This window comes from Buteo buteo, chromosome 7 (assembly GCF_964188355.1).
Source record: "Buteo buteo chromosome 7, bButBut1.hap1.1, whole genome shotgun sequence".
In the NCBI taxonomy this organism is placed as follows: domain Eukaryota; kingdom Metazoa; phylum Chordata; class Aves; order Accipitriformes; family Accipitridae; genus Buteo; species Buteo buteo.
The window spans coordinates 9,340,005-9,412,093 of NC_134177.1; the positions used below are offsets into that span (position 1 = coordinate 9,340,005).

The 72,089-nt window shown below is 37.2% G+C and overlaps 1 protein-coding gene across 2 annotated transcripts; it reads right to left on the bottom strand.

The window, feature by feature from the left end:
* Positions 1–663: 663 nt before the first annotated feature.
* PEX5L (peroxisomal biogenesis factor 5 like) lies at positions 664–42,483 on the bottom strand. 2 transcript variants are annotated; one of them, XM_075031447.1, is made up of 13 exons: positions 42,385–42,483; positions 27,457–27,568; positions 25,421–25,630; positions 24,159–24,285; positions 22,891–22,987; positions 16,023–16,118; positions 9,199–9,315; positions 8,118–8,261; positions 7,169–7,239; positions 5,801–5,998; positions 3,876–4,041; positions 3,346–3,503; positions 664–2,593 (listed from the first exon to the last, which is right to left on the bottom strand). In XM_075031447.1, the coding sequence occupies exons 1-13, from the start codon at positions 42,451–42,453 to the stop codon at positions 2,389–2,391; spliced, it is 1,770 nt and encodes a 589-aa protein (XP_074887548.1). In that variant the 5' UTR covers positions 42,454–42,483; the 3' UTR covers positions 664–2,388. The 2 variants fall into 2 exon arrangements, with proteins under 2 accessions (XP_074887548.1, XP_074887550.1); XM_075031449.1 differs by lacking the exon at positions 25,421–25,630.
* Between the last annotated feature and the right edge of the window lie 29,606 nt (positions 42,484–72,089).

The following is a 72,089-nucleotide window of genomic DNA, read 5'->3' on the forward strand; positions in this document are numbered from 1 at the left end:
TAAAGATCCTGAACAGCTAATTCCTCTGGATAAGCACTGATTATCCTACACCACAGCACAGAGGCTATTCTGGAAGAATTTGTGCGATGGCAGGGCATCAAGCAAAACCTAAGCACATATGCATTTGCTTTACAGCCTCTTCTCAAAGCTGCCTCCCTTCTCTCTTATCACTTTCCAGATTCAACTGCACTGCACCTTCTGCTCTGCCTTATCAATAAAGAACTGTCATCACACATTGCTGTCAAAGCAAAAGAGCAAACTGTTGTCAGCAGATATGCATACAGCAGCCCACTTAGCTAAAATGACATTCCCAGTCAGTCCTTGATAACCAATCCTTAGAGAAAGTTGCAGGAATCAGTTATGAAACACTTGATAGATAAATAGGAATATGTAGGTAAACAATGAATTAATAAAGCACTGTTAAAAAAATTCCTGTAGCTGTTTCAGTATCTCTATTCTGTGGGAGAGAGTGACGAGTAAGCCTTTTATTTTTTAATGAGAATTTATTTTTTCTATTTAACAAACTATAGTTGGTGATTAGATGCAGTGATTACACTGTCTTACATGGAATTTTCCTTTAAGTGGTTGCTCAAAATAACAGACAGCTGCAAGAAACTTCAGGTTTGTACTGGTGAAACTGTCCAATTGCCACAGAACTTCTTTCTCTGTGATCTGTGCTGTTGGATTTATTACTTTTTTTTTTATCCAAATGACTGAGCTGGATTTTTCTTTCCTTGCTGTTTATAGGAAACGTGCTGTTTGTCCCATTTTAACATATTCCAATAGCTACCCTGCACATTGAATTCCTGACCACAAATCAACACAGTAGCCATCTAATTACACTTTTTATCTTTCACTATTTAGGAAAATTTTTAAAACCGTCAGCAACTGAAGATTATCCCCTTAAAAATTTCCATTCCTGTCTTTGATTGACACATTCACCTTGAGCTAAATGTGTTTGACTGTAGCCAAATCAATCCATTCATCATGTGGCAGTATACTGCCCCCAATACTGTTCCCCATTCATCCAATAAGGGAAAATTAAGATGGTGTGTATATATATACATTTTGAAGCAGCTACAAATACTGATGTTATCTAAGGATTTAGTCTGCTATCATGGAGGTCACTGAGACCTTTGCTACTGCTTGCCGTAACGGCAGGATCAAATCTTAGTCTCAATCCTACAAGCCTATAGAGACCAATTTTTTCCCTTGAGCATGGTCTGCAGGCATTAACTCCTATGAAGATTTTTGTTTATTTGCAATAAAGATCTGTGGCTTATTATGTTCTGAAATGACATAACTCACATACAACATGTATGTGCATGCACATGCATGTATGTGTGTAGTACCTGATGGATGCATAATAGAATAATCTTTCTAATAGATATTGCAGTTTATACTGTATTTGCATTTTTTAAACATAAGAATATTGAAAACCTTCTCATCACATTTCAGGAAATGATATTTGGTCCTCTAGGCCAACAAGGCTATCCTGTACATTCTGTTGTTAGTAACTAAAATAAAAGCATAGCACTATTTTACAAAAAGAAAGATTAAAGTGCGTAAGTACATAGATAGGTGCAGATCCTGCTGTGAGCTCCTTTGAAGCAGACATACTTTGTCCAAGATCAGGGAGAGCTGGTTTTAAACAGCAACAATTCTAGTGCAAATTACCACTTCTGCTGGCAACACTTGGCCTTCCGATATGTACCTGGCCTAATCCCACAGACCTCCATGTACAATGTTGCTCTTAACATTGCACATGGTTTACGACTTTATGAGCCTGCAGAATTAGGCCCAAATTAACCAAGGTACCTTTGGAAGCAAAAATTTTCTTGACTGCCAGCTAATAAATGTATTCAGAACAAAATACATCCATTTTACATGCATCTATTTTCAGAGCTGTGTTAAAAATGGACCTTGAGCAGACTTTTCAACAAAGAAACCAAAGGATAGGGAATCCACGTTGTAGGGCAAAGTGATGTCACCATAGTGCGATGAGCTACTAAGCAGGTTCCTTGGATGCATTGTTTGCCATTCTAATGTGCAATAACGATTATCTAGGTTTGTTCTTAATATATTTTTCTTTGTATAGCTGCGTATATAGAGAGAGATATAGCTTGCACGGGATGAAGATTCTTCAGAAATGGCTATTTCATCTAGTTCAGGGCTGTCAGATTAGCCGCAGCTCATTTCAGTCCTTTGAGTTTGAATTTATTTACAATATTTTGTGCTTTTGAACTTTTCCTTTTTGAATAATGTCCAAGAGAATTCCCCTACTGATTTACAGCCATGATCATTTGGAAGATGTGATCATTTTGAGATGAGTAATAAAAGAGTTCTCTGTTTCCTAATACAATTTAATCAATTTGTGGATATTTTCTATTACTGCTCTAGATTAAAAGCTCTTAACAGAATGTCTAGATCACCCACATTGGCAGCTTGAAATAGTTCTGGCTGGTCCATCATAGACAGAGCAATTCGAAGTGCTGCCCAGATATTGCCTGATAGAGCAGGATGGGGAACCTGTTGTTGATTCCTGCTCTTTCTTTGCAAACTGAGAGCAGTGAGAAAATTGCTGACAGCCTCTCTGTAGGGGAGAAGAAAAAAGAAACAAGCAATATAATTTGCTTCTCAACAAGAGTAAAACTTTCTAAAGTTCTATGTGAGACTCAAGTATAGTATTTTACAATGCAGTTCATCAGTCTCTGTGTTACTCTTGCTTGATTTTCTTTAAACAAGTGGACATGGCTTGTAGTAATGCAGAGCTCAGTCTATTCATACATCTGGGGATATTGTCTTCATTGCTGTGTAGCTCCCCTTCATCTTAACTGTCTTAAACTGACAGTTGGGACCCTGGAATATCACCCTTGATTCCTGAAGGTTGTACCAAAAGTGTTTTTGATGGCATTAGCTACTTGAAGCAGTTTAACTGAAGTTTCCCTTATAAAGACAGGCTCTTATATTTTCTTTTAGAAAAGCTTTTAAGCACAGGACTAAGTTTAAGTGTGAGAACAATCCCACTGATTATAATAAGAGTACTTGCACTTAACGCTAAAAAATGCTTAAGCGGCTAGCTGAATGAGGGATTTATTTTCTTTTGATAGACATTCAGCAGTTCTGTTACATAGAATTTGTGGAACAAGAAAAGTATCATTGCTTTTTTAGTACTTTGTAAAAAATAATTATAAAATTTTACAATAGCTGAGATTATTTAGCTATATTCTGATTTTTATTATTATTATTATTATTATTTTTGTAGATAGCTCCAGCTAGAAAACTGAATTTTCACTTGGTAGTTATTATCCCTGACTTTTTTGTTTACACATTTTTGTAACTTACCTGTATGCCCCTAGGTTTATGCAGCTTATCCCTAAATTGTATCTGGACCTAATGAAGCCAGGTTGTATTTCTAAAGCACGTGTGTAGGCCTCAACAGCTTCCTCGCTTCGATCCCCATTTGCTAAGGTTGCTCCAAGACGGTTCCATAATGTATAGTCCTGGTGAGAAAATGAGTTTTCTATTGTAGGTGTCAAAAAGGAACATAATAGCTTATTTTTGCTTGCAAAATAAGGAGGACTGCAGAAAATAACAGTATTGTATCTTCTCTTAATTGACACGGAATGTGAGGTTCTGAGTCATGATTATAGGCAACTTTATATAACTAGTCCAATTAATCAGCATACAGCTAGAAATTGGACATGGACAAATCTGCTTCTAAATGGAACTATCTTGTAATTAACATTTCTATTTCAGGTATTAAAACTTTAATGGCTGAAGTGACATCTCATTAATAATAGCCTGATCAAGAGGGGAGAAAGAAAATGGTCTGTAAAGCTAAATTCTTAAAAATGTAAAAGCATAAAATGTACCTCTGGCCGAACAGTTAAAGCAGCACTAAATGCATCTATTGCTCTGTTAAATTCTCCATTCAGGTGGAAAAGAACTCCAAGTCCCGTCTGCAAGTCAGGGTCTATCATATCACCATTCTGGTGAGCAGCCTCCAGGTACAAATCCTTTACTTCTTCAAGTAATGAGCTAGACAAGAGTGAAAAATAACTTAAACTTCCATCTTATAGTTCTTTACACATATTGCAATATTGATTGCATAGCTAGAAATTAAAATCCTTGTAATAGATGTATCAGAAGTGATATAGTCCTAAAATTTGAAAATAAGCTTCTTCAACTTCATCATGGCAAAGATTTACTTTCAGGTGCTGTTGTAAACTCGTGTCTGGAATAAAAAAGTTCACTTATATAATGAAGAGAACAAGTCCTAAGAGGAGCAGCTGAGGGAACTGGTGTTGTTCAGCCTGGAGAGAAGGAGGCTGAGGGGAGACCTTATCGCTCTTTACAACTACCTGAAAGGAGGTTGTAGTGAGGTGAGTGCCAGCCTCACTTCCCAAGTAGCAAGTGATAGGACAAGAGGAAACGGCCTCAAGTTGCACCAGGGGAGGTTCAGATTGGACACTAGGAAATATTTCTTCACTGAAAAGCTTATCAAGCACTGGAACAGGCTGCTCAGGGAAGTGGTTGAGTTACCGTCCCTGGAGGTATTTAGAAGACCTGTAGATGTGGCACTTAGGGACATGGTTTAGTGGTGGACTTGGTAGTGCTAGGTTAACAGTTGAGCTTGATGATCTTAAAGGTCTTTTCCAATGTAAATGATTCCATGATTCTTTGAAGTCTATGAACCCAAGTGAGATAACATGAAGGCTTATTAAAACTATTAAAATTGCATGAATTTCTCAGACATAAAACAGTTCTTTCCTGGCAAAAATAGTAGTTATTCTTAAGAGGAACAGATCAAGTGACTAGCCAAGGCCCCTGAAGAAAGATGCCAAAATTTAAGACTTCTGTACCCACTGTAGGCTTCATAAAACTTTTGCACTGACAACACCAGATGTCAGCGGGATGAGGCCAGAGTAGAATAACACACTTAGCAATTAAGCAGAACTTGCATATTTTATTTTTGCTTATACTAAATTACCTTGTCAACCCAGGGCTTGTTAGTGATAAGGGTAAAACATAAGGCCTGGCTTCAAAATGACAAGCAGTGAGATAGCCCTAGAGTTTTAGTTCTATAAATCATGTTTATGCCTTTAATGACTTTATCATGCATCTTGAAATTCAGAGATACTTATTTCTTGACCCCATGAAATCATGACAAAGGGCTGTCAACTCATGAATTTTTTTGTTATTTAAAATGTCTGCCGGCTCCCATTACAGTACGCTAGGCTGAAGGCAGATGAAATGACTATGCTGTCTCTGGTTAGAACCAGAACAGCTTTTAAACAAGCAGATGCTACTTCCCAATGTTTTCAGTGAAGTGAAGCTATGTCCCACTGTAAAATGGCTATAATTCATGGATTTGAGTGGCTTAGTTGGGGTATAGGAAATACAACAAACAGTAGGAAGAACACACACATGTAGAGCCGGATATAGGCCTGGTACAGATTTGGAATGAATTTAAGAATGAGGATGCGGCATGTGGGAATACAGGGGCAGCAGACAGGGTCAGAGGAAAGTGATGGGAGTTGAGAGGAAGCATCTCTTTTTAGCTGGTTTGTCTTGGGTTTGTTTATTTTTTTTTTACTTCCAGAGATGCCATAAGATATAGCCTTCTGTCGCTAAACCAAATGTCCCATGTTAGCTTCCCACTCCTGACACTAGAGATGTTGAGTCTTCCATCATAGGGAACAGGCTGGACTTCTATAGAGTAAGGGGGCACAGCATGCACCATCATTTCTAGTGATGTCATTAAAATTTCCACCATCAAGACTTACACTGCATTTACCTTTCATCTGATGTCTTGGACAATCTTCTGGTAAGTGCCGGGGACCCTTTTTTGCTTTTTACTATATACTTGTATTTTGGATTTTGCTTTATCCAGTTTCTTAGAGCTTGGTAGGCTTCTTGTTGATGGCCAGTGTTAGTATAACTTACAGCCAGGGCCATCAGTGCTTTTAGGTTGTTTGGCTGTAGTTCCAAGCACCTAGGCAGAAAATAAGAATATATTGAGGGTTTTTTTAGCCAAACACAATTCTTGAATTCATCCAAAATAATCTGTGTAAAAAAAAAAAAAAAAATCATTTACACAAGTAAGATCTACCCAACAATACTTTTAAAGAAGGGACTTTGTCTTATTTTTCTGTGATAAGTGCATTATGCATATGTATACAGACACATATGCATGCACATTGCTGTGCATACACACTTATGTACATAAACATATGCATAAAAGTTTTGTTTTCATCCTTCTGATTATGAGTAAATGTAGGTAGATTCACTTTTATAATATCTGTCTAGTAAACAAAGAACAGCTTTATGTAAATTCAAGTGAACAGCTCAATCTCATTTGCAGCTATACAAGAAAGTATTTTGAAGACAAAATTTCTTCCATCCTTATGAGTCTTCTCAGTCATTCTGAATTCTCAGGTTTTCTTTGATAACGCTGGAGCCAATCAACTCAAGTAGTCTTCCTATGGTTGTATACCATTAACTGGAAACAGAATCTAGTCTATTTTATGAACATCACTGTTGCTTGTTTCAAAACTGCACAGATGAGCAAACCCTAAATCAGGCAACCCCTTGGATTTCTATCCAGGTAAGATAAGAAGTTACATATAAGTAAGTTAGAGTATCCTTAGGTGAAATGACTTGATGAGAGGGTGCTTGGTTCAAATGGAAACATGAAAACCCACTACAGACAGATAATAATAATGCTGATATTTTGGAACTGACATTTTACATACAAGCATACCGTGATCTTCACATCTCTATCGACCTAAAAATATTGTCAGTTTAGTATTCAGCAGCTGAAGGGAGCTCATTCCAATTAAGAAAACCTCTTCATTAAAGGACAGACTACAGAAAATATGCCAAGTGGCCAGAATATCAACAAGGCACTTTATTTGCATTATGCCTAATTCATGTTTATCAGGCCATGTAACTTTTCTGTTGTGCAACTACTTAAATTACTAGATTAAATATTGCACTATTTAATAAAACAGAAATATTAATCACTAGTCATCCCTCTGAAGTCAGTGCTTTACTTAGTTAAATAAATGCTTCATGTTACAAGATAAGATTGACGTTAAATATACCTAGGCCTGCATTACCCAATACTCATCAGACCCCTTATTTAGCAATTATCTTCATCTACCTTTGGAGGGCGACAATGGCTGCTTGCTCATTTTCATTCTCTGCCTGTGTTATACCCAGGAACTGCCAGGCCTGCAAAAATAATCATCGTTATTTTTGTGTTATTTTGTTATATATACCCAACTGCAAGCAGAGTTACAACTAATATCAAAGTTAAGCAGAGAGGTGAGTGAAAAGAGCAGATCTGTCTGGCACTAACTACAGATTTTTCTATGGTGTGCATACCAACGGTACAAATTAATGCAGTTTTGAATATCTTTGGGTCCAATAATATTTGTAATCAATGAATGCAAAGGTATTCTGTCAGTGTATGATCACATGCTGATGTCTTAAATTTGAGTTACTGCACATTTTAAACGTTGCTAGAATTTTATGGAAAATGGTGAAGAATAATTATTAAGTTGTATAGGTTTAAAGGATTCTAGAGGGTCTGGGGATTCTCTTTGCTTTTCGAAATACTGCTGCTTAATTTAATGTAGCAATAGACTCAAAGAGACCTAGATACTTACACTGCAAATATTTTTCATGTTTCACAGAAAACAGGCGTTAAATATATACTAATTGAAAACATCAATATTTCGGAAATTGATATAACTTTTAAAAATTTGTCAACATTCTTGTTAAATCAAAAATGTTCATCTTTTCAATAGCAGTGTTTAAAAGATAGTTTGAAAACATCAGGAAAAGAAGGAAAGGTTTGAAATATTGTCTCTTTTGAATGCTTTTAAATGACAACTTGGAAATACTATAATTTCAAAAATAGATTCTCCTCTTATGAAGAGTTCACCTTTATCTATTTCAATGCATACGCTATCCCAAAACCACTGTTAGCATTCAATCTATTTCAGTCTGTCATGACTAGCAAGGTTTGGGCCCCAAGATCATTCCATCATTGCATGCTAAAGGGAGTCCCCTTTTCCTTTATCAGTAAAAGGCACATGAGTGAATACCTCTGCATCATTGGGTTCTTGTAGAATAGCAGCCTCCAGGTATAAGATTGTAACTGGCAGGTCACCTTCTTTCATTTTTTTCAGTCCTTCCTCAAAAGCACCAGGCCAGTCTTTGAAGGGATTCTCAGTATGGAAATAATAACCCTGGAAAAGAGAGATAATGGACCCAACATGAAGCACTCTAGCAAGGAATGGCAACTCTATAGAATTAAATGACTCACTATTTTCCAACTGGAGGTAAACATCCTTTGTTCTGTGAAAATGCTGTGAGAACCCCCATGAAATTTCAATGAGAAAAAGTGTAAAAAGTCAGCATCATTGGACCTTTATGTTTCTGCTCTCTTTTTTTTTTTACTTTGGCTCTGAAGTTGTACTTACTGGTACTCATGTTGGGCTCTCCTGCTCCCATCAAAGATAATGGCAACAACTCACGCTGCCTCCAATAACAGCAGAACTGAACCTAGCATGAGCCCAGTACATCCAATTTGATGGTAAAGAGCACACATCAAGCAGCTGACTCCCTGCAGTGCTTGTAACCTGATGTCTCTTCAGTTAATACCCTGAAATCTTCAATTAACCTTCAAGATACAGAACAGCATTGCAAGCACCTGAGTTTATTTTAGTATTTCTTTGAATGTTGCCTTTTTCTCTTCTTGCCACTGCAGTGTAAAGGGTGTATGCTAATACCAGTTACATAATATAAATCAAATTAAAACATACAATGGAGGGAATGAAGAAGAGAGACAATCTCTATCATTTCTATCCTCAATAGTGTTTGAATGTGCCAGCCCAGATTTTTTTATTTGGTGCTCTTCCTTAAGTGCCCATCTTCAAAAGTGCCTATAATCCAGCAGTTTGTGATCCTTTCAGCTGAATTCAGGCAGTGTGCAAGTCTAGATGTCTTCTCACTATGGTAAGGTCTTTTAAATCTACCCTGCTTACAGGGACTTAAAGAGGATGAGCTTTTGGGGGTAAAATTAGCTTCCATGCTCAAAGAGTTTTCTTGGGTTCCCTTGAATAGCTGAGGCTCATCTCAAAGTTTCACAGGAAGGATGTATTGTATTAAAAAACTTTGTGTTACCTTCTCAATGGTTGAGATGGTGACTTGCCCTGGTGCTTCCTGGTTCTCTGAAATCCAGTTTCTGCGAGCCATTTCTTCCCATTCTGCTTGCATTTTATCCCAAAACTCTGTGTCTGACTAGAATAAAAAGAGGGGAAAAGGGGAGAAAATGAACAACAAAACATTAAAATAAAGTGGTAAGCTTTTAATTTCTTTCTACGAGTGTTCTGCGTCTGGCAATTTTGCTGAGCAGTATTAATTCTAGTAATAATCATACTGACTGAAATACTACAGCTTATATTTGGAATTCCATATAATTAAATTTCATCTCTCATATTGGAATGCATTTCGTCAACAGAAAACTCTTTATCTCAGAGGCAACGTATGTTCTATTTGAAGCAGGATTTGCAGCAGCTTACACTGCATCTTATGGATGCTAACAGCAAATCGTTACATAAAATTTGAAGGAAGTGAATGCTGCTAGTCCCCGGCCAAAAAAAAAAGAAAGAAAGAAAAAATCGACTAAGCATACATGCTAAAGAATAACAATAGATAAAACAGTTTAAAAGAGAACAAGGATCCCACTTTGGTATGTTCAGCAGCATTTTCAACTATGTAAAAGAGTAATGGCAAAGCTTAGACAGAGGGTGTTTGCACAAGAGAATTAATACAAATGGGGCTTTTTGACATGGTGGAGAAATCTAAATATTGCATCACATACTGTGCTGGTGAGAGGAATCTATAAGAGATTATAAAATTGTACAGTAAGATTAACATTCAGCTCAGAGACAAGAGGCAAAAATGCATATACAAGAGAAACAGAAATGATGAAACAAGAATGAGATTTAGGATGTGTAATGACTGGAATGAGGGAACCACTGTGGCTACTAGAAAATGATGCCAAGAAACAGAAATAGCATTAAAAAAAGAAAAAGGGGAGAATCCAAGTTAAGGTGCTATTTTTTCAGCCTCCACACATTAGTCATAAGCCCCGAAAAGCAGTTCCATAGCAGAATATATGCTCAACGAACAAGCCTTTGCAAGTTCTCCAGTTCCTACAAGGTCATGGCCAGAACTTCAGTGAACTGGCACTACTGAGGGCACAGTTTCTTAGCTTATTTATGTCAAAGACAACAGCACAAATAATTCTACTAAGGTTTAGACAGAACTATTTGAGAGTGAGGTGCTAATCAAAACTAATTGAAGATACTATAAACTGATCCAGATAGTTTTCTCTGAATCTTCATTACAAGACTGACTGCTTTGCTGCTGCTCCATAGCCAGGCATGATCTGCAAAAATAGAGCTTATTCTGTGATTGCATGACTTGCTACGACCCCCCTTAGGTACTTGGAAAAAGGAAAGCACAGACCATATCTAGAATGAGTCAGCAATGAGAACATTTGAGACTAGGTGTGAAGGATTAGGAGGACTTGCACTGGCTAACATTAGGTGTGGCTGCTGTAAATCATAAGGCTCTTTAAAAATGGCAAGGTGCATTCCCTCTCTAGAAATCTAACAGGCATTTCCCTTTGGCTCTTACTGTAGTATGTGCCTCCTGACATCCAGCCCTTTCTTCCAGGAGACTCAGAATTGTCTGACTTATGCAATTACTGGATCTGTGAAGGTACCTGCTACGTTCCTCTGTGAACTAGGAAATGAATGTGAATCATTCACTCATGGAGAGGAGATTTCACTCTTTGTAATAGAAGCATCAGAACTTGACAACTCTGTTACGCAACAACTTCCAAGGTTTCAAAATTTGCTTTCATTCCAAATTTGAAGGAAATACAGTCTTTTAAATAGTTGTGAGATTGTGCTGAAATGTCCATTTAGGGATTGAAAAGGCTAGGATAATGTATCAGATCACTCCCTCTTTTACTCTTATCAGCCATGACCAGAGGCACTTGAATCCCTTAAACTATCCTGTTCAACAGATGTCTCTATCAACTATTTTGCATTCAGTGCAAATCTGCACTGCATTGAAGAAAAAATTACTTTACGATGTTTTTACTAGCAGTAATTTTGAGATTCAGGATGAAGTAAAGGAGTGGCAATTTCCCTTTCCTACAGATTAATATTAATAAAACTACTGAAAATTAATTAGCAATGCCTTTTTAAACAGATTAACTTATATAACTAATTATATAGAGATACATATATATATGATGTTTATATTAGAATTTTTGCTTGTATTTTTCCCCACAAAAATCCCTTAGGAATTAATGGTTTGGAAACAAATCACATTTCTGCAGATCGTAAGCAAGCATATAAGTGGGTTTAGGTCTTAAGTTCAAATTCTGCTGCTTAATTACATATTTATAATTCACACAGGAGTTCACTGTGTGCATACTCCACTTAAAAACCTAACGAATTACTATGCATTCTAGTAGCTGTGCTTAATGTCTATCTATAGTGAGTCAAAGGTGGAGGAATAAGGCAATGGGGAGAAGACCTGCTTTGCTATATCTTCTTTCAACTCATCCGTATGCTACCTGGACACAGGCCAGGACCCAACTGTTATTTTGCAACTATAAGCAAAGATTTGCTTGTTTGGGCCAAACGGGCTTGAGTCCCAGCTACAGCTTTCTAAGTACATGCAGCATGTGGGGTTTCTGAAACTGGTATGGCAAAGCTGCACTGAGCAACTGGATCATGCACAATAATGGCACCTGATAAAATGCTATAATACTGCTGTGACAAATAACAATGTCAGCAGCAGAGCAGTTTACTGTCCTTGAGGAAGAGGACTGTAAATATTACACAGTCTTTGTTAAAGGCCTAAATCTATTTCAGCTGTTGTTAGTAGCAATTTTTTCATTGACTTCAGTGGCAGGAGCGTTAAATTAATATTGAGTGTTTCTGAAAATCTGGCTTTGGATCAAGACTCCTAGAGCTAATTTTAACTCTATTTGCTATGCAACTGGTGCTAAGTACCTCAAAATATGTTTGCTACCTTAATGCTGGCGAATTACTTTGGATGTACCAAAAGTTTTCAGACCAGTTGAACACATTTAGCACGTTTTCAGATCATCTGCAGCAGCTAAGTGGAATGACAACCAGGAAAAATGTTCGTACCATCTGACTACTTCCAAGCAGAATATTCTGCATTTTGTCAAAGAGGCTATTTTTACTCTTAGTATTTAAAAATATGCTGAAGCAGTTAAACAAATAGGAGGCAAAATATTTTCAGGCTCTTTACTTCCTATGATACAGTGAAAGGGGGTGGGGCGGGGGGTGTACTTTCTGAATATTGCTGGCTAATTTCTAAACTTACCTATTTTCATAGCTTTTAGAATAGAATTTTGCCTGTCCTGTACTGCCAAAAATGAATTTGCAGTGTTCCTTCTTGACCAATGCATAACAAAGATAGGTTCTGTGGTTGTTTTCTTTGAATTACTGCATCAACATACTCTTCAGTGTGAAGGACACAGTAAGTTAAACTTATGTGCTAACTATGTAAGATTTCCTTAGCTGATATATTCTCAAAACAAAATTTGAAATATGCCTTTTGAGTAAAGTTTAGAGATAAAAAATGTATATCAAGGCAAAGATTCCCACTGTGATTTGAGAGAGTACCAAATAAAATGCATCTGAATGACTCAGGCTCCTAGATCCCAATTTAAAATGTGGTTTAGGCAGCCTTAGGCACATCCTAAAGGGATGTTGAAACAGTGAGACAAGAATATCATAGGTACAGAAAGGATTCTAACCAGTATTCATGGGAACCACAAAGCTGATGGTTCTGGACTATGTTCTCCTAGGCTTGAATAAATTAATCCCATCTTTTTCCTACTATTGTCACATAATTTAGCTGTAATGAGTTCTTATGCTTCATAACAGTATATTATACAGCAGATGGCTCATGTGACATGGTGGTGTAAATAAAATGATGCTGAGAAGGACAGCTCAAAATTTCTTTTGCGTAAGCTCACAAAACAGCGTGGCATCTGCAGTTTAATCTCTACATCAGAGAAATGTGGAATAAGAGAATACCAAAATTGCTTTTTTCCATCTCTGAGACATTTCTTAGAAGTTTTTGTGTTCTTGGTTTCATTTTTATTTACTCTAACTCATTAACAAGAAGATGGTGGATGATGAAACAATCATTTTAACAGAATATAGGTACAGGATGGATCTGAATCCCCATGCTGGCATTCTTAAAAAATTCAAAAGTACCAATTTTTGGTAAAACACAGCTGATTATTAGAAAGATTACATTAAAACATACTTGGTATGGCACTTGGAAATCATGAAGACTTTAGGCTATTTGCGCTTCCCTCACATGTATAGCAAAGGGCTGAGTCAAAAATCAAGTCCAATTTCCAGAATGACAGAAAAGGTAGCGAAGTCTGCAAGCACCCAATCACTGCAAGTGAACCTGGACCCTCTCTCATGAAAAAGCTAATTTACTTACCTCTTTATTCTTAAAAGATTCCCCAATGGCATAGACATCTTTAAACCTTCTTAAGAAAGAATTACCTTGCAGATCTTCATTAATCTCAAAGTTTGACATCTTAAAACCATTCCCAAAGCTCTAAAGTGAATACTGGGTGGAGGATAAAGTTTGGTGTCTTCATTTACTGAACTGTTAATTAATTCCTTTCGAACTAGGCCACAAAGAACCTGAGATTTGCTTCCTTTTCTTGATCAGTTTTCTGGCTAATCTTACCACTTGGAGCTTTCCCAGTTGAAGGATATTACAGAAACATCCAAAGCCTAAAAAATGATTTTTTGAACTGTATCTATTCTCCGCTTAAGAAAGCACTAATCTTTCCGAGATGGGCTGCAATTTATTTCAATCACTCTAGCTTTCTTACCACTTCATTTTAGCTAGGATGAAAATTCAATTCTTTTCATATGCAAATGGAAATAACTGCTCTGTAAGGTCTTGAAGAATCCTTTCCTTTACATTTTAACTACCTGGTCCAAGGTTCTATTTTAAGCAGAAAGAATAACTTAAGACTGCCAGCTACACAGTTGGGGAAACATTTAATTAGACTCTTTTTAATAGCTGTTTTTGAGACTACATTAAAACCCTTTAACAACCTGTCTTTGTTGCCTCAGAATGACCTTTTAATGTGCAGGGTTTTTTTTACAATATATTCTCCTCCTTACTTTACTCTGTAAAGTAATTCAGTAATGTCTTGTAATCTGTTGTTGGCCTCAACTCATTTTTCTTTCTGCTGAATGTCTGGGAACTCCCCATCACACATGGTGTCTGGCAATTGCAAGAGTACTGACGTCATTTGCTTAACCGCTAACTGTAAGGCAGAGATGTTCATCATCAGATTCCCTGTGTCGCAATCACAGATTACACCAGAACATGTCCCACTTTAAGGATCAGTCTGCAGTGCAATTAGGAACATCTAGAGCATTTTAAGCAGTGGCAATCTGAAAGCAAGTCTCTCCTTCCCTGCCTGGAGCAAATGTGTATGATATGTGACATCAAAAAGCCTACTGTGCGTCACCAGCAGTTGTTTATAAAGAATCTATTTGATCGGGAAAACAAATGCTCTCAGAAAATACAAGAAAAATGCATTCAGTGTATAGTTTATAAAACAGCTAATTTACTGATTGTGTCCATTTTAGCCTTGTATGCTGAGACAAGAATTTTTTTGTGTACAATAAGAGAGAAGAAACCATGCAGTCTTACCTAAGTATATCATGAAAAAAACCTTACAAATCAAATTAATTTCTTAAATTCTGTTTCTAGCTAGAAGCCAGCATATGATTTAGGCCTAGTTTTGTTTGTAATCAACCAATATTAATCTAGAATAGTTCAACTGCTAACACTGGAATTACAATGGTCTAAAACTTGAGTTAGAGGAATCTTAAAATACAGACAGTAAAATTTAAATCTAAACCCAAATATCCCTGAAGTGTACTAGATGTTTGGAGACTAATGAGACTGCAGTTCATGCCAAAAATAATCAGTTTTGAGGAATCGGTTTCATAGCTTCATCCTTTCCACTCTAAAAACTCATTTCAGTGGCTGTTACATAATTCAGCCTGAACTCTTGCCCTCGGTGGGATGCAGCTGTCTTGGCTCTTTGTGGTGATGGGATTTTGAAGGGTTACCAACTGAACCCCTGAGAAGATATGATGCTCAAGATCATTGCTTATATCTAATTTTTTATTGGATTCTGTTAAAAAACCCTGTATGCCACCTTGTCTCTGGACAGGATCAGGATTTCAATTGGGACTAGTGGTATAGGACAACACTCGAGGCATTTTTCATGTTGGAAAAGTAGTAGTTAGTGAAAAAAACATAAGTGCAATAGGAGAACTATCCAAGTGTATGCACCTTTTCAAACTAAAATGATTTGTAAGGAAATGAGAGTACTCTGGTGTTTAACATTCTGCCACTAATTATAAAAATGTATTGGTGCATAGTTACTGGTATACGTGCAGTTATCCATTACAGCAGGTAATCATTCTGTTTAACAATGATTCCGAATTCCAGTTTCACTGTGGAGAATTGGTTTGTGTCTGAGCTTAAATAACTGATTGCACACATTCAGTTGCTGGGGAAAAATGTGTTTCATTCTTATACTTTAAGTTTGGAAGTACTTACATTTATGAGGAATTTTTCTTGACCTGCTTGCTATAGCAATAAAAATTGAGCTTGAAAACTTGGTTCTGTCTAATCTTCATTTATAGCTAAGGTTTTTTTTTTTTTTTTTTAAGGGAGAAACTGCTATTTTAAATGAGTAACTCCAGGAAATGTATCTTTACTTTGCTTTAAATAATCCAGTTCCAACTTTCTGCTATACTTGTGCTGCAAGATGAATAAGAAACCTGTAGAACATTAGCTGAAAATGAAAACAGTAAATGAAGTAATACCTCGACAGCTGCCTTTGCTCTTTCAAATTCCTCCTCCAAGGAGTGATTTCTGGAGAGAAGAGGCCCTCCCCAACGCTGCTCCTTAGTTGATCGTGCCTAAAAAAAAAAAGAATAAATCAGAAAGGGATGATATACTCTCTGCCACATTTCTGAGTTATTTCCTTAATTGCCTAGAGCCCCAAATGGCCTTTTTCTTGGGCAAAACTCGTTGTGTCCCTGCATGAATTCCTCTGAATTCTCTTACACTGTAGCAGAGACCATTCCTCATGGGAAGCAGAGTAATTTATCTTTTCTAGACTTTTCACTCAAGATGTGTGAAAGATAAAGAGACATCGAAGAAAAGACAATGCAAGAGTTGGGCTACAAAGGGAAGAGCTGACTATTTCGTACAAGACTTCTACCTTAATTGTTCCTTCTCCTGCATTATGACTGTGACAATGCATTCCTCTCGCTATGCTCCAGGAAGAAAACATCTCATTTTCCCTGTACATTTTGTATTTTTCTTTCAGGTTCTGCTTTGGGATCACATTGGAGAGCCAAGTCTGCTATGGATTTCACTGGAAGGACAAATCCTTTTTACAATCAGCAGCTCTCTCTTCTGTGCCTTACTGTCAGTTCTATCAGTTGATCCCAGTGGAAGTACATAACAAGTTTCTCCCTGTTCTTTTATTAAAAACATTTTTTTTCTTTTTTTGCATAAAAGGCACAGTACAAAAACCAAACAGTGTTCAATGGTGGCATAGAAAAGCACAAAGTGGCCTAATCTTGCTAAACAGAGCTCTGACTGCTAATCCCTTCCCATGTTTGTCAGAGGTTAAACTCATTAGCCATTTGCCTGACCACGGTCCCAATTGCATTAATTTACGTGATTATATTTCTGATGACTGTACTTGTAATACTCAATTTCAATGAGCCACATTGCTAAAAGACTAATTTTGCTCACTTTAGACTCATTGGACTGTATCTGCAAGTGTTGGAATGTGCACTGCTGGGATGAAAACATCCAATACATTCCTGAGTTTCATATAAGTAATATGCAATGCTTGGTCAAACACGTATGTCTGTGTGTGTACACACATGTTGTTTTGCCTAGAACAATGACATTCGTTTGTCAATCTAGCCCTAAGGTTTCTGGTTTGTTCCTGAGTCTTTGGTCTCTCAGATAGAGATTGATGAGTGAAATGTATGTTAGGTTGATGATCTATGGTTAGAAAAGAATGATACAGCAAAATTTCTGTGAGAAGCACGTGGTGGCGAGGGGTGCTGTGTGTGTTCTCTGTTGGTTTCTGGACTTTGCTGCAAGTGACAGGAAGCACAGAGTGTGAGGGAAGGTCTACACTGAGGATCTACTGTTTCTGCTTTCACATCTACTACCTCTGGTCCACGTTGTTTGGAAAATACTGTTTTTCTTTGGTGAGGGAGGCCAGGAAAAGATTTCAGATTGTCATTGAAAACATACCAAGCCCCAATCCTATACACAAAATGGTTGTTTTATTGATTAATAGAATCTAGGGCAGAAGAGGTAACTGGTTCGAGTCATCCTTTTGTCTATATATCACATGATGGTATTTGTCACTCAACATCTGCAGGATGAAACTGATGTTCCACAGAGAAGAAATTGAGGTTGTCTGGAATATATGTCTTTGAGGAAGGTGCTTGGATTTAATTTAAAGTTATCAGGAGACCTTAATCTTATCACATTGTTTGCAAATTTATTTAATTGTCCTCCTTGTTTCTCTTGTTAATTTCAGTTTCCAACTATCCCTTCTTATTCTTCTTTTTCCAGTAGTTTAAAGCACTTTTTAGTACACCTTATTTTCTCTGTGGAAAGATACTGATGACTTTAAACAGGTTTTAATTGTCTTTTAAATCATATAAAGAGATTGAGATCTTAAATTATCTCATTATGAGGCATTTGGATTTCAACCTTTTTTGTGTCTCTTTTACTCTCCCTCTTTATTTTTTTATAGCTTTATTTTTTTATAGCTGTACAGACAACCAAGGTGAATCTTATATTCCAGTACCTGTCTTGCCTTTTCTCTGTACAGAAATCAGGTGGTCTCCTATCTCCTGCTAATTATGCCTGCCTCTACATGCTCTTCCTGCCACAGTACTGCACAGGGAGCACTCATGTTGACATCCTTGTACACTCTGAGCCATAGATTCTTTTCAGATTGCCTTCCAGCACAGTGTTGTAAGTAGAGCATGCATTCTTGTTCTGAAATGTATGATTTTTCAAGTGACTGTATTGGAATATGTATTTATACAGATGTCTTGGTCACCAGCTCATTTTTATGACTCCCTTATTTACATTATTTTAATTCCACTGTTGTATCATATGCAAATTTTGTCAGGAATGGCTTGCATATTTATTTTCAGATCATTGATATTGACAATCATCGTTTCTCTTTGGAATCACAGAAGAACACCCATGTGATTACAATTCCTAGCAAATAAGTACTGTTCTTGAGATCTTAGGTTAGCCAGTTTTAATCTGTTTAATAGCTGCTTTATTCATATTGTATGCTGCTAATTTTAAAATCAGAATATGTTATGTTAATTCAAACATCCTGCAGAATATCAGACAGCAACATTTATCAACCTGACTTGTAATGTGATCAAAGAATTAAATTTGGTTTTCCTGACACAAAACTCTGTTGATAGACATTAATTATGTCCTAGCCTTTTCATTATTTACGAGTTGGCTCTTGCAAAATGTTTGATTACTTCCACTTTTTAATCTTTTGTTTCCAGTGACTGCAGTTTCCTTAGGTCAAGGACAATACTGTAAATCATGATGTTCAGACTGAGTAGTACTGCAGAAGGGAAGAGTGAGCTTCTGGGGGTAGTAGAGAGGCAAGAAGGAAGAGGACAAGAAGCACAGAAGTCCTGTCCTCTGCCACACGTCAGAGTATACGTATTGTCCCTGCATAATCCCCCCAGAAATATACTTTTTCCTCCATTAAATGCACAGCCAAAGGGGAAAAAAAGAAGTAATTAACAAAACCCACATAAGCTGCATTTGCATATAGACAATGCAGACTCATATTCTGAGTTTGATACCCAGAAATGAAAGACCCCACATATAACAAACATGCTGCCTTTCACTAGTGCAGGAAGAGAGGGGGGCTGAGAATGGAGTGCCAGCACTGGAGAACTTAACATCTCCAGCTAGTGATGGGGTGGGACTCTGCAGCTGTGTCGTGGTTTAACCCCACTCAGCAACTACACACCATGCAGCCACCTGCTCACTGCCTTCCACCCAGTGGGATGGGAAAGAGAATCCGGAAAAAAGTAAAACTTGTAGGTTGAGATAAAGACAGTTTAATAGGACAGAAGGGAAGAAAATAATAATAACAAGAAGAATACAATAATAATAATAATAATAATAATGATGATAAAAGAATTGGAATATACAAAACAAGTGATGCACAATGCAATTCCTCACCACTTGCTGACCGATGCCCAGTTAGTTCCCAAGCAGTCATCTGTCACCCCCCAGCCAACTCTCCCCAGTTTATATGCTGGGCATGATGTCACATGGTATGGAATATTCCTTTGACCAGTTTGGGTCAGCTGCCCTGCCTGTGTCCCATCCCAGCTTCTTGTGCCCCTCCAGCCTTCTTGCTGGCTGGGCATGAGAAGCTGAAAAATCCTTGACTTAGTCTAAACATTACTTAGCAATAACTGAAAACATCAGTGTGTTATCAACATTCTCCTCATACTGAACCCAAGACAGCACTATACCAGCTACTGGAAAGAAAATTAACTCTATCCCAGCTGAAACCAGGACAAGCTGCTTCCCTTAAGGGGATCCCAAGGTGGGATATGGGTCAGGGTGGAAAGGGTATGTCTGAGGCATGGACACTTTGCATACACTGTGGTTTGATATGCTCACCACTCTACAATGGAGGTGCTGTAGCTGACCACTGGCTGCTGTCTTCAGGGACAAAATCCTCCATTCCAATGCATTTGCACACACTTTCCTGCACTTGTAGTCTGCTTATGTGCTGTTGGACCTTAACTGTTAGTGAGAGGCTTAAATAACAGTCTTAACTTTTGAGCCGGTCTTCAAATAATGAGCTTAATCTGTTCCTTGTAAATCTTCATTTCATTAGAGTAACCTACACCTGAGGAGAGCTACGGCCATTAGTCTTACTGTAGCTATTTGGGAGAAGTGGGAAATAAATTTTGCATTCTAAATATTGTTGACCCAAACTGCAGATTTCTAAGGTTTACTGGCTTTGCACTATATCTTTGTCTAAGAGTGCTGACATATTAGAATTAGGTACAGTTTTTTAGCATGTCCAGGTTTTTGTGCATGCATTCTGGGTGAGCAATAAAATATCTGAAATGCTCAGGGAGGCATTTAGAAAGTTAAAACATGAGCAGACTTTATGCATATACAATTGAACATATCTCCCTCTGCAGTCTGTAATTATAAGAGAAAAAAAAAACCACTTCAAAAAACACCCAAACACTGTAGGATATCTCAGTACTAATAAAAGCATAACAAGGAACTTTCCCGAATGGCAGATAAAAGAAAGAACAAATATACTTTGGGCCAATGCAGTTTAAGAGTTAATAATACGTAACGTATGATGTGAGTAGAATACTGAGAAGCAAGACAGCCATTTCCAAAGACAGCCACCATGCTATTGCCTGTTCCAGCCTTCAAACACATTTCTTCCTTATTAATTCAAAGCTTACCTTTGGGATTTTGTATTGGCATAAGTGCTGGTAAACACAGGATTTTCTTAAGAAGATTGTGTAATGATGAAAATGAAAATATGACCTAGTTACTTAGTATTTCACTTTGAGGAACTAAATCTAACATGTCAAAGATGAGTGATGAAGGTGATTGTCTGAGAAACTGCTGATGAAAAACTGCAGCAAGTTTAACAAGATGAAATCTTTAGGGTATGGCAGAATCTGTTGCATATGCAAAGGTTACCCTTAAATGAGATAGACAAGATCTATAGAGGACAAAGTATGGAAAACATATGCTTTGATAAAAGCTCTAACGTGATTTCTTTTACAAACAGATTAAGAACTCAATCAAGATAGATGAGCCTGTTTGTTGGGAAATGACAACTTTGACAGTCGAAGTATAAGCAGGATGAAGCAGGCAGTGAATGAAAACACTAAATTTCTAAGTAAACTACCTAGAGTAAGAACGCAATCTCACTTCAGGTCAGTTCTCTGCACTACTAATTACCAGTTAACAACATTTCATGACTTGAATGGATCACGTTTGAAAAAAAGCAGCTTATGATAAAACAAAAGAAAACATGAAATATACCAGAACAACAGATGAGGATATTATACTCTGCTTCTTTTTCAAGTAGGCTGATTCAACTTCACATTATTTTGTTTTGAAATACCAGTCATTTTACAAAATAGTATGGAGCCTCAACTTATACTGAATTAAAAATCTGGATTTTTTGCTTCTGCAGTTATTCTAGTGGAAGATAAACAGGAAATAGACCATATAAAGTAGAGATGTTATATTCTAAATTTGTAACTGCTTTTATAGAAAGCCACAGCACTTAAATTCTGTGACTGTCTACTTGATTTCCACACATCTCGGTTGAGCACAAACTTCCTGACATGTAGATCTATTAGGCTGAGGAACAGCCTCCTACAAAGGGGTTAGAGGTACTTAAAGACAAGCTGGACAAAGCATGTGAAAACACACTGTCCACATCAAGTGGATGATATTATGCAATAGATCTTTTCCATTACAAAGATGTATAAATCTATTGTGCAGAAGGGAAAGATATCATGCATTACAACTAGTTGTAGGCTTTCTAAAGGGAAAAAAAAAATCTGTTTGTAATGTAGAGATGGCAGGGAACTAAAGGAGACTTTTTTTCCTAACCAAAACACAGGAATGGATCCTGATAACTGGGTTCTATTTCTATTTTCTGAAAAAAACGATGTATAGTCTCAGGAAAGACATTTGGCATTTTAGTGTCTCATTTTTCCATTTTCAAATGAGGCTATTATTTTCTATTAATTTCCAGATATTCCATCTAACAGAAAGCTTTTAAAGACCAGACCTAAAAATAGCTGTGGAAGAGGAGAAAATTATTTTCAACTAAAAGTTAATCCACCAAACAACTCTCTCTTCCCCCTGCCAGTGGCATTGGCTGAACTTGAAACCTGTCAGTTAAAAAATAAGAAACAGGAAAGAAGTTATATAAGCAACCTGATCTATGTGAATGCATATATAAATGTATGTTTCTACATATATATGCATACATACATCTCTAAAACTACACAACTCTAATCATTTCCACAAGGTCCTGTCCAATATACGATATGACAGTGGAATTGGGCAAATCTACAAACCTTCAGCCCAGAGCCCTCTGTATTAGAGTTCCTTCTCCAGCAGGAAAAAGTCCTTTCACCACACTGCTCTCTCACCTGTGGAGATAAACGGCTAAGGAATGTTGGTCTAATGATTCCTTCCTGTATTCCTTAGCCATTTCCCAATTTTGGGTATTCCTGGTTGACCAAGAGGCCTTGAGAATAGATATATTGCAGGGAGAGAGAACCATTAGAAGCTTGCATTTCAGAACCGGAGGAAGGGATGCTGTAAATTGTAGTTTGAAGTCTTTCTCTCTGTACAGGAAGGTCACAATTCATTTTACTATTAAACTCTGAGTGTTTGAGATGCTGATCTAGGTAAGTCACTTTCATAACATGTTAATTTGGAAGCTGTGTGAAGAACCAGTTTATGAATCTTTTAACTGTTGATCCTGAAAATACCCCTTAAATAGTTCTTCCAGAATGTGAACGGTTAGCCAGTAGGACAATTCCTACTTGCCTTTTTATTGTTAATAAATCTACCAAATCATCTTACCTGTGTTGCAGGTGCAAGTTCTAATTCTGACGTTGAATCAGAGTCCAAGGCACTCTTGACGTTAGTCAGCTCAGACTGTGATCTGTTTTCTGTAGACCTGGAAAGAATGCATTTACATACTCATCACTGCACACTAAGATACACTGCCTTATGTCTTTCAGGTTCATAAGCATATACTGATTAATTAGGTTATTTCTTTTAACTGAATTGTTTAACTTGCAGTTATCAAAAGTGCCTGGACCCTTCTCTGTGTTTGCACTCTTACGCTTTTCAATCACATGCAGACAATAGTTAATACAACAGAACAGAGTCAGGTCTGATTCACCAGTAGAGCCCTGTGTATATATTGGCACGAAAGTAGTATAATGGAATAAAGACTTTGCCTCTACCACTACGCTTCTGTTTCATAGCTAGGCAAAATGAGGTTAGGCAATGACACAAGACTGTACCTGCAGTCAGTGTCTAAGAATCAACCACCACATCGCAGTACTTCACCTTGGCATATGTGCATTTTTGTGCTACAGTATCCTAATATTCTTTCTTCCTAGAAAATGAAACCCTGTAGACCAAAATCAAATTAACTGAGCAAAACTTGTGTAAAGCTCTAAGTTAATGAAACACCCAGATAAAGGGCAGGTTAAGATACAGGATAAGCACCATTTGGTCAGAAAACTGCTTCTAGTGTATGAAAATGCTAATTATGGTCATGCATAATGTAGTGAATGAGTGTTGCTTACATATCAGGAAGGCAGCAGAATTAATCTATATGAACTGTTCCCAATAGCAAAGTCCAATTCTTCCCCCATTTACATCCCCTGCAATTTTAGTTGAACTGCGTGAAAGAGGTAGTACTTGGCTTGGATATTTTATCTTGCCTTTTCCAGTTATACACAGAAATTCTGCCCTCTTGGTAGCAAAACCAAAATACACTGGATATCCAGGGACTGTCAAATCACTGCCAAGTATCCTTTTTTACTCATTTTACTCACATCTTTGTAGTTGGTTTTGGATCACTGCGTGCCTCTGTAGAATTCTCACCACCATTTATTTAGTAATTGCACCTGCTACTTTTCACAACATTAAAAATTGCTGGCAAAATGTCATTTTATAGTGTACTTGCTTATAACACATTGTCCAAAATGTCTGCTTGAACACATATAATGTAATCATAACAGATTTAATAACATGACTTGTCATCAAGCGAGCATTTCTGTGAATTAAGGAAGCTGGACTGGAAATATTTTTGTAAGGAAAGCAAAGAGTTGTACCATAAAAGCTCTTTTGAAGGAGCTCTGGATGATGATGATGATCGCTCTGCAGAAGGGTGGACCTTGCTACTCCTGTCTCCATGAAAATTGACATCATCCCATTTCTCTAGCTGTGTCTGAATATCAACTGAAAAATAAGAAAAGAAAATAGGAATCTTTTAAAGAAACTACTGCAGAAAAGTTTACATGCTCCATTAAATGTAGGTTATAGAGAAAATGTTGCCACCAAAGACTGTATTTTAGTTAAGGTCCAATATACAGAAATGTTGTGCACCTTTCTAGCTAATACTCTGTGAAAATATTTGGTAATTCACATTTTTCTAAATCTATTAGCATTCATGGTCAGAATGTCAATGGAACTCTTGGTTTACAATCAGTGATTTGTATGTAATTTAGATCTGTTGATAAAATTATACTAACTATTTGATAGTTTGGGATATTTTTAATTTCCTAATTGTAGCCAAATTGTAAAAATAAAACTTCTTTTAGTGACTACCATTTAAAAATGGCTGTGTAGGCAACTGATATTATTCAGTCATATGTTGGACTTGCTTTGCAAAAATTAGATGTTCAGCTCCTGTTTGAAGATAAAGTTCTCTAAAAGAATTTCTGTGCTGATAAATTGAAGATTTGCTACCTTGGTATAAATTACATTTACCTTGCAAATTTCTCAGTTGCGGCGCAAGTAATTTAGTTTGGATGGAACTAAATTAGATTCACCTTTTCCAAAGCTCATCTATAGATCATGCTTGGCAGGATATTGAGTTGTGTTTGGGATTTTTTTTCAATCTGTATAAATATAGCTCTTTTGTCAAGAATGGATTTTTTTTTCTCTTGTATGCATAGATAAAGCAGTATTTATAAATATAATGTGTTTTTCTGACATCTGCGGTTCTGAAAAGGACATCCAGTATGGGCTTCCTCTGATTTATGTCCTTTACCAATTTCTCATGATACCCCTACAGATTTTTCTACCATTTTACTCACCCTGACTAAATTCTTTATTGAAAGAATCCTTTCAAAACTTTATTTGCACATTTAGTGACAACTTAATTGGTATAATGGCAAAGGCAAAAATGTGTTCACAGTGTTTCAAGATTAAAGTGTTTCAAATAGTTTATAATGTGGGACAAAGGTTACACTCCCTGCTAAAATGCGGTGCAACAAAAATTCTGGTGTTGCTCCTTATTTTGTGATAGTAGCAAGGAGAAACTTGTGCTAAGCAAGGCTATGTAGCACTGATAAAATAGCTACACTCTTACCTAAATCTAGTGAAGACTTGTCTGAAACTCTGACAGTCTGGACTTTCTGCTCAGTATCCACACTGATAAGGTCAGAATTGTCTGTCTTCTTTCTGTGGGTTGAAGCTTTTAAGCCTTCACTTCTTGATGGATTCTCTGATTTCTTTGCTTTGTTTTGGGTTTGTAAGACAGGTTCACTAAGATCCAAGAGATCCAGACCTGTTGATAATACTTAGAGACAAAATGTTAGGATTCAATGTTGTTTTAATTCAAATAGCTCACTTCTTAAAATTTGTTTTAATTGGAAAAAAAATTACTGATGTGTTTGCATTTGACTAGAGTAGATGTATATTTCCTGGCTAAAGATGATGACCAGCATATTCAAATATGACTAGGGATTTCAGTTGCTTAACTGGATGCAGTTTAAAAAAGCTTGATTTGCATAAAAGGCTCTTCCTCTGAAAATCTTAAAGACATCTTAGGTCTTAAGGATGTGGCCTTACTCTACAGATTTTATGTTGTAAGGGTTCCCTGTACAATTGAGCTTTTAGATAAGATTTGGTTTACTGTTATGGTTTATCAAGTACTGGTAACAGCTGCTTAGGGCACTACTGTTATGCCACAGGCCATTACAGAAAAAGCTGAAGAGTAGACAGCTTCTTGGGTGGACTTCTTGGGTCATAAAGGAATAATGGTGTGTTTAGTAATGGTTTCTGCTGTTGTTGCTGTTTGTCTTTCAAGGGAAAAATATTGAATATAATTATAAATTCTACTGTTATTTCTATTAAGGACTATAACAGTGTGTTCAGTCTCAGTTCTTCATTTAAAAGTTGCTTGAAGAGTAACACTTAAAATTCTTTAGCACATAAAAGATAGAAAAACTCCCTTTTTGTCATTGTTTTATAGGGCAGGTGTTTGTGATAGATAAATTTGTATTATGGCTTGCAGTGCTTTATCTATGTTCTTGGTAAATACTGAATGTCATCAGTCTTCATGGAATAAGAAATTTTTGTTATTAAATGAGTCTAGCCCCCCCCCCCCGAGTCTGATAGATATTCAAGGCAGATATACGATCTACAGATACTTACTTTTTTACAACAAACACCACTCTTAAACAACCTGAAATATTTCTATTCATCCCTGTAATATCTTTAGCTATATATAAAAATAAAAAATATTATTTACAATTGTTATTTAATCCAGTGTTCCAGTTTTTGTTATTAGAACTTGCATATTGCTTTAGACACATATTAATTAGATGTGATGATAATCACCCAGCTGTCAATTATTCATTCAATAATTTGCATGTATATAGATTTTAATTAAATGGCTTCTAACAAGCCAAGTCATTTTATGAGATAGCAATAGAACATAGTAGTGCTATGCCGATTTTATTGTATCTCAGCTGATCTGCTTAACCACTTTGATTACCTTTGCACAAATACAGAATAGAGGAGGCCAGTTTCTAAAAACACTTCCAAAGGACAATATACTTCAAATATAATTCAAAAGGCTTTCAGGATTCACCCTTGCTTTTTATTATCTGCTCTACTATCTCATCACAACACAAAGGAACTAAGAAATGTGTTAGATTAATAAAGTGACCAAACTCAGCCTGGATAAACTGTTTTGACATCTCTTCCCTTTTGTCTGACATCCCATCCAAGTTTTTATTGAAGAAAATCTTTCTAAAGTAAGGAATGGGTTTGGTTAAAATCAGACTAAATGTGGCTTTCCCATAGGTTAAAATTCTGCAAAAAAAAAAAGATTGGGAATTGGTCAAACTGATACGTACTTCCTGTTGAACTTAAGTTCACTTTAATTCAACCCCAGAGATCTGCTAGAATACATGTGGTTTGGATCACATCAGATTTGTCCTCAAATGTAGTGAACAAGGTTTTTTCTATTAATAGATCAGGCAATTATAATTTAATACTAGCTTGTAATTTTGTACAAATAGTAACAAATCAAGAAATCACTTGACAAAAATGTACTGTAATTAAGATAAAACTAAAATTATTTCTCTCTAGTGAGGGATGGTAAAGAATTTTGTTTACCTGCAGTGTTTGATGTTACAGGCCTTGCAACAGCTTCTGGTTTAGTTTCACAGAGAAAGTCATCAATGGAGGGGCTCAGAAGGGGTCTGCTTTCTTGTTGCTCGTTCACCAGCTAGCAACAAAAAAACCCAGGGTCACAGACTGTTGTTGTGATGCAGAATTTAAAAAAAACATATTATCACAATATCATGCGCTTTATTTTTGATTGTGAGAGAGTAAGATATTGCAATTAGAAGATGTACAAATAGCTCTGGGTTAAAATAAAAAACTTCAGTCACTCTTTTGGGGCAAAATTATATTCCAATTTTATAAATTGCACAAAAATAAAGCAGCAAGGTGATTTTTCCATAGCAACTATTGCTTATAGGGCTAAAGTATACAAGGCCTGATGTAACTCCCTTCAAATCAATGGGTGAAGTTGGCCTTCTCTATCACCAGGAGACTAAGCAGGGCTTTTTTAGTATTTGGAAGTGGTCTTTTTTTCACAAGTAACATGCCTCCCCACAGAACTTCCACAATACCCTTTCATCTAGGAAATATGCATTAGCCCATTAAACAATAACCTGCTGAGACAGAAAACACTTCTCTGCAATACAAAGACATATGAATGACAGTGGATGGAGCCTGGTGAATGTATGAGCTTCCTGCATGAGTTTTGACTGTGTGAAGACTCATAATACAGTTTTTATTTATGAGCAGTTTTCCCTGTTTATTGTAATTGCATGAATGCATTGGTTTTCTTCTGCTACCTAAAGGAAATCTCTGTATTACAGGCTATTTCATGTATTAGGGATTAAAAAGGCAAAACACAAAACAGTCTCAGAAATAAAAGTCTCCTCTCTGCAACCTATCTCTGACTGGAGGATCAAGACCTATGCTGAGCTGGATGGATGTCTGATGGTGTGCCCTGTATTTACTTTATCTTTAATAATGTGAAAACATGTTTTCCCTCTGTCTGTTGCTTTCATCTGGAGCTATTTCAGCTTTACTTTTATCCTCTCTGCTCTCCCTCTCTCCATTCTGTTCTCACTCTTTTTCCATTGTTGAATTTTCAAAATTTTCTCTCAGATATATTTGAACTTTTAAATTTAGGATGCTGATATGGACTAGAACTCGCAAAAAAAAAAGGTATTTACTCATCCTTATTTTATATTTGTTAATTATGGCATTTAGCTACTCCAGTAGCAGGATTGCCTCTGAAGATATTACAGCAAAACAGCTTAGAATCACTGTTGCTCAGTACTTGATTTCTGTATTACAAAGTTGCAAGAAAATACCAGAGCTATTGAAATAAAAAGCCCATTACTTTGATGGATCAAACATTTAAGCTGGTACCTAATGCTGACTGACTGTATAATATGTGCACTTATTCATTTGCCCAGGACCTTACAGTTTTGCACTGAAATACCGATTTACATGAGTAATGTGGAAGACAGATGAGTGATTGCCTGCCCAACTGTGTGTAGCAGAACGTGCAAATGTGGGCACTTAATTTAGAAATCTGGCAATGATACTGTCCCAAACTCTACTTCTGCACATGCCAAACCCAGACTGCAGATGCACTTTACAGGTGACTTAATCATGTGCTTTTTTTAACTCTCCAAATTCATTGTCCAGGTTGCTGTCTCATTCAAAGCACAGAAGTTACTTGCTTAATTAAATCTCAACACTTGATTGGAAATTGCATTTATACCCACTGCACACCTTCGATTTCCATTAAAGGTGTCTCTACAGTACCCACATTATCTCTAGGTCTATACTTTTACCTAATACTGATATTTAAGAAGACTTCATTTTTCTATTTATGATTCGATGACAGTCCTCACTCATTTCTATTGGTGAAAAAATGAAGGTGGATGTCTAGTTGATTCTTGTCCAAATTACTTTTAATATTTTAAAAGTTTTTTTATGATCAAATCCAGTTAGCAGCAAAAATTGCTTAAATACTTTTTCCTTTTTGCATTTACACACCCCATTCTAGGAACTAGCATTAGTAACAGCTGCTGCACTTCTGCAGGAAGTTGCGTATTCGGGTGAACATAGTATCTAGCAGAAAGACTGACAAAGCTTCTGGATCAGCTGGATCTTCAATGATCTATTCTTCGATACACTAACAGCATAAAGAAAAGTCCTACACCATTTGGAGGAGGAAAGGAGGGAAGAAAGGAGAGGTTCTATAGAAGTCACTGTAGATGTAAAGACTTCATAGGAAATATTCTTATCTATAAGAGTGTATCAATAGGGTACGTTATCACATAAGATTTGGATGCTTATCAAGTTTCCCATTACATTCCATGGAAATTTTCTTTGATAGGAAAGAATGGGGGAAGGAGGGAATGAAGAAGGATTGAGAACCAAGGCAGCCACGATCACTCACTGGAGACAGTGAAGAATAGAAAATCTGAAGACCAATTGGAAAGGCAATTTATTGCCCAAACGTGTTGCAGGGGTAAGAGGATAAACTCTGGAAAGACCAGCAATAATGCTAAGACTCAGAGTTGTGGAGGGGAAGGAGACTAGAATCAACAAAGATCTGAATTTCTCCAAAGTTCAACTGAATTGTGAAGTAGCAGATGTCTGGCAGATATTTTTTCTTTTCAAAGCTGCTTATTGCGTCCCTGGACATTTCTTTATTATGTTGTTTATAGAAAGAAGACCTGCTCAGCAATAGGCCTTCATTATTTTGATACCAGCAGTGTATTGTTCAAAGTCCCTTGATAAAATTCTACCATCAAACTGAAAGAAGATTGATGGTATTTTCTACTTCATCAGTTTTACCAGCAAACACCAAGATTTAATTTTTACTAAGTTGTGTCTTCTTTCTGCTGCATTTGCAGCATTTTTGTTTAATTAGAAAACAAATAGGTTCCTCTCCTCTGACACTCTTACTTTGTGAACATACACACTAAATTCATCAGAGATGGGCCACCCAAATGAGCAGAGGAATAAAGAACACATTTTACAGGGAGACTAAAAGACTTTGACTTCCTTAGGCTAACAAAATGAAGATTGAGTAGGAATATAATTATTCTTCATGTATACATAAAGGGAGAGTGGTTAGATGACATTAGAGGAGGAAAGTTGTTTCAGCTATAGAGAAAAGTTGGCATGACAAAAAAGAGATCTAAACTGGCCATGAATAGATCTGGTCTGGGAATTAAAATAATATTTCTAACTATCACAGCAGTGAAGTGTATGAACAGTATTTTTTTTTAGAGTAGGGGGACAAAAAGCTGACCTATTTAAAATGGCTTTTGACAAGTTTTCTACATGGCTGTTTATGATGTGATTGCTTTTGAGAAGTGAACTGCGACCCAGAGGATCCTTCCTAGTCCTGTGTCCTATGCTCCCATAACTAAGGACTGGAAGCTGTAGGAGTGTCTTATTAAAAGGATTGTTGCTGTGAAAAATATACTCCTTTCAACTGAAATATTTGTGTCAAACCAGGTAGCAAATACATGACCAAGCCTACTAATTCTCAATAAATACAAACTACATACGTATAGCAATAGAACATATTAGAAAAATATGATTTTGATGTGAAGCAGACATTTAATGATTAATCAAACCTTAACAGGTTAAAGAGTGCCATGAGTTGATATTTTTGCTGTAGAAACGCGGGCAGTGGGGTAGGTTTCTGACATTACTGTGTATGCAATGCCACTTGGTAAGCCCTAGGTCTCACACTTTGAATTTCATTTTGCTGCCTCATGTATTGTACCAAATTTATCCCTAGTTTAACTCTGCTCAAGTTATTAGAATTATATCAGGCACGAATTTGGAGTAGTGCTATAAAACATTCATGAGATGAAAACTATTATCTATATTAAAGTCATAATTTATGGTTCTCAAGCACCTTTCAGGGTGAATATCACAGAATGCTTTAAAACATTCATGAATCAAGCCTGGCACCACTGCAGAACTGAGAAGTATTATCTCTATGTTGCAGACGAGAGAAGCAAAGTGAAATTAAGCAAGCTACCCAACATCACCCGGCACTGGAGGAAGCGGCACTGGGAGCAGGAGCCAGGCGGCTGGCACTGCACCGCCGCACAGTATTTATGCCTTCAATATTTGCACACATGCCAAGTGGTATAGACTCAGCCTGTGAAACTGTTGATTTCTGAGTACTAATTTAGCCAGTGAGTGCCATAAATTCTCATAATATCTCTAAGAACTTAATTTTTCATTATGAAATTCATTTTAATTAAAGAAAAAGCCCACACACTTCTTTAACTGAAGGATATTTAAAATCTATGGAGGGTGATATTCCCTACTACCAATACATCTGAAGAGACTCATCCATAGTATAAAAAACTCCTTCTAAATTCAAATGAATTTTCTGTGACTGACTTCTGCTGTTCGACAGCACAACGGAAAAAGGTGCTTTTTTCTCACCTTTTCTCAGTATTGCTATTGGAATTTTTTCTTCCAAAAAGCGTATATATGGGGGGTTTTGGTGCTTTGGGAGAGATACTGGGAGAGTCAAAAGTGTCACCTGATGGCTGATATCAGCCCCACTGCTTGAATACACTCAAAGCAAGAATTATTTAGCAGAGATCTGAGACAAAGCACAGAAGCAGGGTCAGTTGCTGTGCTGGAGGCCACGTCTGCCATATTTCCCCTCAGCAGAGGCTGGGCGGTCCTGCAGCCCAAGGTACTGAGGGGAATCACCTGGTCGCCATTTTCTGTGCCCTGTCACCTGCCCCATCCCCAGCTGTATCCAATTATTCAGCTGATTTAGTTTCTTACCTGCAGCTGCCTTTGCTGTGGAATTTTCCTTTCCCCAGTGCTCTGGTTTAGCTAGTGGTGTCCGTGCTGCCCTTAGGGCTGCTGTGAGAGGAGGAGGTGGCAACAGCAGCTTATGGTGATTCCCTCTCTGGATGATCCTCAGGCCTGAAGGGTAGGTGGGAGCCCAATGAATGGTGGTGGTTTGGGGTCAAAAATATTAAAGCCTGGGTGTGGGTGTGCTGGGGCAGGAGGGGAGACATTGCTGTGAGAGAGGCATGGTGCTGGCCCCCTGAGAGGGAGTGGTGGCCATGAGAGGGATTTCTTCCTTCTAGCCGATATCCAGCCTGGTCTTAGCTTCCCTCAGACACTCAGCTGGCACCTCTTCCTCTGCCCTGCAGTCACCCCTAAATCCTCCCAGGCCTTATTTGCTCCCCTTGCCCCCACAGAAGCTCCCTGCCTGGTAAAACACCTTCCTAGAGCCTCAGGCCCAGGGCCTCTCCTCATGCCCGGCACTGCCCTAGGGAGTCTGCTGGGGGCAGAGCGAGCACCCAGCTGCCACCATGGTGGCAGCTCTGCTGTCCCATAAAAACTTGTTTTCTGCTCATCTTCAGGGCCTTTGGCTTATGGTTTTAATGCAGGTGCCTCTTGCGATGCTGGTGTCAGGGGTGGTGTGTTTTACTATGCCAGAGATCATGTGAGATTATGTTTGTATACAGCAACTGCTATGGCTTTGGTTTTGCTTTACTCCCAGCCTACATCTTACATTGTAGTAAGAGAGTTATGAAATACCTAGGGAGTAGCCTGATTTAAAATAAAAAAAAAAGGGGGGGAAGGGGAGGTAGTTCACAGGGCTCTGTTGTGAAAAGTTTCCACAGAGCAGCTTAGTTTGGCCTTAAGGCAGAGGGAGCTGGAGCACACCTGGTGCTCAGGTGAATGGCTAAGAGGACGAACTTCTTACCTAGTGTTACATTTACAGTTGATAATGTTCACCTGCACAACCTTCCCTGCTCATGGCTACAAGTGCTTTGCTTTCTCTTCCTAGAGTGCTGGGCTTATGCTGTGGGAGTGCTGGAGCGCACTGAGGCTGCCAGTAAGGTATGATCCTGACATCCTGTTTCGTACACTCTCTTACTGCATTTCCGATCTTGATCTGTTTGCAGTGTGCAATGCATGCAGTTTTCTTCTTTTTTTAATGTTAGTAGGGCATAACATTATGCTAGTCTTTAAGATAAATTATTTGGAATTTAAATTGGGGGGTTCCAGTCAGGCATAGGCAGCTAATTAGCACCTATGTTTTGAGCACATAGTGAACTAGTTCTCTTAAATTAAGTGCCTAAATTCCCTCCATGTTCAATAGGGAGAGATAATGCCTAGAAAAGCAACTCCAGAAGAAGATCCTGCCTGCCTAATTTAGGCTGTCCCTCAGGAGGCTCTCAAAGGCACCTAGCTTTCCCACTGGATATGTATGGGACTTATTTTAGAAGGACTGGTATAAGAGGCACCTAAAATTTAGATGTAATTAGCTACCCAAGTGAGTTGGATTGGATTTTACCCATTTTGTCACTGGAGGCTGATTGAATTACTCAAGGCACTAATTTAGGAAGCCCCAAACTACTAATGGGTAATCCCCTGTGCAGTTCAGCAGCAAAGCTGCTCCTGGGCACTTACACCTTTTGCTGTACTGCCCACTCAGTGTGCTGGTGAGGGTGTGGTTGGGCTGCTGACTGCATCAGTGAAATGATCTGACCTACAAAGCTCAGACTGTGGTAATGAACACATGATAATGAGCATAGGATAAAGCAGGAACCTTTTAACTCAGATTTTCTATTAGGAAATTGTATTTTTGAACTTTACTCTGAGCAACTTGTCTGCTGCTTGGGTGAGACTGGACAAAGAGGTGAGTTAATTAGATTAATTTGAGTAGTTTGTAAATGTTATACTGTTTTAACTTAACCAGAAGCATCTACGAAGGCATCAACCAACTTCAATCACTAATTATTTGTATGACACATAGCAATGGTTTCTTGATAGATAGACTCTGCGTGCGCCTGGCACATCGTGATCTTTGGTGGCACTCACTAGGACAGGAGGAAAAAAGTGAATTAATTTCCACTAACTAGTTATTTCTAAAAACTGATAAATGGGAACCACAACTAGAAATTGAGGTTATTGGTCTCTAGAGCATAACTGGAAGTACTGGCCTGACAGTAGTGTCTGTGGATCATTATCTTGGCAGGGTGAGAACTGGAAGACCTCCTTTTCTGCTTGCTGAGGGAGGTTTGGAAAGGGAACTCCTGACAAAATCACTAGTCTCATGCTAAAATTTCAAATTGCCTGAGTTATGTTTTTCTTCACCCACTTTTCTAGCATGTTTATAAATATTTCACAATCAAAATTACCACCTCACACACTTTCTTTACTATTGTATAGTAAGTGTGATCACTATTTCACTTTTTTGTATCATCCTTGTTCCTGGGTGATACTAATTTTTTCACTGTCACTCTAGTGTGAATTTATGTCCCAACAAAAACTGACATGCCAGCCAAATATTTGGTTTTCACAAGAATAGAGAATCCATTCACAGGGCACGCAGTATAACTAACTTCACTTAACATGAATTGCGGGAAGCTCTAAAACTGAGACAAACTCATCCCACCCTCCTGCAAAGAGCACTTTGGTGTTGCTGCCTCTCTGAAGACTAGTCTTGCTCAGCAGGTGATAACTGGTACTCTGTTGCTAAGTAGTAGGAAGTGTGTGGAGTGGCCTGTGAATCAGAGGTGACTGTCTTACCTGAAATCACACAAGCTAAGTTATCCCTTGGGGCTTAATGCAAACGACTGACAGAGAGCTTGTGTGAAGTCAGAGAAGCTGTGGGAGGATTACTGTAGATGCTGTATTGGATATTTAAATTCACATGCTAGCTGTGCTGTTTAAAACCTATGCTTGATGTCTAAATCTGTAAACAATAACATGCTTATGTTGTGTCTTCACAAACAGCAGTTGCATTGCTTGGTGATAACTTGCTGTGATCGCTGTGTCACTAGCATCCTATCTGTGTTTGTAAGGGCTGACCTATACAAGTTATGGTGTATTGTTGCAAGGTAGAACTAAATATCTCACAGTTCACCATCTCCTTCCCTCTCTTCCTCTTGGTCTGGCTAAAGGAAACTAAATATGGGAATTGTAGTTGTATCTGGCTCCTGCATTTTGGCCTTGTTCCAGCAAAGCACTTAAGTGTGTCCTGCAAAACTCAAGGTTAAGCATGTGCTTAACAGTCTTGCTAGGTCAGAGCTGTGGGGGAAGGGGAGGCAAGTTGCTCTTGTCATATTTCCATTGTGACTGACACTTTGGCCTCTACTGCTCATGTAAATGTAATTTACTGTAAAGCTGTCTGTTGCATTAATATCTGCATGCTCTACGCACTTTTTTTAAGTAAAGGAAGCTGTTTACTAAAATGGAGTGACTCCCTTTCCTGGGTGTCAGAAGATTTTATTTATTTTTTTCCCCTCACTTGGCTATGCGTTATTTTTGTGGTGTGACACTGCAATTTGTGTTTTAGCCTCTCCCCTTCCCCATATCGCTATCTGAACTGGAGAACTGCTCTACAACAGTGATCAAAGACAAAACTCATCATAGATGCTTAGAGATCCTTGAAGTAATATAGTCACTAAGAAATTACAAAATGTTCCTTTAAAGAAATGATTTCTGTAATGTTAGTTTATGGAAGTACCTAGCCTGTACTCCTCAAATGGCCTGCTAGTTAATTGAGGGATTAACAAATTTGACATGTAAGCTGAGTCAATGTAGGTTGGGAAAGTCTTGTAGAACAGGGAGGCTACAGAATCCAGTTATCTGTTGAGAAAGCCCTGAAGAAACCTATACTGTGGGAGGAGGCACAAGTGTCATGGCAGTATCTACAGGGAACTACATGGTGCTAGATTCTCGTTTCTGTATCATTCATTGGTTTGTGTGGCAACTCCAGCTGAAGAGGAGGTCTGACTTTGAGAACCACAGTTCTCAAATGCTTTTAAATAAAGTGCAGAGGACAGAAACTAGAGGAGTCCTGCTTCACTCGCTTTGCAGGGATTACATTTGTACTCTTGCAGCATCTCTGGGGGCAACTATGACGATTGCTTACAAAGTATTAGGAAATTATTTAATGTTTTTATTAGCTGAAAGTAAAGACGACTGCCGGCACAGGGAACTAAGCTACATATGCAAATTATTTGTGAACCACCAGTGATCCACAGGGAAGTTCAAGAGTTTCAGCAATGTTGGATTGCACAGAGCCTCATGCACTACTCTGAGTATGGTACATAATCAAATGTTAATTTAGATGAAAGATGCACAAATGCTGCTTTTTTAAGACCAAATCTTCATGCTGTAGCAGCATGAAGACTGTAAAAATGAAGATGAGAGAATAAACAATATCAAATATATCATCTCTTATCACAGAATTTAATTTTTGTAAAGCTTATATAAAGATCATTCCTAATGATCTTCAGCTGTGTGGAAAATGCTGTTTGTTCATTTCCCATGCAACAAAATTCATCTTTCACTGTATTCTTGCTGTATCTTTGCATATAGGATGTAATTACTTTGAAATCACACAGATTTTTCATGTCCTGTCTGTGGATTTTTCTTTTAAAACAGTTCTGTAGCATATCTAGAATAAGGCTGTAGTTTTGGATATATTACTGTGGGCAGTCATAGTAACCAAGTCATAATTTCTTGTTAAGTCACACAGTCTTTCTCCATAGGGATCTGTCATGGTGTGTGTGTGTTTGCTTTGAAATGTATTTGCAGATTGAAAAGCTTGAAACTCAAAAGCTGTTTGTGAATTTTTCTGGACTTGCAATTCAGCAGAACAGTTTCACTGTACAACCAGCAATTGAATATAGAACAACTGTAGCACATGGCTTGCAACTCTAACAGGATAGTATATTTTTACTTAAGAGTATTCATGAATGAAGAACCAACAAATTTCTGAAAATTAATTTCTATTCATAAATAATTAATATTTAAAAAAATCCAGGGTTAAACTGGCATAATATATTACTTACAAAAAAAGGTTTGTCCAAATCTTTCTGTGCTAATGGAATGGTAAGGCATTTTAAAATGTATGAAACAGTATAGTTAATTTTTTATTTTATTAAAAAAATTACACCATCAATTCCCATGGTAATTTCAAATTAAAACTGTTATTTAATGGAAAAATGTATTTAATTTATGTGACAGAGAAATCTGTATAACTTCAGGCAAGCAGCCAATTTATGACTTTTAAACATATTGTCAAGGCAACTTTATTATACTCATGAGACTATTTCTGCTGACATTATGCATAGTGCCCTAAAAGCAATAATAGTGTTAAGCAATATTTAATTTAGAGGTAAAGAACCAATTAATATTTGTACTGTTAAGCATGCATTTATGCATTTTGTGTTTTCTTTTTTACTCTTCTTGTATTTACCCTGTGTTTATAGCACATGAAAAAGAGTTATCAGTAGGACTTAAGAAGTAACCCCTGTTAAACTACTCAAAACTTTTATAATAAATCAAATGAGACAGATTTGAGATGTATGGAAAATAATGCTATAAATTTATTGTGAATCCTTTAAAAAGAATATAAAAATCTGATCTTGGGTCTAGTCCTCCTGGTTAGTGAGGAAATTGCCACTGTTCTCAGAGGGCTGATTGGAATGTACAGTGAATTATTGTAGTCCAAACTTAATTATTGTCATTACCTAAAACTGGCATGATTCTTGCCTTTTTTTACATGAATGTATATCAATTAGTTAAAATGGAGTTAATTCTGGTTTAGATTGGTGTAAAAGAGAACAGAATCTAATTACATTCACTTTAACTTTCCACCATTATGTTATAATGTTATTTAATAAATGTTTATGGAGTGGGCTGTAAATCAATGCAAGTTTAATGCTAAGAAACTTAGAATTGAGAACATGATTGAGTCAAATGGGACTATTAACCTTTATATGGAAAACTGTGATTATGCAATCAAACTTATGTAGTGAGTCCTTGATAGACACATCAGAAAATCTACTAACATTGGGAGCTGAATATTAGCTATCTTGACTCTGTTTCCTTTATAAAATTGAACAGAAGCATTTGAAAGATCCCCTAACAGAGTTTAAAAACAAAAACAAACCCCCAAAACCCCGAACAAAACAAAAAGCCCAAGCAAGCAAGCAAAAAAACCCAAAACAACAACAAAAAAACCAAACACCAAACCAGTGGAACTTAGGCAGTGGAAATGTTTGAGTATTTTACTTATAAGCCCTTGAGCAAGTATAAATGTGCTTAGACCAACCAACGGCATGCAAAAAACTAACACAGAGAGACTACATATAAAAAAAAAGTCTTAACCATCTGGTGGAGTTAATTGGGGTGTAGTCATGAAAGGTTTGGGGTTTTTTGTTTGGTGTTTTTTTGGGGTTGGTTTTTTTTGTGGTTTTTTGGGGGTTGGTGGTTTGTTTTTTTTTTTTTTACAACTTGTGTGCAGTAGCCTGCATTTTGCATGGGATAGGATGAGTTTTAGCACATTTCTTATAACGTTATTTCAACTTTTAAAATTTCTTCTTTCCATTTCAAATTCTAAAACTAAGTGTTCTGTAGGTTAACTTTTTAAATTACAAGCAGTCCATAACAAAATAGTACTGTGAGCAATGTCTGTGTAGCTCCTGTAAATTCTAAGTAGGCAGCTCCCATATTCTTGAGTTACAAACAGAAGTGGGAATAGCTTTCAATATATACTTTGTGTTTCTTTTTCCTATTGGTGAATTTTTCATGGACTCCCATTTCTGTTCCATATAATACCAGAGTATACTTGTCACAGGATCATCTTGGACATGAATCACCTCTTCCAGGTCTTATTTCTTTCTATTATCTTTATAGGGATCCTACCATCACTAGCTTTCCAATTTATGTACTCTAATGAAGAATCTAAATTATGTGTGATGAATATGGGACAAATAACTCTTGTGACGCTGTGAGATTTGTTTGTTTAAAATCAGGCTGACAAGGCATTTAAGCGTGCACTTTTTTTACTGCTCAATAAAGCAGTTAATCATATTTTAAAGTATAAGTGTGGATCGAAGTACTTTATTGAATCAGATCCTTTGAAGTTCACTGACCTGTAGTAAATTGGGAATTTCATAGCTGACTGTACAATTAAACTTTGACTCCAGGGGATATTTAGGTTTAAATTTCTCATTGGAAAGTAGTTTTGAAGTGAGCTTTTTTTCCTCCTGACAAATGCAAAGAAGCTGTGAAGAGGTTAAACAAAACTTTTATTCTGGAATTCAAATTGAACTTGTACGCACTATTTTTCTCATTTATTTCTCTGCTTCAGTTAGAAGTATATTGGTTCATAGCGTAACTTACAGTTAATCTTTGAACCTTCAGCAAACTTTCTTTCACTTCTAGGTTCTATTCATATAAAAAAATACTTTATTTCATTTGTTCCAGTCTCTTCTGAATTATCTTTAAAAAGATAAAGGGAGACAGCAACATCGTATAGAGATATGTTCTACAAAATCCCATTAGTACTGAAAGCTCACTCTGTTGATGCCTGAAGTATTAAATTTGGCAACTATGGAATGTTTTCTCACACCAATAAAGTGACTTTCATTGAAAGTAATTGAGACAGAATCACAAAAAAAAGATACCGAAAGGCCTATTCAATTATCAAGAATACCCCTCTGCTTATTGTAGTATACTCATTACTGCTGGAATGATGGTCAAGATTCCCAGTTGCCATATACTGGCACAGCCCCACTGGAGTCGCAGTGCTTTTTTGATTCATGTTATTTGAAGATTTGCCTCCAAATCTGATGATATAAAATAATCTGTGAATTGGAAACTGCCTTAAAATTTAATTCACAGTATTATGTCAACAAATAAGTGTCATATTTTACAAGCAGGGCTTTGCTAGGAGCATAATAATAAAATGTGGGTATTTAACTGACTTGTTCTGTGTTGGATGTGTTTTTAACACTTTCCAGAGGAAGAAAGCAAAGAGGCATCTCTTAATACATAAATTCAGGGGCCTCCATACGTTATTACTAACTAGTTCTCCCAAAATGATGATTTAGAGTCTCTTCTTTGTGTATCAGATTCCACTTATGCTTCCTGTGGAGTCTGCTTCCACAGACAGATGTGATTAATCCTCCATTCATCAAAGATTTTTGGAAATGGGATATTTCACTTTTTTTCTTTTGCTTTTCTAAAAGCCAGTACTCCTCTATCTGGGCTTGACCCTTGCATTTTACTTGCAGGTTTCTTGCTTAGTTAGTTGTAGGAATGGAGCAACATAGATACCTAATGTAAATAATTACTTCCTAAGATATATACAAGCTCATACTGGGTTCAGTGGTGGTGATAACTTTGGAAAGACCAAGCCTTATTCTCATGACCCAATTTAATCTGGCTTGGGAAGTTTGCAGCTAATTTGGAATTTGTGTATTTCACCCTGTGAGCAGCAACCACATCCATCTGTTTCATCATGTAAAGGGTGGAGACAGACACTTTGATGGTGATGGCTAAATGTATATAGTGGTGCGTTATTCTCAATGAATGGTCTGAACGAGAGGTCTACATGGACACACTAAAGAGACAGCATCTCAAAACAACATTACAGCCAGACAGTCAGGATACAAATGATCTATGCAATATGGTCGTACAACTGCACATCACACATACATGATGCAGAGATGGCTATGGAAAATACTCACTTTTTCACTTGATTCTGCTTCCTTTTGGCTTCTGCACCCCTTTGGTGCATAGCAGGGAAGTAGGTATTTGTGTTTAGTGGAAGAAATTACACCGACTAACAGACACAAGCATTTTACTCATAAATTTATCATAGACTATTGCTGAGTAGACTGACAGACAAGCACTACAAATGGTGCATTAAACATTTAATGAACCCAGGCTGAACTCCTGCTCCTATTGAAGCCAATGGAAGTTTTGCACTTTTTTCTTGTGGGGTGGGGTGAGTACAGGGGGCAGCATTTTATGTTGGTTTCTAATTGTTTGTTAATCACTTAGTAGAAAATTAGAAATGATGCCTTAAAGGGAGCATCCTTTTCCTTTGTGCAATTACTTCATAGACATTAGAGTTCACCACAAGCAAAATACGGTGTTTGACAGAGGCTGAGGAGGAGATTGCCAGCCCTGGTTTCCAAGGTAGATCACGATATTTCTATAATGTGTATTAGTGCAGTGCATCTGCAATGCTTTGTAAGAGAAGTATGTGCTGGCCTTGTGTGCATCTTAAATACTTTCGAAAACTACAGTAGCTGTTATCATAAAACAGGATTGTGGATTTTGTTGAAGGCTCTCGCAAAAGAACAACTATGTGCTAAGATTACTTCCATTAAACCTCCAGATGAGTAGGAGCAGCTTCTGTGCACTAAATATTAACAGTAAACTAAATGCACTTGCTTGGGGAACAACTTCATGTACGTGAGTGACAGGAGGGAATAAAATCCACTCTAGTAGTGGGATGGAAGTGCTGTGTTTTATGGTAGTGTTCAGTCCCTGTCTTCAAAAAATTAATGAAACCACCTAAGGTTCGATGGCTACTCCAAGGTGTAAGGTTTAGTGTGGTGACATCACGTCCTTCCTGCAGCTGAAGTTGTAGAAAGCAATGACGTGTGCAAAATAACATATTCTGACCTGGGCCAGGAGTAGAATCCCGGCGAGAGCTTATAGGGATGCGATCTGAGATATAGAAAATGATACTACTGTGCAGTGGTTGTTTCTCATCTTATATATGCATTGCAAATGAATGCTTGTGGCGTGAACATCGATGGCATGATTTATAACAGAAACTTTAAGTTGGTTTTAAGTAGCTTTCTGGTAGCTGGAGTATACCGCACTTCCCACAGATCCCTTTATCTGGGGGGAAAATGCATTTTTGTTCAAACTTTCACGTCAACGCATCTAAGCCCCCAAGCCATGACATTACTTCCCCCGTGCCCGTGAGGACACCGGTGCCGTTGGCGCGAGGTCCTCCAGCAGATGGGCTCGGCCAGCACGGCTGGAGCCGAGGGGGCAGGAGGGGAAGCTAAGGAGCGGGGAGGGTCCCCGCAGGCCCTGCGCGCCCTCCGCGCCTCCCCTGCGGCCGCCGACTCGCGCGGTGTCCGCGGCCTCCTCAGAGCCCCGCGCTCCGCCCACCTGTGATGTCATAGTAAGGAGGGGCTTTTCTTCTGCAGACTCCTCCCTCGGAATCTCCTTCATCACCATGGCAACAGCCTTATCTGCCGCCCTAGAGCCTTTCCCCTACAACAGCGAAATCAACAATGGCGCGAGTCAGCAGCGGGCCTGGCAACAACCGCTTCCCAAAAACACACCCCAGAACCATCCAGTCATTCAACTGACGGCGTTTACGGCTGGAAGCAAAGCTTGGCTGGAAGTAGAATACACAAACACGCTTTAAAAGTAATAATAAGTTATCTGCGAACCTGTTAGTGCGGTTGGGGTCTAGCCGTAGTCTTGCGACTCGTTAGAGCTGCCCCAGTGAAGTCAATGGGAATACGGCACTGCCTGGCCGGGGCAGGACCGGCTGGAAATACTCCAGTGCAAACGGAGGGATTCAGACCTTCTGCGAGGTAGGATCTCCATAAGAGTAGGGTCTGGAGAATCAGCCCCTTGATTTAATTTTGGTTACGCAAAAGTTTATATCTGAAATGCCTGGATTTTGCTTACAAAAGCTGATTTTGCAAATAAAGCACGGTTCCTTGTAGTTCACTGAGGCAAACTCTTCCTGAAATGTGAATGAATAACCCGCAGGGCTGGGCCCGCAATGTTTATAGCTCTAGTAACATTTTAAAAAGCAATTTACATCATATAAACAGTCTGGGTTTTTGCTAACAGAATATACGGAGCCAAATTCTGCCATCATAGGCATTGCTACAGTTCTCCCCAAAATGGCCACTGTTGTTGAACTTACTGTGAGGATTTTTGTTTTTAGACTTCACTTTTCTTAAAGTTCACTTAATAAATTGTAACTATTCAAGACAAAGTTAAAATATTTTAACATTATTTAATATTTATCCAAACAAAAAATGCACTAACATGTGCATAACATACTCTCTTTCAAGCCATGCTCTTTATTTTAAAAGGGTATTTATCTTCTTCAATTCACATGGATTTCTGTATTTTGATCTCTTATACGCTTGCAAGTAACAGAGAACGTACTGAGCGTACACATAAAGCATAGCAGCAGAACTGTATTATGCTAGTGTCCCTGGGCATGTCCTTACTATTATACTTAAAAACTTCCCATTGATTTCTGTAGAAGTTTTAGCTGTGCGAAGACTGCAGGATCTGGCTCCATAAAAGCAGTATTTTACACTAGACTTTAAATATATTTAATACTTAAAAGCCTATTAACGGAAAGGATTCTTTACTGCAACGTCATATGCTAGAATTAGTCACTAGCACTGTATTCTGTGTCCAATAAAAAAACCACTATTGCTTATACTGAACTACAGGTTGTTTCAGAAACATTTCATCAATTGCAGGTAAAAACATGATATACTATTGCGGGTTTTAAACAGATTTTATTAACCATCACTTCAATCTTAGGTTAGCTTGCTTGTGCAACACATCACAGTTACCCTACAGAGAGTTCTTTGCATGCTGCAAGAAATTCTCAGAGCAGAAGTGTCATAAAAGATAAGCATGCTGGATTTGTGATGCCTTTGATATCCAAAGAACTGCAAAGTCATTGTAAATTTAAATATATTTAATTCAATGAGAATTACTTCTAATTGGTAAGCATATCAAAGGTTCTTGGCCAATTACGTATTTACGCTGTTCATGATTCGCATGACATGTTCCAGGTCTATGAAGCTTGTTTCTAGTATGACGCATGGAGCTATCATTAGCTAGCACTAGTAACATGCTATTTGATCTTTAGAAAATGTAGTCCTTTTGTGCCGAGTGCTAGAACAAAATAGTTTATCAGCTAGAAAGGATGCATTGGAAAGCATGCAGTGCTTTTTATTTCTTGCAGAGTAAAAACCCACCAAAGCAAAGGTCAGGTCACTTTTTTGAAGACAGAGCCACTTTTTCTTCAAGGTTTCACCTACTGCCTGAAAAGAGTCATGATACTCATATTAGTACCTGCTGTTAACCTTTCATAAACATAACTCTGCAAAACCCTGGGAGTGGTTGATACCATATATAAAATCTGTCTCATCAGTTTAAAGTGGCTATAGTACAATGTGGAATAGTAATGTGATGAATAACTCTGTGCTATTTTTTTACGAGCAGACGTTGTGTATTTGCTAGTCAAAGCAAGTGGTTTGATACTACTTTTTTATTAGATATTTCTTTTAGCTTTCTTAAAAGACTACATGTAAGTCAGGTTGATTTATTTCTGGCTACTCAGCCTATGGTATGAAAAACATTATTCTGAAACTAGAAGTTCGTAGGCAATTTCCTGGATACCAGAGAGAAAGGCACTGCAGTGAAATAGCTTAAATTCTCAGATTCTGGTCGAGAGAAACACAGATAACCAATTAATTGGAAAAGCCACGTTTTTATTCCGGTGACTAGAAATGGATTTTGTTGTCCAATGTAAGGTATGTAAGCTTGAAAATTTTGGTCTCTGTTTGCTGTAGTGAATACTATATATTAAATCCTTGCCTATGAAGTGATTAGGCAGAAGAATTGGAGAGGAATAAAAACGGTTTTTCTAAGACCAGGACAACCTTGTTACTGTTGTGAACTGCAGCTGACATGATAATCTCTAGTGCATTTATTACAATAACCATTGAAGGATTTTTCTTTTCCCAAAAAAAAAAAAAAAAAAAAAAAAAAGATGCTATTTACTTGGCCTCCTTCAATATTGTGTTGTTTCTTAGCGTTTTGGCTTGTATGTATTTATCTGTTACAGTAGCTTATTGCTCAAACCCTGTAATTCTTCAACAGCTAATCTTACACTTGCCAGGTCTTTAAAATGAGCAGTTTGTTGATAGTGCATATTTGCAAGCTAAGTTATTTTCTCATATAAACAACAGTTTAATAATTTAGTAAATGAATTTCATCATTGCCTATTTGCAATATATAGATGGAAACAACTGTGATGCAGAGCATGACAACCTACGTACAAATCAAGACAAACACAAATTGATGAAGGAAAAATATATTATTTGTTTTCGTGGAACATACTGCTTAAGAAAAACTGAGAAACATGCCAGTATTTCGTTATTTGATACACTTAAAAGGGAACAGTTCCTTTAGATGATGTCTCCAGAGCAAAATGAGTGGAGTTCAGAGTATTCCCATGATGCTAAATATTGATAATAGAGTTGGGTTAAAAACTTAATAACAGTTTCTCTAGGTTTATCCCTTGGGATCAGATAAGGGGTAGTAATAGACATTTCCAAAGAAGTATGCTGATTTGTCAGGATTTTGTAAGAAAATACTCTATTTTTTTTGCAGCTGGTATTTCTGAATAGTTCAAAATTAAATTTTATATAAGTCACACTATTTAGATGTGGTACTTAGTAGTAAGCTACTAAGAGCATATTAACATAAATTTCTAGGACAGCACACAGTTTTGTTTTGGTTTTTTTTTAATCAGTGATGCATATAGCTTTGTAACTGTGCTTATGTACGATAAAGCTTTTCTTCTTTAAATAATGGGACTAACAGATCGCCTCCAAGTCATGATGGACAGATTAGTTAGAATGAATACATGGTCATACTTGAAATGTTACTGTTTGGTGAAATACTATATAATTCTGTAATTCTTTTCTTCATTACAGTTGTTTGCAAATTTGTTCTTGTATATGAAAAGCCAATGGCCAGTGCCTTGTAAATATTTAACATTTTGACAACAGTAATTAAATTATAATGATTAATTACAGAAATTCTTTATCATCTTCTATGCAATAAAAGGATTTTATCTAAATCCTTAATATAATTAGAAGTTTGCTTTTGACAAATATTTAAGGTACTTGAGTACCAAATTCACATTTCAGGAATATTTATACCACTTATTCTTGTGAGAAAGTGAACAGAAGAAATTGAGTGAGTGGATTTTTAATTTTTTTTAAATATGTATACATGGAGAAAGACATTCTGCCTTTATGTAAACCTGTGCTGTTCCATTTATTTTCCAAAGGTCCTTCCAAACTCTTTCAGCTTTACTTGACACACTACAATGCATCGCTATTCACTGAGCTATTGGAAATCATCTCAACATGGGCATGTTTAAATTTAAGCTTTTGTAAATTTGAAGTTTTAACACAGCTCCCCTTGTAAAGAAATTTGATAGAAAAAAATGATATGCAGACAGTGCTAGTACTTGTATGATATGATTACTGATTTCATGTGGCATCTCTTTCTAGTTGAGGAGACACAGAATAATAACTTGCTATATTTATGAATATAATGCTAAAAAAGTGACCAGCTAACCTGAACTTTTTACATTGGGCTATTGAATTGAAGTGTGTTTAAAAACAAAACAAGAAAAACACCACCAGGTACTTTTCAGTCCAGAGTATCTTGAAGTGCTGATCTGCTCTTCTAATAGCTTTAATAGGTTGGGAAGGGGTTTTATAAAGCAAACTTTATGAAAGATGCTTTAGTGGTAACTTTTAAGTTATAGTAGCTGTAGTCCTATGTCAGGAGAAAGAACAGATAGAACTGCTGTACGTGTTGAAGTTGGAAAGCTTGGCTGCTGTCCAGGTCTCCAGGCAGCTGATATATTAGACTTACAGTACCAATTAAGCAGCCTATTCAAAATGGCTTTATGCACCACAAATCTTTGTGTTTTGTACAATTTAAAAATAAAAATGAAGTGACAAACTTGGCTTTGCCATTTAAAATTGTGCAGTGCTAACATTTTTACCTCAAAATGAGCACACGCAGCTATGCAATGGTACTATGAGAGTTCTAGTGTCCACAATACAACTGTGAGCTCTCGATTTCATATAGGATCTGTGTTTATTGGTTTGTATTTTTCCCTTCTCAGGCTTTTCTGTTCAAGTTTTCTCCATATGTCTGTCTTTTCATCATCTATGCTTTTCTACTATTTTCTAGTGGTGTTATATCTTGCATCTTATATATCATTAAAAATAATGAGAAAACATATGGTGAGGCAGTTTTATGAACCAATACATGAAGGCTATTTAAACAGAAAATTCTGGTTTTCATCAAAGCTATTGGTAGTTTTTTATTATGAGCTTAACAAAGTGAGGTATATATCTAAGGTAAATGGGAACATAATTCCTTTAGGCAGTGCTCAGTTGACTGTGGTGTGGAGACACGTGAACAAGCTATATGTCCTGAACTGGAAGCAGTATTGTCAAGGTAGACCAACTTTCAGGACTTGAACTAGTATTTCCATATTGTACTTGCATCCTTTGGAACTTCTTATCAAGTTTTTTTGTTAGCGATGGTCCAACCTCTCTTGACTCGTGCCCTTTAGTAGCTCATTGTTATGAGATTATGTTGAAATACAGATAGTGTTGGCTACAGAGAAGGAATCGAGTTTAGGAAGGTTTGCCTAAGAAGTAATTTACAGTAAAGCAGCTAAATCCATATTGGCTGAGTTCAAAGCATACTACTCATCTTTCATTCCTTTCTTTTTTTCATTCTTGCATTGATGGAATAACAGATATCAATATTAATATGGGAAGACTTTTCCTGCGTATGAGAAAACTGGCAAAGAAAGAGATAATAGCTGATAAAAGGTAATCAGCACAAACATTCACATTTACCTTCCTTGGGCTGTGTCTTATGTCCATTTAAATGTCAGTACTGTGGTTAAATTGCATTCCAGTTTGAGAAGCTTTTGCATTGAAATGGCATCGTTAGGTTTTCCGTTTATTGACCATCAGTAACTGTTGCATTACGTGTGCTCCCTTTAGAAGTTGTCTTATTCTGATGCCTATAGATTAATTCTGAAAGCCAAGTGGGACTGCTTCCAAAGAGTGTCTGGTGAAAGCTCTGCAAGACCCATTCTGCTCTCAAGAACTTATGCAAAGTTACTGTACTTAATGCATCTGAACACATTTTATGACTAGAAATTAATAAACTATTCAATCGGGCTAATAGGATGAAAATGCAGTGAAACTAGGTTGCTTTTTTACTCTTAAGTCAAAAAGTTTTATTTGGAATATACATAGGGAGCATATCTTTTGAGCAAGGCAACACTTTCTGATTTTGGAACAATAATGTTGACTGAACTGTAAATAGTAAATCCAGCCCGGAATATAGAGCAAGGTTGGTAAGAAGAGCGAGGTCTGGCACAGAACTAACTACTTAAAGGTTTTTTAAGGTTCTGGTCCTTTTATGAACAAGTTATGTAATATAGCTGCTTGTGATAGGCTTGGATGAGACATTTTGCAGTCCTTTCTTTCTATGGAAGCGTCATCTTTTAATAAGGCCATTGTGAATATGCAGAAACTATTTTTTTAGCACTTATTTGATTGACTTGAGAATTTGGAACTGCATTATCAAAGGGGCAAGTTGTTTGCATAAGGTATTTGACTTAAATTTCAGGGAACAGCTGTAGAATTTCTTTCATCTTTGCTTAGTCTGTGTCAAGGAACATTAAGTCATTGGATTTAGCAACTGGTAATTTCAAATTTGTTTGGTAGTCTTCAGCAGAAAATTAATACTAAAGTATTGTCTCTCAACTGGGTTCATTTTGTGTTGACTTCAGTATCATGAGCCCCAATCATAACATACATATAATAACAACACAATTAGTTTATTACTATGATAATGCATGTACTGAATTAGAATAAGGCATTCCTGTAGTACTAGTTCAAGTGAAATTTAAGGAGCTCAGATCACTTTCAAAACAAATGGATTGGTGACTAATGTACTGTCCATTGTTTAAATGTGTGTTTACTGCACACATGATGTGTAAACTAAGTATTTTGCTCAATCACTTCCTCCCACCACATAATGCATGTTTTTTAAAGTGGTCAGGGTTCCACATCTCTGAAAGCTGCTACGCAGTTTTTAATGGCTTTTTGTTCCTGAAATGTTCAGAGAACTCAGACTAACAGTCTGCAGCAAACATAGTAAGATTAAAGGCTATACAGTAAGCCTGACTTGCTACTTTGATACACATAGTATTACTGATGAAACAAGTTCTCCTGATATGACTTCCAGTTTTGTGTACTTCTTTGCATGTTATCTTTAGTGGACTTTCCCAGGATGCAGTTCATGTTGAATGAAGGGCTACAGCAGTAGCAGACACTAATGATAAAGTTAGGAGCACAGACAGCTCCTGGAACAGATGTCTGGCAGACGGGATCTGCCATGATGTGTGTGTGTGTGTGTAATGTAGACCTTGCTTTCATGGCCCAGGAGTGAAGATAATATAATTCCAATGACATTTATTCACATAGAGGAACAGTTGGCCATTACATTTTATCTGTTGTTTTTAAATGATAATTTAAATTCCACTTCCTAATAAAGAAACAGTACCGCCTGAGTTATGTGCATGTGCTGGAACCGTGGTAGTTTGTCAAAAATTCACATCAGTGAGAAAGCAGTGAAATCCATGCCTTAAAACATTTGGTACACATATATTCTGTTTAATAATTAGCAATGTTTCAGCCTATAAGAAACTGGGCAGGAGATAATTTTGAATAAGCTTCCATGGGCTTGACTTCAGGTGGGAGATGGGAACATGCTCTAGCAAATTTTCTTTATATTCCTCTGCTAGTTCACAAACCCAGACGTATCAGCTGACACAGGCTGGTCAGTGGACCATAAATACTGAATGGAAGAATTTTTGATAAATCCATGAGATTTTTTATCAGCATACAGAAGTATGCCCTCTTCCACATTCTGTTCTTAATATGCCTTAAGAATTAGTTAAAGATGTATGCAGACATGAAGCATTGGCCTGTCATTTGCACACCCCCCCCGCGCCTTTAGGTAATTTTAGTTCATTTCCCGAGTAATTTGAGGGCTAGATGTTTGCTTGTTGAGAATTTTGAGTTAAAACAGACAGTAAAGATTTTAGCATTTGATTTAAAAACTGTATCTGAGAATTATTTAATTATTAAATGTTCTCTCTTTAAAAATCTAGAATTTTTTGTTATTTTTGAGGGTAGAAGTTGAAATTATATTTCAATTCTTTTACACCCTCCCCCCCAGACAGAGAATGTTAATCCAGAATGTTGAGTAAACCATTTAATACAGCTGAAATCAATTTGGATTATAAGCAATCTGTGGATGTGTAGAACTTTTGTATTAGTGCTAATGCTGTTCAAGATGTAGTGTCACAGCTGGACTAAACACAGAATTGATGGTAAGTTGAGTAAACAGGATAGAAAATATATATGTAGCTTGTGCTTTTTTAAAAAAGAATTGTTTAGGTAAAACAATGAAAAACTGAGAGGTGGGGGGTTTTATGTGGAAAAATGAGGCTTATCAAAGAGCAAGAATAGAGAATAGTCTTCATAGGAAATTCAGAAGATAGTACGTTATTCTGTGCTGACTGATGATTACAAGACAACTGTTTCTGAGCCTGTCTTATATAAAACGTTTCATAGGTGTAGTGGTAGGGTAACCTTCAGTGAAATTAATAGCTCTTACTTAACCTCAGAAAACAGCTTGAGCTACAAAGCTTGAGACGAGGATTTAACTTTTTGCATGCTTGTCACAAATGTTTATAGATGTTGGGAATTTTGATTTTGACGGGTTTACTTGGATCTGCTTTTGCATTATCTTTGCTTCTATGTTGCTGTCAGAGGTTTCTGTACTCTTGGCTGTGGTGTTCTGAGAGTTGAAACATTAATTTATTGATATTAATATAGCAAAGGCAGTGTTGACCAGAGCAAAGCGTGGAGTGAGTCATGGCACGGCTTAAACTGTTATGCATTAACTGTTATGTCTTGGTATCGCTAATGTTTCTCAAAAAAAAAAAAAAAAATGCACTTAGGTGTGGCAACATGGAATTATTTTGGCCTTACATAAAAGGTGATGTCCAAGTACCTAGTAGCAGTCTGACTTCAGTCTCAGATTCCAGCTTTCGCAGAGAAAAAAAGTGGATGATCTCTGTGGAGAGATCAGTCTGTGTGTTGGTTCTCTCTTTTATTACTTCTTCATCTGGGACCAATGAGACTCTGCAAAGCGTATGACAATACTTTTAACTATGCATAAAAGACAACTAGAAGTATAACTGTGCCTGGAATATGATGCAAGTTCTTTTAAAAAAGAAAGTGATGCAGGTTCTGATGTTAAAATGGTATAATCTGTGCTCTCCCTGTCTGGAACATAGAAGAAATGTGTATTGTTTCCAGTGTTTGAAAGCTTAAGTACTTTGTTCTTCTTGTTCCAGATATCATTATAAAATCATTCACTTCACACTCATATGCCTGTGTAGCCAAAAAAGGAGTTAGATCCCATTAGCCCAATCTTCTTGTTTGTGGATACTTTCTCTAGATTGTGCAAAGACTCATCAGCCATTTAGAATGAGAAAAAGAGTCAGAGAAACAAACATAATTGAAAAGAAAAAAAAAAATCTCATAGAGCTAAAGGAATGCTCTGCTTACATACTAATCAGATCGTATCCTATAGTTACCATTCTATGAGAGCCTTAAGATCATTTAAGCCCTGAAACTGTGGTTTTCTGCACAGAAAAGAACTGGCACACCTGTAGAGAATATAACAGAAATTTTTATCAAAACTGCTGGATGGACATAGAGGTTGTCTGTTGTTTCCTCTGGCTTTTACATTACCAGATTAAGAGTCTTGCTTATTGTCACTGTAGGGATGGTTTTACTCTTGTTTTGAAAGCCTTTAAGGAAGGTGGTATTATTTAGGAAAGGTGGAATTATGTTGAATAAGGTCAACTATTCAGATGCCCTCTTACTTCAGAGTCAGATAAAATTCTGCATACTGTTTTGAATAATAAGATATGTATTCAAATAAATGAATTGTTATATGTCTCTTGCTAGATGCCTAATTGCAGAACCATTTTCAACTTGTATTACTTCTAAAATGACTGTTATTCTGATTGTTCTGATTTTGTTTACGAAGGAAGACAGCTTGGACACAGAAGACAGTTTGTAATGTATTCTCGTCAGTATTAACTTATTGAAGATTAGGATGAAAATCTCAGGATTTGAGTTCTATAAATCTGGGGTAAACATTATGTGATCAAAATCCATGCCTTCAGTTTAATTCTTTCATATAGATTCTTTCACGATTTGTGTATAATAATTACAGGAAAAGATTTAATTCTGTTTAGGATTTTTGTTTTTCTTTGGCTCTTTTGTTAAACGCCTTGCTCAAATGCTATGCAAAAAGAATGGAAATTTTTCTTAACGTGAAATGCTAAAATATAGTTAATTCTGACATAACAATATATGTGATTCTACTACGTAAAAGGGTAGAAAGATGGTGAGGCAGAGAATGAATGGAACAAAAAAAGTAAAAAGGGGTTAGATGGAGGGTTATGATCTGGATTTGTTTTGAAGCAGATTGTTGTTACTTTCTCATCAGGCCTGTGATTAGAGCTGTACTTGTTAAATAATGAAAACATATCATACTAGATGGTAGGTTTGAAAGCAATAGATCAAGATAGTTTATGATTGAAAAATAATTTTAGGACTTATTTTCTTGACCTATTTAAGTTCTCTCCAGCCACCATTCGGAATGCTGCTAGGATAGATTTAGCACTTTTCATAATAGAAACATTTGATTCCCACCATAATATAAACATTTGATACCCTTGAATTTATGATGTCATTTTTCTGCTACAACCTTAAGATTTGAGTCCTTTCTACAGTGAATGGAGACTAAAGTAGAACTGTTACAGCACTTTGGTAATAAAGGGGCTTTATGCTGTATCCTTGACCCAAAATTCATTCTGTGTCTCTTGGGCTGTGTGTTCTTGGTAACAAAGGTTTCTGAATCTTAGTGTACTTACTTGCTAGAATAAAACTCTATTTTTAATACAGTATAGTAGAATAAGTTTACCCCCTTATTTTTATTCCTAAAAATAGCAGGTTGCCATTTGTCAGACAATAGCAATAGCAGATGAGGCAGTGGAATAACAGTGTGACTGCAAAATAACTTCATGTCCCTGACCTGGAGATGGCCTCTGCACACAGTTTCAGCTTTGGAATGATCTCATCTGAAGTACTGAAGTACGTTAATGCCACAAAGGCAGTATTAACAGCATCGTATAAGCCCATTTAGAGACGATTATGCGAATGTCTCTTCACTTAGCCCCTCATTTATCACACAGTTTGGAAACCTTCAGGAAGCAAGTTCTTAAAATTCAGGTATTATGAGTGTGCTCTTAAAAGATATTCCTAATTCCTTGATGTGTACTATTAGTGTGGAGAATGGACTTTTCTACTCTAATATTGCAAAAATGTTGTAATTACAAAAATGAAAAAAATGTAGATACACTACTAGATAATTACTTCTAGACCTCATCAGAAGTTCAGCTGTCTTGGACAATTAAATCTCATTCTTCTACCTTTAAGATAATTTTTTAGCATAACGGGCCACATCAGTTACATTTGTATAAATCTGCTCTTTTGTATACGTTTTCAAGTATTCTGTATTCTTTTTGGCTTTAGTGGATTTAATTTCATTTTACATCAGTGACAGTGATTAGCATTTGACCAGTTCTACAAGGAGCTGAACGCAATATCTCTACTTCTAATAGCCAGCATATCACTGATATCAGATATGCTCTGTATTGGTCTGTTTAAACAAGCATTCACCCTCTCCTATATTGTTACTGTAATGCAAAAGCACTGTTTTTCATAAATTTATTGTTTACATCCTTTACTTATTTTTGAATGCTTATAAAGTAACAAGCATCTATTAAAGAAAAAAAGAAGAAGATGTATTTATTCACTCAGTTTACACAGACTTTTAAAATGTATGCTTTAACATTGTATTATAATAATAATGTTTATAAAGTAAGTTTTGCAGTCCACGTGTGCTTAGGTTGTCGGGTTCCTCATTAGAGAAGTAAGGTCTATTTTTATTTTCTGTAATTCAACAGTATTTCAAAATTCAGATATTTACTATCAGTTTGGGGATGTCTGCAGTATAACTAAAAAGGTGGTGAGTCCACACTTATTATAGCAACTATTTAAACCAGCTTAGTTTGGCTGGTAGGGTAGTAATTTTGCTTAATAAAAACTCTGTGAGTACCTGCAGCATATATCTGTGACCAGGTAGTAAAAAGAAGCTGGTAGGCGTAAATGCCTCTTACAGAGAGGTTCTTGATTCTCAAACCATCTTACTTGAGATTTTACATGAAAAGAATTGGTAAATCATCAATTATGCTTGCTGTGAAGCTGCTTTAGCACTTAATTTCTTGGGATGTAAATGATACTGCTTGTATTTCAAAATTGGCTTTTGGTACATAGAAAATCCCTTGAATGTACTGTCGCACAAATTAGTGGATTCTGCCTCTTCAGCTGGGATGTCAAATCTAGGGCCAATCTGTCCTATGGAGTTAAAGCTAAACTAAATCTTCCCCGTAGTTCAGGGCATAGTAACCTAACGCTGTGGAAGTTAAGTTGCCTGACAATAGCATGACAGCTATTGTCAGAAATATTTCTCCTCAGAGGTTCTATAAAAAAAAATAATCTGTATTAATCTTGTAGTCCAGTGCTATGCACTGCTTGTGTCCCCTTCCACAAGAACACATTCATTTAGCACAGACTGTTCTTGAACATCAAAATAAATCTTGATCAAATGAAAGAGCAGGGATGAGTTAACCACTTTCTGAATTGCTTGCAGACAGCCTCAGTAAATGTGCTTATTATCAGAGAGTTAACAAGCTGGTATGTGAGGGAAAGAGGTGCAGCAGCTTGCTTGTGTTTGCCGTTCGTACTGAGTAATGGACTGGGATGTAGCTGACAAACACGTGGAGGGAAGTATGGGTATTTCTGGCAACCCAGCGTGGGTGAGATAGGTGTCAGGCCTGGGAGCAGAGGATAAGCGGTGGAGTTTCAAATTTATGTATCTATATGTATCTTGTCTTTGCTTTCTACTAACTGAGGAGAACAACTAAGCCACCACAGGAAAAGAAATATTAAGTTGTTGTTGGTATAGTCCAGCAGTAATTCACTATATTGTCTCCTGATGGGTTTAGGAAGAGAGTAGAGTGGCCTTAGATAGATTTTCTTGTGACAATGCTCTGACTGTCTGAAATAAGTCTATCAGGCAGCACTCTGAATTTTTTATTCACTGAAACACAGTGCTGCTCCATTTCACTCTGAAAAACTTGTAAATAAGGAAGTCTTGATCCAAACTTGCCTATTTCCCATTAAACTTCAGACACTTCACGTTAATGAAACCCTAGTGAAATGATGTGAAAGATGGCATTGTCAACTCAGCTCGATAAAAATTATGTGAATAAATAGGTAGGCATATGCTTAGACTGGCAAGGACTGGAAGATTTTTTTCAGCCCAGATAGCATAAGCATAATTGAGGAAAAAAGAAGCTGTCGCAGATGGTGATAGCAGTGAGAGGCCCAGTGACATGTGCTTCAACCCAAAGTTTGCTACAGGGGAGGTACTGAGGTAGGATAACACACCAGAACAAGTGCCAAAATCTCAGGCTCTAAGAAACATGCTTATTAACTAATTAAACTTTCATATTTGTAAAGAGAGTGAATCAAATCATTCCTTCCTATGGAGAGATGTTCATGAATAGAAAAATGAACTGAGAGATGTGTGTGTTGGTCCTGAGGGATCAGTGCCAGAGAGCATCCGGCAGAGATGAGGGAATGAGGATTTCCAGGGTGAGGCAGCCTGTGGTATTGGCATGGTGTAGCTACTGCATGGTCAGGGTAAGGGAGAATTACCTATAATTATGTAAGATGCCCGGTAGAATTGGAAAATACTGGTGCTTTCCTGTAAGGGAGGGTGTTACCTGGGCCACATATGAGCTGCCTTGTTTGAAACCCTGCCAAGCTGTGGTTGATCTATAAAGGCTGATCTAAGAGTGTACACAGCACGGCCAGGATTTTCTTTTTCCCTCTCCTGTTCACACCTATAACATAAAGTGCCCTTGGAGTCATTAGCAGCCAATAAAAAATTCAAGTGGTTGATTCCTGGTCAGTGAAGTGGAAAGAATAACTTGGAGCTATTTTCACACACTCCTTTCTGAATTGCACCGTCCTCTTATTAACTATGCTTGAGTTTTTCACACATTTTGTCTCATTTCATTAATAGAATAAGTTTCTTTGGTCAGTAACAGTGCCAATGATTGAAGACAGTTTGGCTAAGGTAGACTGAGAACTTGTTCTTATTTCCTAGTACATGAAAGACGATCTCCTTTCAAATGTTACTGTGTTATCCTGAAAGTGTTGAAAAAAACCCCTATTTCTTTCATGCCCCTGTGCTCTCACAAGTAGAGGAATAACTCCTTGTGTGCCTGCTGAGGCTGTTGCTATTTTCTCCAAAGGGGTTTTTTTGGTGTTGGCATTTATGTCAAATGCTGACCTTTTCTTTCTTTATTGCCTGTGACAAGATAGTTTAAATTCTACTCTTCAAGAGTGAGAATTCAACAATATTATTAACCGTGTATTATTTCTGCATACGGGCTTTTTTATTTATTTTTGCACTCTGTAAGCATCCTGGCAGCATCAGAGGCTGTAAGTGAGTTTTAGAAACTCTCTTCAAGATCTGCTGGCAAACATAAAAATATGCATGTTAGTTTCCACACATATAGATAGCTGGAAATCAATTGTTAATAAAAATGAGATATTGTCTTCTGTGCAAAAGTGAGCTTTTTGAGATTAAATGTAGATAAGAGACACGTGCAGTGAATGCAAGCAAGTGCTTGTATTTTGTGCAGCATTTTGAAATTTCAGTCTGAAGTTTCCTTGTTGATTTGTGAATCAAAGGCTACGTGCACAATTGGGTTTGAGTGTAAAAGAGAAGGAGTAAGAACAAAATACAGGCTCCTATTGCAAAGTGTGACTTGTTTATGACTATTTCAAGTTAGCTATTTGAGTCTAATGAGAAGTATTACGGATATCATCACATCGGCCAATTATAGATGAATTTCAATTGTTACAAATGCTATAGTAGCTAAGAAAAGGAGGACTTTCTTTGCAAGGTTTTGCAGTAAGGTGTTTTTATACCATTAAGAAAGTAGCTTTAAATTTCTGGGCTGTGTGAGACCATGTGACCTAGTAATTCCTAGAGATTCATAGCTTTTAAGGTTATAATATTCCATGTGCTCACCTAGGTTGACCTCATATATAACTGTTATCACAAAATTTCTTTGTTTAGTACATCACTTGTATCTCACAGGGAGTATCCTCAAATATATATATATATATTTATAATTAAAAAAGTCAGTTCATGGAATTTGTAATATTCTGCTTGTGAAGCTCTCTAGTGCTGCTCTTATGTGAGACTCCCATGTTGACTACCTGACCTCTCAGTTCAGAGAAAAAGCAAGCTCCAGTTGAAAGACTGGCTTGCTCCCTACTCCTGCCTCATGAGATGCACCCACAAAAACCATTCTGCTGTTCGCTTCATCATGTCTGTGCCTCACTTCTCCAGTGAGAGTAGATGGTGCAGAATACTCCCACAGGCAGTGGCTTCAGCAGCTTGTTCAAGTAGCATTACTTGATCTGGAGGGGAATGTTTTATTTTGGAAAGCTGCTACCTTTCTTCTCCTGGGTCCATACTTCAGGTCAGGTGTGATATTGTGCAGAGAGGATTTAATGAATTTTCAGTTCTATTCTGCATATCCCTTCAGTGGCCTTAGGGATTCTCTGCTGGCCCTCCTTTTTTTTTTTGCTGCTACTTTCCTACTCTTTATATTACGGCCCAAAAGGTAGCAGAGTGCCTGCTATCACAGTAGTGTTCTATTTTATGTAATGGTTGAATTTCAGATAATCACTTGCTATCTGTTTCAAATTATGATTTCTATAAACCCTCCTAGGAAATAATTTATAAAATAGTAATGAGGGCTAGGTTTTGACCCTTAATGTTACTTTACAATAAATATATCAACATTCGAAATTCATCCTCTGAGAATTACATGTTCAGTGAGTCAGAAACACTGTTACAGAACTAAACTTAGTTATTTCCATTTCACTTTTTGACTAACAGGAGCTTTGTCCTGATGTACGTTGCCCACTGTTCTGTTTGTTATACTGAATAGCGTACCTAGAAACAATAGGACGTGTTTGTGAAGAAGGATGTGAAATATTCTCCAGTGAAACTGCGGAGTTAGAATTACACTGTACCAGTAAAGTACAGCTGTGGGTTCTTAGGAATGCATATTATGTTGCAGTAGCTATTGTACAATGTTGACGTTTCTCCTAACTTGTGTATATACTGATATCATTATTTAGAAAAAGATAAGTAATTGGTCAGGAATACTGAGCACCTTACAGGATGATCTGAATAAACTAATGTCCAAACATAGATTTAGCAGGAGAACTGCTGGGACCTCTGCTCAGTTAGCACCAGCAGCAGTCTACATGCTATGGGAATACCCTTGTAAATGTTCTGTTCATATCCGGTTGCATCTGCCTCTTCTGGCATATGAGTAGTTGTCTTCTGGAAAAATCACAATGAAAAAACTCTCGTTGCTTAAGTGACTATCAATGCAATGCAAAATTATGAAACTATTTAACTTTGAATGAAACGGAATCTTTTATTAAGTCCAAATCTTCTATATAGTTACTGAGGTGACAGAAAAAATATAGGTTAGAAGGAAATCAGTAGCTGAACACCTGGGACTGGTATCTCTAAATATTTTCACTGAAGACTGGCACCAAAAGCTGAGGATGCTAATAAACCTATGGATGATACAAGTCTTGAAGGCATAATTAATACAGAAGCTTATCAGAATAATAGAACCAAGATGAAAGGTCCTTCTAATAACGACGAACTTCTGCTGTCATCTGGGAGTCTATCATTTGGAAATAACCAGTAAGAAAAAACACCAGTCAGTCACAGGACTACTGCAAACTAATAATGTTATGCAGCTGTGAACTGTTCATATGTATTTCAGTTCAAGACAGGAAATGTTTCTATTGTACAAACACTTCTAGGTCCTTATCTAAATACCATAGTAGTCACATTTGAGAAGGGCTGATTGACACTAAAAGATGCACAAAAGGGCCAATTGAGGAGATGAAAGCTTTTATTTAAAAAAAAAAAAATAAAAAAAAATTAAAGGTTGTCTTTTTAGCAGAATAAAAGATGGATAGTGTGTAGATGTAGGTTGGAAATGAAAAGTTTCTGAAGCTGTCTAAAAGAAGTAATGGGAAAAAATTAATTTTAAGATGGACCTCTGCATACAGAAATGACAGCAACCTATTTTAAGGGACTGGACATTCACGTGAATCCATGTTCCTGGGTTTCTAGCTTTATTTTTGAATAAGTGCATGTCAGTTTTGAACAGAATGCCATTCCAAAATAAGGATCCAAAATTCTCAACAAGTTTTCAAACTAAGCAGCTGATTTCTTATCTATTGGGTAAATATACCATGCTGACTCTTCTGGTTTTTTTGTTTTTTTGGTTTTTTTTCTTCAGTGAATGACATATTGGCTAAGAAATTCTGTCCCAACTTTAGTTCTGCATTTTTGTTCTTTCTCAGCAGGATACTTGCATGTTGCAAAACCAGCAAGCTTCCTACATTTAGGAATCTATAAAAAGATTCTCTTACTGATTCATCTTCTAAATATTTCCATGACATAATTTTGATGTTAAAACAAATACGGAAATTTGCTTTATGGCACATATGAATCATGTGACAAAACTTTTTTTAACAAACTAATACAACAGCTAGCTGTCATGGGTTGACTGTATTCGTGTCTCAGTGAAGCTCACCTGAGCAGGTAGATGCACACTGAGAGATTACATATTCCTTGAATGCAGTGCTGACATTTCTAATATTATCTTTCCTTTTTATAAAAACTGAACACAGGAGTAACTAAGGTACATTAGTGTCTTTGAGAGAGAAATATTTTTTTTATTCAGAAAGCAAATGTTATATTATTCCTCAGGCCTCAGCCTGTGATTCAGTTATGCAAGTTATGAAACTCAGTGTTTTGTTCTGAGGTATACCTGAATTCATAGTGTTAATGAATATGGGTCTGTGAAAACAAGATGGCTAGATAGGCTTGACCCTATCCAAACTTTTATCTTTATTGCACATTTATTTGATGTGCTACTGCAGACATCACCAGCCAGTCAGTCCATATGTGCTATATTTTTCCTGAAAAATGTATGTTCATTGGATGTTTATAAAAATAGCTTTTAACTCTCAGTCACATCGGTCAGTCTCTCCCAGTGAAAAGGAATGAGGACATTTAAAACCAAGTTATATATGTTCAATCAATAGGATTTTTTTGTTTTGTTGGGTTTTTTACAATGCTACTTCAGAGCTTGCTGCATTAGACATATCTTTTTTTCTTTGTTGGTCTTGCTATTTCCATGGATGCATTCCAAAGGAAGGAAAAAAAAAAATATCTCCTTTCTCAATTGTTCATTTTGCAAGAACTACCTAATGTTAGCAGGAAGTGGAATAAAACCAGCAGGACTAGAGGCATGTAAAGGAATTTCTGAATTTTATGGCAAGGCTCAGCGCTCAACAGGAAATCTTTGCAATGCGGTTGTCATCTCTGTAGTAGAACAGAACAGCTTCTGAGAGTTTGATGTTTTTCTCCCTGGGGTCCTGGTGGGTGGGTGGATGTGAGGAAACACTTCTATAAAGGAGTATTAACTTCTTAAAAGTTGTTCAGAATTGTGAACCAAGGCTAGAGGCCATATAAGAGCATACTGGCTAAGAGGATAGCAGTGTGAAAGACAAATCGAAAGAAATAAGGGAATGCGGCACAAAGGGTAATGAAAAAGCACAGTTGTCCCTCACCACTTTACAGAGAAAATATTCTTCCATAGTCCAGTTTTCCAAACTAGTTTTGGCTATTAATGTGAAGTCAAAGATGAGACTTTACTTAAACTTCTTGCAGTAATAATGTCTGTAGTCTTTTACTTCTTTAATATATAAAACTATTGAAATAAGAGTGAACAGCAGCAAAAATCATACAGGTACTTTGTCCCATCTAGGTTGCTGGGAATTTTTGCTGTGAAATAAGCTATTGAAAAAAATACCATTTTGCTCAGAGAAATCCAGAACAGTTATTAGCTTTTGTGCTGTAAAACTAGCAATTATCAAAATGGCTAGAAGCCAGTTTAAAATATTACAAGTTATATTTGCTGCCCATCTATGTTGGTATTGCTATGTTACAAGCCCATGAGAACATGCATACAGCATGTTCTTTATGTATTTCTTAAAGCCAAGCTGTTGGTAGCTCACAGCAGGAATAGGTAGTTTCGCATATCCTCTTCACTTTTATTAAGGTCTGAGTAATGCAATTATAAAACCAGAACTATATCCTGGATTCTAGTTGTAGCTACATGTGACACTTGTATTAAGATAAAAGCTTGTCTAAGCTCTAAATGTAACAATCTACTTTAACATATATAAAGACTAAATCTCACACATTTAAATACTAAATATAATGCCCTGTCTGTAGTTAGAGATGTGACACTGGCTAGCCTTTGTTATCTGCCCTTAGAGCATTAACTTGTTGGAAGTTAGACAGTGGTTATGGCCTGACCTTGTAAGATGTTAAATGCTCACAATCCTATTGCCTTCTCCAGCTATAAGGGGTACTCAGTAAATCCCGTAAGCAGGAATTACACTTAGCAAAATAAGTCCTCCTGCTCTTGTAATCAGTTGAGTTCCTGAATTAGTGGAAGCATTCAGAATCCATTAAAAATAAACATTGAAAATCAGCCTGAAGTTTATATTCAGTCAGCACAAAACCATGTCTGATTTGAAATTTCTAACTTTAGACTAAGCTTGGTTCCAAGCGGCAAATGAAGCTCATAATCATATCGTGTGAATGATAGGGAAATATAATCACGAAACATCTTGACTATTTAGAAATGGAGTGACTACATCAGTGGACAAGGGAAGAGCTATGGATGTCATCTGTCTGGACTTCTGTAAAGCCTTTGACACGGTCCCCCACAACATCCTTTCCTCTAAATTGGAGAGATATGGTTTTGATGGGTAGACTGTTTGGTGGATGAGGAATTGGTTGGATGGTCGCATCCAGAGGGTAGTGGTCAACGGCTCAATGTCCAGGTGGAGATCGGTACAAGTGGTGTCCCTTAGGGTCCATATTGGGACCAGTGCTATTTAATATCTTCATCAGTGACATAGTAGGGTCGAGTGCACCCTCAGCAAGTTTGCAGATGACGCCAAGCTGAGTGGTGTGGTTGATACACCTGAGGGATGGGATGCCATCCAGAGGGACCTGGAGAAGCTTGAGAACTGGGCCTGTGTGAACCTCATGAGGTTCAACAAGGCCAAGTGCAGGGTCCTGCACCTGGGTCGGGGCAACCCCCAGTATCAATACAGGCTGGGGGATGAAGAGATTGAAAGCAGCCTTGCCAATAAGGACTTGGGGGTACTGGTGGGTAAAAAGCTGGACATGAGCTGACAATGTATGCTCACAGCCCAGAATTCTAACTGTATCCTGGGCCGCTTCAAAAGAAGCGTGGCCAGCAGGTCGAGGGAGGTGATTCTGCCCCTCTGCTCTGCTCTGGTGAGACCCCGCCGCAGTACTGCGTCCAGCTCTGGGCCCTCAGTCCAGGAAAGACATGGACCTCTTGAAGCAGGTCCAGAGGAGGCCACAAAAATGGTCAGAGGGCTGGAACGCCTCTCCTATGAATAAAGGCTGAGAACATTGGGGTGGTTCAGCATGGGGAAGAGAAGGCTCCAGGAAGACCTTATTGCAGCCTTTCAGGACTTAAAGGAGGCTTATAAGAAAGATGAGGACGAACTTCTTAGCAGGGCCTGTTGTGATAGGACAAGGGATAGTGGTTTTAAACTAAAGGAGGGTAGATTTAGACTAGATATAAGGAAGTAATTTTTTTACAATGAGGGGGGTGAAACACTTGACCCAGTTACCTGGAGAGCTGGTAGATGCCCCATCCCTGGAAACATTCATGGTCAGGTTGGACGGGGCTCTGAGTAACCTGATCTAGTTGAAGATTTCCCTGCTTATTGCAGAGGGGTTGGACTAGATGACCTTTAAAGGTCCCTTCCAACCCAAAATATTCTATGGTTCTATGAAATGGGAGAGCCCAGAGGTGGCACCAGTCAGTGTGCACAGCTGCAGGCAAGCCACAGAACTCCCAAATGGAAAATACTCCCTATCAGTTTTAATTCGCACAGATTTAAAAAAAAAAATAAAAAAAAAAATTGTTGACAAAATTCGCAATCCTATTATGAGTTTCACCACATCTCCCTGTTCCAAATACCATCAGGGATTAAGTATACTTATAGAGAAATACTCGTTTCAGGAGAATAGAGCGAGCTGTTGAGGTGAAAAGTGCTGAGGTCAGACAGAAGAAGAGAGAACACAGATAATGAAAAATGTCAGAAGTAGAGAGAAGGAAAAGACTAATGAGATCGTCAGCCCTCATGAAATATGCCATGGGATGAGCTCAGCCAAGGGTTTGTAAGAGGCAAAGGTGTTAGACATGATGAAGTGAGATTATAAACATATACTATACCTTGAAAGTTTCTCTGCTTGTACACTCGCATATCTGTGGCACTGAATTTTTTTAAAGTGTGTTTGTGATTAAAGGCTTAGAGGGGGAAAAAAACCCAGTTCTTCTGTGGACTTTGACTACCTAATCTTTCCTAAAAGTCTGCCACAGAAATTGTAGCACAGAGAGCTTGAAATTCATGTGAGCAATCAAGAGCTACAGCACATGAAGCTTGGGAACTGTAGCTGTGTTATAATTAATTCATCATGGCAGTGCACTTTCACTATTATTTGCATTTAGTAATGGTTAACGTGTGTGGATTTCAGAAGACTTCCACTCAAGTTAGAGCAGTCTCATGGCAGTTGTGAAATCTGAATACCAGCACAGCACATGGCTCTAACTGTACCATCTTACACTTGCAACTTGTCCTATGTACTTATTTTGAGGGAAGGTGAAACAGAGTTGGCTGGCTTTGGAGTTATTATGCGTGTAGCTGGCATCACTGCCTTTGTTTCCCTGGTATGATTTGTTTTATAATAATGTATTTTTAATAAGTAATAATTCTGTTAAAGTGGGCAGGTAATTGACATGTGCTTGTGCAATTTATATTTTATCTCCCAGTCTTTGTGTTATCTTTGTAGTCTTTATATTTTTTCCAACTGCACTATTGGGTCTTCAGGGAGGTAGATCTCCTATGTTTGACAGTTGTATGAGACACATGCAGCTATATGAAGTCGTGCTACATCAGGACCAAGTTCCCTAGACTTTTTCACAAGGGAGGAGGGATGGTGTCTGGTCAGGACCATCCAATAATTGTAATGGTTAAAGGTTTCTTTGCAAGTTCTCCTATCAGCTCATTTTGAATAGAAGCCTTGCTGTGATTTGCTAAATCTCAAAACCATCTTGTGTCCAGTCTTTGGCAGTTTCTAGACTACAAATGAACCTGGAGTTCCTGTTGAGATATAAAGTTTAAATGGGTAGTAAACAGTGAAAATTGATTGTCTTAAACTCCAGAACTATATTGTACAAATATGACTTGCAGTAATCCTATAACCCTGCATCTCCATGCACTCTATATGGTTATATTGTATCCAGCTGCTGCCTGCAAAAGGCATTGTATTCTGAGGCATAACATTTTTCTGCAGGGATACATTAGCTGAACATATATATATCTCCTATTAAAAGTCATAATCTAGAGCATTAAGCTTTTAAGCATGTATGATCTACCTTGTATAATGAACTTCTTTTACTGCTTAAATTAGTGAAAAGACTCAGTGAATTGAGGCATTTAATTTTTCTAGAGTGAAATCTTTTAAAAAGACCAGTTAGGATGAAGATTCAGCAACTGTAGAAACATTAATATGGGAGTTTTAAAGGTTCTAACTATTGGATGGTCATATTTCAACAACATGCACTTATTTGCAGTTAATCACGTTATCCATCATGCTTTCCTAAACGTACACAAGGATGTAAATAAGTATGAAGATTTCAACTGAGAAGTCACATTATTTGCAAAATTTTGCAGGATTCGTGCTGCCATGTTATTTTACCCACAGCACGTGTAAAATACTAAATATTGACAAGTTGCATAGAGCTCACAACCCTTCTTTTTGAGACTAAAGGTCTATCACATAATCAAACATAGAAGTAAAACTTCCAGTGAAATTGTAAAATTCCAGTAAAAACTGGAATTAAATGCTTAACCTCTAGAGTACTATATCAGCCTTAAAAGTAGCCTGTGGAGTTTTACTCTATACAATCCTCTTCTTACAGTAGATTTCCAGCTCTCAATATGCAGTCTGGCAGTGGTAAGTGTACTGTGACTGGGAGCAGCTGTTCATGATGGTATCTAGCAGCTGAAAAAAACCTGAAGGAGAATGCCAAAATCCTGTAGTTTTAAAATCTACTCTAGGAACGTTTCCCCCCTTGACAAAGATTAAAGTTAATTTTAGAGGAAAATAATAAATTAAAATGTAAAGAGTTCTGGGTTTTGTTTTTGTTTTTTTTTTTTTTCTCCCCTATATGTGTCTATGCACCTTCTGAAACTAATTGAGTGCCTTGGCACATCATATGGTGTGGCTCTTCAACCTTACATATGTTACAAATTCAGCATGCTCTTTCTAAAAGACTCAGGTGTGAAGGGATGTCTCCTGGGAATCTGCTACACCTGGAAGGCCAGGTGCCTCATTCCTCCTAATTCTGTCCTGGTAATTTCTAATATGCCCTTCTTTGAGCTACTAGCTCCCATGTGTCTGATATATCTTTGCCAGGAGAATGTACTTATATTTTTGTTGCAGTATCTTTTAAACCAGTTCGAAGTACATATGATCCTATGTCCTCCGTTTGGCAAATGTAGGTGGACTTCTACATTCATATAGAAGCAGGACTGGGTCCTAAGCGTTGATAGAAAGGTTGAAGTCATAGTTGCTCATAGCTGTGTGCAGCCCCTGTGTTCATGAGGCGTGCTGAAAGACAGTTCTGTGCTGGCACCAGGCGATCTCATCACTCTGTTACCAGCTGCCCGGCATGGATTTTGGGTACAGCTGTAGCCCTGTCTTCTGTATACCCTTCCTGAAGGAGCTGAGCTAGGAACGCTCCAGGTACTGGTGCAAGCAAGAGGAGCACAAATAATCTGTTTCTTTTTACTGTCCTCCTGTCTAAGCCCACTTAATGTAACTATTATCTGCCTGCTAATACTGTGATGCAGGCTTTGTGTTAAATGGAGGAAATAAAGGGCACCACAGCATGGTGCTGCAATTGAGTCATTGGAAGTGCTACTTATAAGACACTAGTGGCTTCTCTAACTTCCTCAAGAGCTTTCTTCAAAGTAGTTATTAAATCTGTTTTGCCATAGAGAGAGCTTTTGTCCCTGGATGAATCTAAAGAGTTTCATCTTTTTTCAAAATGTTGTACTTGGCATGTATCTGCAGAAAATGCAGCTGAAGAGGTGGCCCAGACAGCTCTAGCAGTGCAGTTTTCCACAGGGTTCCCTCTGAAATTGTTTATAACCAGTTTTATGAATATTGCTGGTGGTGCAATAGCTATGGTTTGTAGGCACAAATGACAAAAACTATTTGCAGTTAACTCATGAACTATAATCTGATCCTAATCTCTATTTTGAATCTGGTTTAATTTATTTGCACTAGAAGGAATGGATGATCTGGACTGTACCTGGCATTTGATCTTTATATTAATCTTATTGGTTTCATAGCATTGAATTAAAATTATCTCAATAAATGATGGAGTTATGGGTTTTTCAAAACCAGCTTGTTCATCGCTTTGTATTTTGACTTTGCTGTATTGCTGTCATTAAAATATTTTCAAAATAGTATTTTTTATAGAGTACTAATAAAATCTGCAAGCAGTATCAGAAAGCCTGTTGATCCTCTTGTCAGTGGGTCCCACAATACTGGCTGATTATAATTTTCTTTTTATGTGAGAGAATGTATTTCAGTGGAAGCACTCCAAACTTAAAGAACTAACTTGAGAGTTTTAATTAAATATCTTTTGCATTTGGCTGCTGCTGTCTGTATGTGGAAAAGTGGGACGACACAGCTTCTTGGTTACTTTAGCTGTGCTATGGTGTCACTGAACGAAGCTTCCTCTTTGCCTTTTGCAGGAAGGAAGACAAAGTAAAATACTTGTTCTTTTATTATAACTGTTCATTCCTTCTGTCTGTGGGATACTTGGAACTTAGACCATGCGTGAGGCAGGAAACCATTCATATTTGGGAAGACTGTTGCTAATGCTTATCACAGGAGTCTGAATGCATTTCCTAGTTAAAGCCTATGGTTAGGTCGGTCACCGGGTACCAAAAGAACACAGGTCGTCAATTCTGTTTGCACTTGTTAGAAGTTCAATTAATTTCTATGTGCTATGAAGGATATTATAGTATGGGACTCCATATAAGATTATCTTCTGCAGATTTATAGATTCTTTTTGTATTATATAAATAGCCCTACTTTGGTGGGGCAAAGGGATTTGCATCAGATGATCTCCAGAGGCCTTTTCCAAACTAAATTATTATATGATTCTATTCTTTATCCCGAATTTAATCTTTACTTACTTTTAAGAAAAAAAGTTTAAAATTTTTAATAGCAGACCCAAGGTGAGGGAGCACAGAGCCACCCGTGGTGCATTTCTGCATATGAATCATTCGGTACCTAGTTAAGAACGGAGGGACGGTGTTTATGAAGTTGTCCGAGGTTCTTGTTCTGTAGATGCCATCTGGCAAATGACTTTCTTACAAATGGTGGGAGTATTTAATCTCCAGTATGTCATATAAAGCATGTACTGTGTGATAATCCTAAAAATGTGAACTGCAGCAAATCGGGTCCTGACTCAGGGAAAAGCAGCTGGGAAGGAATGTGAATCAGCTGGGAGTATGAAAACACTCAAACTGATAGAGTGAGTAATTAGGTATCTGAAAGGGAAGAGTATGAAAACCCGTCCCTCTTTTTGAACTCGTATCCAAAAAATAAGTCCATTCAGCACAGGGAGGTGCAAGTCCTGGCAGACTGTTACGCTTGCCCCTCTTCTTGCTCACCCACCTGCTCTGGTCAGGGGCCTTGTGGTCCAGAGAAGGAAGAGGGTCCCCCAGTAACAGGCAGTGGCCTCAGAGAATGCTCTTTCTAATTGGTAACGGTAAATTTGCTGTTTCTTCTCCTCCTCTTTCCAAGTCTGTCACTTTGATTAATTTTTGTAAGGATGTTCTCCAGAGTCAAGGCTGATGACCTGAGATTAGCCTGGGTCAAAGAAACAAAAGTCTCTGACATTTCGAGATCGATACATATGAGCAGTGCTCTTGTGCAGAGAAGACAGTGGCTCATTAGGGCATTTCCAGTGGAAGGAAATGTTACATTCTGTGTTTATTATACAAGGCAATAAAAATTATAAACAGTTTGTTTCAGTATTAGGGGAAAATGACTCTGTTTAATAACTGGTTTCCATCAATATTCCCATTAAAAGAGTGTATATCACCCTCTGTTCTCTAAAAAGTAAAAAAAAAAAAAAAAGTTAAAATCATGAGGAATGTGCTGAATAGACACACGGGACTTTTTTGCTGGAAAGGTACTAACTGGTGAAAATGTAAATGCCTGGCCTTTAGATTTCTGTTGGGAATTTTAAATGTCTAACTTTGTTTTGAAAAAAAGAAATTCTTACATGATTTGTGATGGAGTTGATGACAGTATGGCTCTAAAGACTAAAGCATGAAATCTGGCTGTGGAAATAAGAAGGCATACATATTGCTACTATGTTATGTCAGGAGGCTATAAAAAAGAAATAATTGTAAATTGTGTCGTTCCCTCTCCAATAATTTCACTTTACTGGTTTTTCAAAAGCTGTATGAAAGCTTCAGTTGTTATTTACCCTTCAGAAACATTTAAAAGCGCAGGTAAACTGAATTCTTCCTGTAAAACAACTGAACCCTACAGAGTTGCTAAATATGTTCAGGAGGATAATCCTACCGAAGATTATTGTCTCCTAGGAGATAACAATCATCTTCATTTTCACACTTCTAGAAAATTCTTGGTACCTTACAGAATCATTGAACTAAGATATTAATTTCTATTACTTGTATGAGAACAAAAATGTCTCCAGACTCACTGTTTTCAGGAAGCCCTTTGAGTACTGATGTCTACATCAACTTGATTTTTCACGTGTAAAATTCTAACAAGAAAAATTGCCTTATGCTTCCATTTCTTCATTTTCATCTCTTCCTGTGTTGTAGTTGACTTAGACTGTTAATTCTTCATGTTGGTGCACATCATCCAGTTTAAGTCATCACATGAATACTTTGAGAGATCCACGCTCGCTGAATTTTCTTGCTATTATATGAAACTAATCAGTTCCTGTTTACCTGAAGCAGACAGTCTCTGTCCCTTCATCCTGAACTTCTCTCTTTCCAATCATATTAACTGCGATATAGGCGCTGGCCCCTATTTGCATCCTTGCTTGAAATCCATGATTAAGTATGATCTAAACCTAACCAATTTTCAGTGTTAGGCTGCAGATTTTGGATAATCTTTTTACTTAGTAGTGTCACCCACATAACCATTGAGCTAAAGTAAATCTTCAAAAGAAAGCAAGCATGCCTAAAAGGTTAACAACTTGGAGTGCAAACCTTTTTTCTCCAGTGAGTACTTGATGTAAATAATGAATCATATACTGCTTTATAAATGGCACTAGAGATGAGTTGAGTATTCAGTCCTTTCTTCTTGTTGAGAAATCACATGTGAACAGTCCTTCATTCTCAGTGCAGGCTTTTTATTCAGAATTATTGAATGGAATCTCATGTAAACATATTTCAGTCTACTGAAGGATTACAGATGTGTTTTCAGTACTCAGCTTTTGTGTGATTTGTTACTTTCAGGATGTGGTATTGGTGCTCTCTGTTTCTTGGTTGAATGTATGTAGCTCTAGCAAAGACTTGAGAAATATGATCAGAGCTAAAAACATTTTTTAAAAGCTGATAGAGGAAGACTGGCTGAGTAAGGGATCTTTACACATTCTATTCTGGGTTTCTTGAGCTGAACCTTGCTAGAGGCATTGTTACAAGGAGAAAATACCCTGTGAAATATTCAATGTGCTGAAACTTAAGCATGTGTATGCGTACGTGTTTCTGTGTCAGGACTTAAGCCTCAGGCATTGTGGACATTTCTTCAAGCCCTTCTATTAAATCCATTAAGCATTAGCCTCTGCAGTGCTCTGTTAATCATCACCAAATTTTGTAAGCTAAAGGTGATAATACATGAAGGAGGAAAGAGTTTGCCAAGCAAATAAATTTAACTCCATGGATATAACTCACATATCATGTTGGAGATATTGCCATTGTTCTGGTGTTATCTATGCCCAGACACTTTGGGTATGGATGTTACCATATTTTGTCTTGGGACAAAATACAGGCAATAGGGAAAAGATACTTAACAGGATAAGGTATGGTTGATGATCTTGCCAAAGGTTGAGAGGAAGACATGTGTTAGCATGTACTTGAGAAAATCTATAATTTACTACCAGAAGCTAATTCTCCTTGGTTTTGTATACTATTAATGTCTCCTTCAATTTATCTACTTAGTAACTTTTTGAAAAAAATTGCTTACTAATTTGCTTGGTGCAAATTTCTACTGAGCTTTCAAATTTCTTCTTTCCTAATTGGTGCTGAGGATAGTTGTATTTAAAAGGTAAGTAGGTCCTAGACTAGGTACAACTGTTTGCATATGAACATATGGACTCTTTTAATTAAAAAAAGACCATGTGTTTTTCCATTTCTAGGGGTCTTTTTTTCACCTGCTTATAACATTCTTGAGTATTGCCATTGTCCAAAATGTAGTAGACTGAAATTTTGGCAGAGTTGTATATTTGGGGCATATGATCAGCTATTTCCTTGAAGACTTTCAGGATTATTATTGTGCCCGTAACCAGGCTGTGCAGAATTCTTCTAAAAACACTTGATTGGAAATCGAATATAGACACTTTTTCAAGAAACTTATAAGCAACTAATAAATGTTGTTTAAATTGAATTCTTTATACGTTTTTCCCTAGCAAAGTTGCTGAACTTTACTCTTATAAACCTATTGTGAAGGAATTGCTATATTCATTACTGAAATGTAGCAGACTCTGAAATGCAATTTGGGTTATGAATTGCATTACAATACAAGTGTTACTAAGTGGATAGCATTCAGGCAATTTGTAGCAATTTATTAGCAACCTTTTCAATCTTATTCCTTTGAAATCTTTTAGTCAGAGAAGTTTTTGAGTCCCAGATGCATTAAAATTTCAAGAATTTTGAGAAAATGTATGGGCAAATGTTTTTGTTGGTTTCAATATGAGTGTTGATTGACCAACTATGCAGCTTTTAGGTGTGTGTTTTCATTTGCGTATGTAATGTTAAAAGCAGTCACGCTTTTGCAGGCAAAATGAGAGCTATCTAACCTAAATGATAAAATGTTGCACCATCCCCATCAAAATCACAAAATTGTCTGTAATAGCCTTGGGAGTTTGCAGATGCTTCATTTGAAGTTCTTTATTACCTTCAGCTTTTATAGACATTTTACATTCTTCCTGTTTTTCTAGTAAGAAAATCATGTTATTCCAAGACTTGTCATCTTACCAAAGACAGCATATATTATGTGGTTTGAAATAGAGCTTGAAACTAATAGTGTTGCTCAAGATGCAGAGACCATTTTCTGAGAAATTTGTCAGTGATAGGGCATACTGTTTTCAAAGACAAACTTCAGGAAACCTTCACTACAGAAGGCCCACGTGATTCCACTTCAGAAATGTAGCCACCATGCAAATGAGCAAATAAGATTGTTAC

What these genes read in the sequence shown, in the direction of transcription:
- PEX5L (XM_075031447.1), bottom strand. Translation starts at nt 42,453, where the DNA reads ATGGTGATGAAGGAGATTCCGAGGGAGGAGTCTGCAGAAGAAAAGCCC. An exon ending in AACTTGCACCTGCAACACAG is followed by an intron (nt 16,119 to 22,890) that starts GTAAGATGATTT and finishes TTTTTTTTTTAG; the next exon opens with GCACGATCAACTAAGGAGCA. An exon ending in CCATCTCAACCATTGAGAAG is followed by an intron (nt 8,262 to 9,198) that starts GTAACACAAAGT and finishes TCTCTTTTCCAG; the next exon opens with GGTTATTATTTCCATACTGA.